This window comes from Neodiprion fabricii, chromosome 1, assembly GCF_021155785.1.
Source record: "Neodiprion fabricii isolate iyNeoFabr1 chromosome 1, iyNeoFabr1.1, whole genome shotgun sequence".
NCBI lineage: Eukaryota > Metazoa > Arthropoda > Insecta > Hymenoptera > Diprionidae > Neodiprion > Neodiprion fabricii.
Window position 1 is genome coordinate 16,833,895 of NC_060239.1, and position 72,089 is coordinate 16,905,983.

Consider the following 72,089-nt stretch of genomic DNA (forward strand, 5'->3'; position numbering starts at 1 on the left):
TTATTCTTAGCCTGCAACCAATTGTATATGATAAGTGAGAAGGACTGTGCTACTTTTTTCCATCCATATCGCTCAAGTATTCCTTATACTTCTCTAATAGTTCAGGTTCTTGCAGCGTTATTTCGCCTGGCGTCGTTTCATTCCACAGGTCTAGCCTGTCAATTGGTTCAAAGAACATTTTATTCACTAATACCACCCAATTATAGTTCACATTGTCCTGGACACCTTTGTACTGACTTAAATGTAGTTGTCTGAGGAAACAAATTTTCGGGTATCGATCATCTTCCATTCTCAAAATTTTATTAATCCATCTTATGACTTGCTTAAAGACTAAGAACGAATACTGACTAAGTCCCAATTCTCTTCTTACCGCATAACTCGGTGTGCACTGAGGTAAATTCATGAGTTTTTTGAAAAAACCTAATTGTATCTTTTCCACGCTTTCTAGATGCCTCAGTGAATACACCTCTGTACCGTATAATAATATTGATTGTACAAGCGCCCCAAATAGGTCGTCGTAAACTTTCCAAGAATTCGCATGTATTCTATGTATTAACGCTAATGTGGAAGAGCACGCTGCTTTGGCTTTGGAAACTATTTTTTTGTATGTAATTCATATGACCCCATTTGAGTAAAGGTCACCCCCAGATAAACGTATTCCTTGACTATTTCAACAGAGCTATCTCCGAACATGAATTTTTTTTCTTCCTGTTTATGTCTGCGGCCGCCTTTTCGAAAAATAATTACTTTCGTTTTTTTGGTATTTACAGATAACTTATTTATTACACAGTACTCATATAAGGCGTCAATTATTCTCTTAATATGAACGTAGCTTTCGGCCAGAATGACAATGTCGTCGGCATATGCTAGTAACAAAATTTCTACTAAATGATTAATTGATACACCTCTAATATACTTTTTTTTTAGCAGAAAATCTTCTAAATCAGCAATAAAAATTGAAAAGAGGATTGGGGAAAGTATCTCACCCTGCAATACACCTTTTGTAATATAAATACGGTCTAAAATCCTGTCAAACTTTACTTCAAACACTCGAAGCGGGTCTTCGAGTGGCATTCGCGACAACGCATCGCAATTACCGTTTTCCTTTGATGGAACGTACTCAATTTTGTACGTGAATCCTGACAGGAAATGTGCCCATCGCTTAAAACTACTCGCCGCAGTCAGTAGGATGTCTTTATCCGGCCCAAAAATGTATATTAGCGGTTAGTGGTCGGTTCTCAACACGATAGATTTTCCGTATACAAAATTATAAAACTTTTCGAATCTGAACACGATCGCTGCTGCCTCTTTGTATATTATTGCTCTACCACGCCCCTTCTCGGGGATGACTTTGGACGCGAAAGCGATTGGCCGCTCTGATTTAACGGGGAACACATGCGACAGCACGGCTGCGAGGCCGAAACCCGATGCGTCGCAAGCTAAAACGAGTGGTTTCGAGGGGTCGTAATGAGCCAAGACTCGCTCTGACGTTAAATCTTGTTTCATCCAATCGAATGCTTCTTCATGTTCGATCATACATTCGAGTTTTTCGGTTTTCAAGCTGCTATATAACTGCTTTAGGAGCTCGGCTCTCTTCAGTAAAAATCTCGCATAATGAGTCACAAAACCGAGAAAAGATGACAACTGTTTTACGGTTTCGGGGCGTGGCACATCCAATACTGCTTTATTTATACACATACACGATATTACAGATATCACAGGCAGAGTTACCGATCACACAACTTATCGTACATGGGGAAGGAATTGGTAAATTCGCGTACAAGGTTTCATACAACATTCTTCCACCTATCGTAAAAAGGTATGTACTAAAAAGTTTCAGAGCTTCGTCATATCCATTTCCTCCTTTTTTTGTTTCTCCGCATTTGTTGTGGGCTCCTTGAAAAAGTTTAAAAAAAAATCTCGATTGTGACGAGCCTGAATCTGACGCACACTCCGTAATTTTTGAATGTACGCTGCTCATAGATTTATGCTCCATAAAAGACCTCAGCGTATTTTTTACTTGCTCGTTTTCTTGGACAAGTTTTTGAAATTTGTCTTGTATCGAGAAGAAAGAAGTATTACGCGGTCGATTTGCCCCAATCCACGCATGCATTTTTCTTCATTCAATGAAATGCTCTGATTTTCGAACAATTCCAAGCTGGATTCCGAACGTTATCCATTGAAGGAATCTTTTCAGCGAGATTCTCCGTTCAGTGACAATCTCGATCTAATATTCTCCCACTTCCAAATTTCGTTCGATTGTATTTAAGGCAGTCAACGTCGAAGGCACAGGAGTTTCTGAAAACACGGCCTCAAAAATGGATTTATCAAGGTCGCAATGATCAACGTTATCTGAAACAATATAATAGTGTTAACGATATTAGAATTTGAAGGAAGGATGGGAGATGAGTTTAATTCGCTATAAAAAAACGTATTCAAAATATTTTTTTTTTTTTTTGATAATGACACAGTTAATATATATTTATTTATGTGAGAATTTTATAATAAAAGGACATTTGAGGAATATTCTGTAAAATTTCCATTGATATTTATGCAGAAACGAGCCATTGATAGCAAATTTTTGCAGATACCTCAACAAAATTGCATTGAACTGCATAACTCATCACTGGATCATCTGAGATGAAAATACCAACAAATTTCATTAGTTTATACGTTTCTTGAGGTAACGCTGTCGAGTTTTCAAAATTTATTGTTTATCATTTTAATTCGTTTTAAAATACTAAAGTTTCCGATTTTTTAAATGAAAAATCGGTATTTTGACTTCTAAGTGTAACGAAAAACTGAAAAAAAAATAAATAAACTTGACAGTTCATGAAAATTTCACGGAATATTCTTCAAATGTCTCTTTATTTTATACCAATTATATAAATGAATAAATATAAACTGTGTAGTAAAAAAAAATTATCGAAAATATGCTTTTTTTATAACAAATTAACCTTACCCCCCCCCCCCCCCCCCCACTCAAACAATATAATAATCATGGGAAAAATGATACAACTTACTGTTCATTTCAGTCGGTTCATCGTTAAAAGACAACTCTGAAATTTCATGACTTGAATTCGTGTCCGAATCAACTTTAGTCTGTTGTATATCGAGATCAATGTCCGGGACATTCGACGAATCATTTTTTGGATCAGTTTCAACGGTCTTCTTGTTTGACTCGGTCGTTTGTGTATCAATTTTCACCGTTTTAACTGATGGTTAAAGTGCTCGAAGAATAGATACAGATTTTCGTTTCTGAGCCTTTTCCGTCATATCGAGATTATGAGTCTGCAGATGTCGTCTATATTTCGACACAAACCATCTTGCTTCACTATCTCCTATATGACTGCACTTCGTTATGGCAACAGAATTTGAACGTATCACACGATTGATTTTGGCAGCATAGGTTATGTATGTAGTAAATCTTCGCCCTTGTATGTTTCGACGACCGTAACCGTGATCTGCAGATTTTGCTCGGAAAATTTTGTAGCTGCTGGATCGCTGTTCTCGTTTTTTTCAGCATTGTCTTTTCGAAGGAGCGATATGATTATGTATGTATGTAATATTTATTGCTCCCCTTGGGGTTACAAGGACTTCCCTTTTCCTCTTCCTTTACAATATTTTTACATGTTTTCTTAACATATTCTTACCCTATTCTTACTTCCTACGTTATCCTTACTTAATTTATAATTGCCTGTGCCCTGTGCCGTTGCCTTGCCATTCCCTTACTTTCCCTCTTATACTTTTCTTATTCTTTATCCTTGTCTTTACTTAACCTTATCCTATTTTACCTTATTCTATTCCCTATTCGTTCTTATCCTAATCGACTTCCATTTCCCATTCATCTCTCACTCTTTCATTCTCTTGTACATCCCTGATCCTTTCCAGTTCTCTCATCCAAACTTCTTCCACCCCCTCCTCACCTAACATCTCCCTCACCACCTCCTGCCAGCTTTTCCCCCTTCTATCCCAGCCCACGCACCTTTCCCATAGGTGCTCCCAAGTTTCCTCCTCCCCCCCGCACACCCTACACCTTCTCTTTTCCTCTTCTTCCCAGTACCTTGCCTCCTTCATCTCGCCTCCTAATCTAAATCTTGCCACACTTGTCCACTTGCTTTCCCCCCAACCCTTTTCCAAATACCTTGGTATCCCTTCTCCTTTCACTAGCCTGTACCATCTGTTGTACCTCGACTCCCTTATTTTCTCCCACCTCTCTTTTCTCTGTTCTTTCCTCTCTCTCTCCTCTATTTCCCTAAACTCCATCTCGAATCTCGCCCCTCTCCCTTCTCGCGACTACCTCTCTACTCTCTGCTCCCTTTCCGCCAAGAAACTTTCCCTTTCTCTTTCCCGTCTCGATCCCTGCCTCCCACCTTCTGCCTTTTCCCTTATCTCTTCCCAGCATCTCCTAGCTAACTCGCTACCCACCCCCCTCTCCAGCTTCCTTTCAAAATTCCATGCCCTTCTCTATGCCCTAATCCTGAGCTTCTCCCTCTGTAGTTCCTCCCTTACTAAATATCCCGGTGTTCGCCCATCCACTCCTAATGTCCATCTCCAAAATCTATCCTGTACCGCCTCGACCGCCCTCCACTCCCTCCACCCCCATATCTCCGATGCATACTCTATTACCGTCCATACTAGCTTGTCAAATAACCCACTCCCTTTTTCCCAATCCCTCCCAACCCTTTTTTTTCCTATTCCCCATACCTGCCTCATTACTACCCCTGCCTTCCGTACTCTCTCTTTCACCTGTGCTTCCTGTCCCCCATTGCACTTTACTCTATACCCTAGATAGCTGAACTCTTTCACCTCCTCTATCTTTTCCCCTTTCCATCTCCAATCTATGTTTTTCCTTCTGCCGCCTCCTTTCCTAAATCTCATAATCCTTGATTTCCCTACATTTACCGTCAGCCTTTTCCTATCCATATACCTTTCTAACTTCCTGATCATTATCTCCATTTCCTCTTCACTTTCCGCTAGTAGCACTATATTATCCGCATAAGCTAAAGTACATACCCTGCCGCCGGCCAACTTCACCCCCCCAACCCTTCTCCCTCTCCTCATTTCCTCTTCTAAATCCGCCAGCAGCAGGTTGAGCACATGCGGACTGAGCGGGCATCCCTGCCTTACCCCCCTCGCCGTCCAGAAGGCCTCTCCTACCTTTCCCCCGCTCCTCACCCGACTCTCTGTTTCCTTGTAAATTTCCTCCATCCTTACCCTTAGCCCTTCCCTCGCCGCTCTCCTTTCCATAGTCTCCCACAGCACCTTCCTGTTCACTGAATCGAACGCCGCTTTCAAGTCCACAAAGAACGCCACCATCTTTCCCTTATCCTTTTCCACCTGTCTATTGATTGAATAATTAAGTACATATACATTGTCAATTGTACCCATGCCTTTTCTAAATCCCGTTTGATTTTGCGGTATCAAGCCCTTCTCCTCCACCTCTCTTTCTAACCTATCCGCTAATGCCATCGCATACACCTTATATAGAGTTGGCATTAACGTCACCCCCCGATACTCTTCTACCCTTTTTCCCTCCCCTTTCTTTACTATCGGCGCTATCAATCCCTCTCTCCAATCCTCTGGCCAGCCCTCCCCCACCCGAACTCTGTTACATGTTTTCCATATCCACTGCTCCATTTCTTCCCCCCCATACCTCCATACCTCGCTAAATATTCCATTCCCTCCTGGTGCCTTTCCATCCCTCAGCTTTCCTATCACCTTTTTAATCTCTTCCCTCTGCAGCTCCCCTTCCCCGTCTCCCTTCCTATTCACCGTCCCCCCGCCTTCTGTTACCTTGCTTTCTACTCCGCCTAATCATCCCATGAAATACACCCTCCACTCCTGATCTCCTATTTCTTCATTCACCCTCTTCCACTTTTTTCTTTCCCTGTTAACTATCTCCCATACCTTGCTTCCTGTCCTTGCTTCCGCTGCTTTGTTTATGAAACCCTCATTTTCTTTCTTTTTCCTCTCCTCGCATAGCCTATTATATTCCCTTCTTTCCTTTCTATATGCGTCCCCTTCCCCCTCCCCCTTTCTCCAGTTCCTTATACTCTGCCTAACTTCCGCTTTTTTTCGCCTACATTCCTCATCCCACCATCCCTTTTTCGCGTCCCTCCCCTTCCCTCCTACATCGAAGGCTCGTCTAAACTCCCTTATTCTTTTCTCTATCTCTTCGCCTACATCCGCTTCTCCTATCCCCTCCCATTCGACTTCTGTTCTAAACCTCATCCTACCCTCCTCAGTCCAGTCTCCTCTACTAGTTCCCCCTACACTTTTTCCCTTCCTTGTCCTAGTCACTGCCCCCCTCATCCACACTATTACCGGGTGATGATCCGAGTCAACCCCATCCCCAATCTCTATCCTTTCGACCCTATCCCTTACCTCGCTGTCTCTTATAGCGCAGTCTATCACCGTCACCCCCGCCCCTCCTACATACGTAAATTCTCCCTCCTCATCACCCTCCATGTTCCCGTTTATTATTGCCTATCCTGTCTCTTTCAAAAATCGTACCAGCTGCTTACCTTCCGAGTTTATTTTTCTGTCCTTTCATTTCCTACTCCTACTCTCCTCCTCTCCTTCCCCCAATATACTCCCCCCTCCTGCCCTATCCTGGCATTAAAATCACTCCCCACTAGCACTTTTGCTCCTCCCTCTACCTCTTCTGCCCGCTCCTTCAATTTTCCTATCTTCTCTTTTAGATCCCCATTTACGTATATTCCTATTACTACCCATTTCCCCCCCCTCACGCTTATTTTCCTTATTATCATGCTCTCTTTTACCTCTTCCCTCCCTCCCTCCCCACTTACTATCTCCTTTCTTACCCCTGACAGCATTCCGCCTATTGCTCTTCCCTTCCTATTTTTTCTCACCGCATACTGCACTTCCCATTTATACCCTGCTGGCAACTTATTCCTAATCCTTTCCCACCCCTTCTTTTCTATCCATGTCTCCATTAGAAATACTACATCCCACTCCCCTAGCCCCCTCCAGAAATCTTCATTCTTTCTCGCGAGCCCCGCCACATTCCAGAAAACTACTTTCCACCCCTCCCTTTCCGTCTCGCCTACTCCCCTCTCTCTCCTCTTGCTCTCCCTCCCCCCTGCTTCTGCCCCCCCCCCCCCCCCCCACTACCCTTTCCCCCGACTGCCTTTCCCTACGTACACCTTCCTGTGCTTCTATACTTCCCTCTTGTCTTTCCTCACTTGCTGTCCTTTCCCTATCGCTTTCCCCTACTTTTCCCCTCCCCTCCCTTTGCCTCTTTTCCCTCTCTCTCCCTCCACCGTCCCTAAGAACCCTTCCTATCTCATCCCACTTCCACATTTTCCCTTCTATCCAGATCTTTGCATACCCCATTCTTACTCTGTTTCCCCTTCTCTCCTCGATAGCTGCTATCTCCCTCAACTTCCATTTCATTCTCCTCTCTGCCCAGGTGAGATCCTCCTCTATTCTCTCCTCCCTTCCTTTGAAGAGGCTTTTTCTTCCCATTACTCGCCTCTTTTTCTCCCTATTTCCTAGCCTTGCTATCCATATCCCCGTTTCTCCCCCCTTTTTCGCGCCTACCTCCCACATATCCTTTACCTCGACCTCTACCCCTATCACCTGCATAATCTTTTTCAGCCCTTCCTTTTTTCTTCCCTTCTCTATTCTCGCTCCTCTCAATACTATGTTTCCCTTTCTTTCTTCCCTTTCTTTCCTCTCTATGGCCAACTCCATCTCTTTTAACCTATCTATTGTTACCTGCGCCACTTCCGCATTCCCCTGTCCCTGACTCTCCCCCCCGCCTTCTGCACTCTTCTTTTCTGATTCTACCAGCCTCTCCTTCACCCTTTCCATCTCCCCCCCTCTCCGCTCTTCTGCCTCTTCTAGTCTTTTACCTAGGTCCCTTATCATTTCCGCCATCTCCCCTCTCTCTACTTCCCACAGCTCTTCCCTTCTAGTCATTTCCCCTTTAATTTTTTCCATTTCTTTCCTGATCCCCCTTCCCTGCCCTTTGACCTCCTCTAGACCTATCTTCGACTTTTCCCCAATCAGCCTCAGCATATCCTGTATACCCCCTTCCTCTGCCTTCCCTTCCTCACCTGTCTTGCCCTTCGGCGACCGGTGCACTTTCCTGCTTTTCCCAAATACTCTTGAAGGAGTTAGAGGTAAGGGACGGGTGCTCGGCCACACACAAACACACTCCTTTATCAAGAAAACAAGAGTGAGCTTTTATTCAGACGAAAGAACAACTTGGGTTTGTAAGATTCTTATTTCACAATGATCGCTGCTTGAGAGTATGAGCGTGGTCGCTCGAGCTGTGGCGTGTCTCTCTTCTTCCTAGCCACTCACCGTGCATGGCAGCGCTCACTCGAGCATGGCAGCGCTCACTCGAGCATGGCCGCGCTCACTCATCCGAGCGCTGGATCAGGCACTGCTTCCTCGGTTTCCGTCGGGAAGTACTCGACGGGGGGGCCGGAGGCGTGTTGCTTGGCGGGACCGACTGGGGCGCCACAGGTACTCCCCTCCCATTCGTTGACCCCAACGGCGACGACGAAGAAGGTATGTCAGCAGGCGTGTGCTGGAATCTCACGGTGCGCCTCGGCGGCTGCTCAGAAGCGCCTGCATCGTCAGCAGGTAGATGGGCTGGCTTGAGCAGCGCGATGCTCACCGTCTTTTGCTCGCCGTTGACCTCTATGATGTAGCGGCGGTCGTCAAGGCGTTGCAGGACCCGGTGTGGGCCCGTGTACGGTTGAGTGAGCGGTGGCTTGATCGTTTCGACCTTTTTGAAGACGTGCGAGCATTCTTGCAGGTCCCTGTGGGCAAAAAACTTTGGCTTCGTGTGATGGGAAGTCGGGATAGGCTTGAGTGTGCGGAAATGGTTACGGAGCTGGTCGAAGAAGGTTGCTGAGTCGGCTTGCAGGTCGTCAGTGGTGAAAAAATCGCCTGGGATGCGCAGCGACGTCCCGAAGAGCAGCTCTGCAGGGGATGCTTTCAGGTCCTCTTTGTACGTGGTCCTCAGTCCAAGCAGGACGGAGGGCAGCAGCTGCAATCAGGTCGGATGCGAGGCTCCAAGTTTACACATCAAGGCGGCCTTGAGCGTGCGGTGCATCCGCTCAACAAGGCCGTTAGACTGCGGGGGGTAAGGCGTCGTCCTGATCTTCTCGGCTCCGACGGCTCTTACGAGGGAGGCAAACAGCGACGACTCAAATTGCGCGCCCTGATCAGTGGTTATGGTGAGTCGAGTTCCAAAGAGGCTTATCCACCCGTTGTACAGGGCCGCAGCTACCGTCTCGGCGGTCATGTCTTTTAGCGGGATCGCTTGTGGCCACCGAGAGAATCGGTCAATGATTGTTAGGCAGTAGCGATGTCCATCGACGAGGGGCAGGATGATGAGGTCCATGTGTATATGGTTGAATCGTTGGTCCGGGACGTCGATGCTGGCTGGAGCAACGCGCGTGTGTCGATGTATCTTCGAGCGCTGGCACGCGATGCATTCGCGTGACCACTTGATCGCGTCCTTGCGTATCCCGGGCCAGACGAACTTCTCCTTCATCAGCTTGGAGGTTACTCTGCCGCTCGGATGTGCTAAGCCGTGTACCACGTCGAATGCTTTCCGGCGAAGCCCCTTAGGGATGTACGGGCGTATGCGTTCTGTAGAGATCTCGCACAAAATGCGATGACCGTCGACGACGAGTGGCTGCAGTATTAGAGACGAGACGTTGAGCTCGTGGTCTTCGTAGATGTCCTCTCGTTGCTGTGCTACTGCGATGGTCTGCAAGGTGAGGATGGTCGGCATGTCGACGGCTTCGATCCGCGACAATGCGTCAGCCACTACGTTGTCCTCACCAGTAATGTGCGTGAATTTGCAGCAGAACTGGCTGATGTATGCGAGTTGATTAAGCTGTTTAGGCGAGGCCTTTTCTGGGCGCTGTGCGAATGCTGATACCAGCGGTTTGTGGTCAGTGCGGATAACAAACTCGCGTCCTTCGAGGATATGCTCGAAATGCTTGATTCCGGCGAAAACTGCGAGGAACTCTCTGTCGTATGGGCTGTAGCGGGTCTCAGCGTCAGAGAGTTTCCGCGAGAAGAATCCAACTGGTCGCCAAAGTTCGTTGACGTGCTGTTCAATCGTGGCACCGAGCGCAGTGGAGGAGGCATCGGTGGTCAACATCAGCGGTGCGTGCGGTGATAGGAAGCTGTTTCGCGTGATGTTCACGAGGCTCGCTTTGGTTGCGTTGAAGGCTTCTCTTGCTGCGTCGGTCCAGGGGATCTTGCTGTTGTCCTTCTTCTTGGCGCTCTTGAGGAAATTTGTGAGCGGGACTTGGAGCTGCGCGGCGTGCGGCATGCACGCGCGGTAATAATTGATCACCCCTATGAAGCGGCGAAGGTCCTGGACGGTCTCTGGGAGCGGCCAGTCAGCTATCGCCTGTATGCGGGCTGTTGTTGGGCAGAAGCCATCTGGAGACACGTCGAACCCGAGGAATTTGAAGTTCGCTCGGGCAAATTGGCATTTGTGTCAGTTGATTATATGTTTGCTCTCCGCGAGCAGGTTCAGTATGGTACGCAGGTGCTCGAGGTGTTCTTCCCGGCTGCTGGAGGCGATTACGATATCGTCTAAGTACGCTCTGGCGAAGGGGAACGGTCGCAGGAGGTTATCCATGTACCTCTGGAACGTCTGCGAGGCGTTGCGTAATCCTGGTGGCATCCCGACGAACTCAAAGAGCCCGAACGGGGTAGTGACAGCGGTCTTGTGCACGTCTTCTGGTGCGACCGGAATTTGGTGGTAGGCCCTTTCAAGGTCAATGACCGTGAAGATCTTGGCGCCAAAAAGCTCGTGGAGTATGTCCTCGACACGAGGCATGGGGTACCTGTCCGGTACGGTCATCGCGTTGACGTCGCGATAGTCGCCTGTGCCCCGCCATGTGCCGTTCGGCTTCAGGACCATTTGTAGGTTGCTGGCCCAGTGGCTGCTCGAGGGGCGAGCGAAGCCCAGGAACAGCTGGAGGTCCATGAATTCCTTCGCGCCCTGGAGCTTCTCCCCGACCATCCGGCGAGTGCGCTGGTGGACTGCTGGGCCGGTGGTGAGGATGTGGTGCTGCACAGGGGCGACAGGTCCGGTCCCTGGGGGCGTCGAAGTCTCGGCAAGCTTCTGAAAAATTTTGATTAGAGCCTCTACTTCGGCGTCGTCTGTTGTGCAGTGCACGCGCTTCGCAGAAGCTATACTCGGAACCGAGGATTGGAGTAGTATACCATCCGACCTCATCCTGGTCGTTGGGTCGTATAGGCGTCCACGCTTCAGGTCTATCAGCAGGCCGTAGTGGGCCAGGAGGTCAGCTCCTATGATCGGCTGCTACACGTCGGCGATGATGAACGGCCATGCGTAGTCACGGCGCATGGCGAAGTTGAGTGTGGTTACCCGTTTGCCGTATGTCCGGATACCAGTGCCGTTGGCAGCGATCAGCTGGAAGTCGTCGTCGGGCTGCAGCTTCTTCTTCGTCATCGACAGTGGCAGCAGTGAGACAACGGACCCTGAGTCGACCAGGTACTTGGTCCCGCTTGAGCGGTCGTACATGTGCAGGCGCCTTTCTCTCGGCAGGCGTGGATGTTGGGCGCTGACACCAGCCTCGGATACTGATGGCAGCCCAGTTAGTTTCCCTGGTCCGCGTTGGGGGCTGGTTTGTACGTGCATGGTTGTAGGCAGCGGTTTGCTGCAGCTCCCCAGCGGAAGTGGTATCGGCAAAGCCCGTTGTTGCCATTGGGGGTCCGTGAACGGCTCCTGCCGCCTCTAGGCTGACTGCCGTTGTTGTTGACGGACAGCTTGTTCAGGATCTCCCTTGAAATACCGATGAGCTGAGCCAGTAGTGCCTTCACCTGGTTGTTGTCTGCCTGGGTGGCAGCGACGCTCGCTTCTAACAGTGGTAATCGGGCTGGTGACGTTGAAAATGAGCTCAGCTTGACGGGACTCTCCTTGAGTTGGTCGGCAGTCGCTATAAGTTCATCAGCATTTTCAGTTTTAAACATTTTTAAAATATTTTGTACCTGCGTAGGCAGCAGGGCAAGCCACTGGACGCGAAGAGCAGCTGCGTCAATCCGCTCGTTGGCCAGGCGCTGCATGTGTCTGTACAGCTGTGACGGCTTGCGGTCCCCAAGCTCCAGCTCGGTGAATAGTTTCTGCAGCTGGCGGTCCGGTGAGTCGGATTATCTTAGCAGGATGCGGTTCTTGATAGTTCTGTATTTGTCTTCCTCTGGTGGGTGTGCTAGGAGATCAGCAACTTCCACAAGCGCGTCTGCATCAAGCGCGCCGACCACGAGGTTGAACTTGGAGTCGTCTTTGTATACTTTGCTGTACTGGAACAATGCTTCTATTTGGTAAAACCAGAGCTGCGCGTGCGTTTTGAGAAACGGTGGTAGACGGCATGCTGCCGAGGATTCTACTGCGCCGCGGTTTCCGGCTCCTTCGGTGCCGCCGGGTTCATCGCTCATCATGTCGGACGAAGTGGGTGAGCACGCGTCAGCAGAACCGTTCGCTCTCGACTCAGGGTCGGCCTCTGGCGGTGGCGTATGGTACTCGCGGATTGTTTCGTTGGCAGAGCCGGTTTCGTCGTTACCGTCGGAGAGCGAAACCTCGCTTCCTGTGTAGGCGGAAGAGAGCTCTGAAAACGCGGGACGATTCGCGCCGGAAAATGGCGGAATGCCTTGATCTGCGTTTGGTAACCGCTTACCTCGTCCAGGTGCGAGCGAGGGTAATGATGATACTGGCGTCGATGTCTGCGGGGCTCCTCCAAGGGCTGCGAATGAGGCTGAACGGAGTCTGGCGTCGTCTCTTGCAGCGTGCTGCTCGTGCATGCCCCCTTAATTCCAGAAATCGCGCACACGTACTTGAGTCGTAGAGTTGTGCTTTTTTCTCGAATGTTCGTTGCTCGGTCCTTCCCGAGCTATGCGGGGTCACCACTAAAGGAGTTAGAGGTGAGGGACGGGTGCTCGGCCACACACAAACACACTCCTTTATTAAGAAAACAATAGTGAGCTTTTATTTAGACAAAAGAACAACTTGGGTTTGTAAGATTCTTATTTCACAATGATCACTGCTTGAGAGTATGAGCGTGGTCGCTCGAGCTGTGGCGTGTCTCTCTTCTTCCTAGCCGCTCATTGTGCATGGCAGCGCTCACTCGAGCATGGCAGCGCTCACTTGAGCATGGCAGCGCTCACTCGAGCATGGCCGCGCTCACTCATCCGAGCGCGGGATCAGGCACTGCTTCCTCGGTTTCCGTCGGGAAGTACTCGACGGGGGGGCCGGAGGCGTGTTGCTTGGCGGGACCGACTGGGGCGCCACACTCTTTCTATCTCCTGTATCTCATCTGCATCCTCTTCCCTTTTTTCCCCTTCCTCCTCCCGCTTTCTCTTCCATAAATCTAGCACCGTCGTCGCCGATCCCAGGCTATGCCTCGTATCCCTCCCTAACGCTACTACTGCACCCGGCCTACCTTTCTTTTTCTCCTCCTCTTCTCTGTTCGCCCCTTCTCTTTGGCCACCCGCGTTGCTCATACTCTTTCTCTCCGCCACCGCTCTCTACCTTATCTACCTGCTGCCTACCTGTCTCTGCTCTATCCCCCTTCTTACTTCCTAGATGTCACCGCCTATTTTTGTCTCATCCTTCCCGTTGCCGTCCGCCGGCTCTTTCTGCCTAACCTCAAAACTCTCCTCCTTTTTTCTTTTTCAATTGTCCTTCCCTTCTATTCCTGCCTCCCTATTCCCTTCACCCGTCCGCCTGTATGTGTCTTCCCCGCTCCTTCTCTGCCCTATTTCCTTTCCTCCTCACCTTTGCTATCCTGCTAAATTCTCGCCTTTCCACTCACACTCTTTCCCACACCTGCCACTTACATCCAAAACGGAAACGGAATTCCGAGCGATATGATTATTTTTGTTGATTTTTTTCGTTCTTCTTCGATATTCATACCCGGTTTATGAATATCGATGTCAGGTTGGGTTGGATTCAATCGTACCGTCAAGTTTTTTTTTGCTTTTTGAGCGACTTCGGTTAATTTTCCGATAGCTAGTGCTTTCTCCTCGGCCTTCCGAAAGTCGTAAGTTTTCGATTTCACAAAAGTGACCAGTTCCTCAATCAAATTGCGGTCACCGATCATGAATTGGAATTTTTCAGGATTTTTATTGAATCGACCGTAGAATAGATCAAGATCAGTTTCGGACTCCAGCAGATCTTTCATTACGTCACGTGCAAATCCTCCAATTCTTTCATTGTTATCGGAGTTATGTGACGAAAAGACAGAGGACTGTCGAAATTATTGAGTTTGAAAATATTTTTTATGTTCACTGGTATTTTAACTCCTGACTCCTTCTCCAATAAATGCCAGAAATCATTGGCTTCATTCCCTTTATTTTTTTCGTCGTTTCTCTCCATTTTTCATTTACTGTAAATAATTGGAACCGAATTGGACTAGCATATACCGGGACAATCTCTTGAATCTATACATATAACGCGCATACGCCAAATAATTTAATCTCATTGGTCGGTGAATTCGCGCCGCGGTGATGTTTTCATCTGCTGAGCAAGGCGCCAACGTAAACAAAATGAAACAAAAGCTGTGATTCTCTCGCGCGTAAAGCCGTGGATTGAGGTTATGCTGCTGTTTATTTTTACGTAGCGTGAATTGTCTAAGAGGAATAGTATCGTTCAGCAATACCGTGGTTGATTTCGGAAGATATTCAACCGACGCAATAAAGAATTTAACAGAAAAGCAAATATCAAATGATACAGAAATTGGGTGTTATTTATTGAGAGAAGAAATCTGAAATTCAACGTGAAATGTCATTAACAAGTGGGAGTCTGGACAAACAGAGGTAGGTAAATAAGAACAATGTTTATTGTGAACAGATTCTTTATTTACATAAAATTAAAAATAAATGAATGGTTGAGACTCAGTAGAAGCTATTTCCAGAGTAGATTCGTTACGGTGCAGTGCTCCAGAAGTCAATAATTAGTGCCGATGAACATGAAATAAATAAAAGAAATGAGTAACAAGGAATAAAGAAATTATTCATCTTAAACACGAAGCTTAGGAGGACAAAGAGTAGCAATCAACAGAAAACGTACCTGACGCAATACTCACAAAAACCCTCGCCGACATCATCGATTAGTTGACAAAGTTTTTGCAGCTCCATTGTACAACAATCAATGTTCCGTTAACAAAGAGGGTTCACCAGATATCCAAGAATGAAAAGAGAAAAAGAACAACAGTTAATATTACAGTGTGAATCATGCTATTGATGAAAAATTGGGAAACAAAACAATAACTTACAAGACAATCGTCCGATAACACTGGGAGACCAATCTCCACTCTTCTGATCACCCCTCGTCTGGCCATTGGTTGCCTTTCAAAAAATGCTGCCTTTTTTTTTGCCTTCAAAAATACCGAAAGATCCTGTTTGATAATGATAGCTTCTAATATTTTCAGGTACGAAATAATTCATTGTCGAAGCGGGAATAAATTTGTCAGGCATGGAAGCATCTAAGTAAATTTCCAATTACGTGATCTTTGACAATGACAATATTGTAACATGGATTCAATGATAGAATTTCTTTTTTTTTCGGCAGGCTCGAAGTTTAAACTTTAATCAACACGAGGAAAATTATGCCTTACCTGATGGTCAAAACGTTTAGGTGGCAAGGATCTTGGTTTCTTGAGCGGTGCAATCATCAGAACCATTGAACCTGGTTGTTTCGTCAGACATCAGGTGCCAGAGTGAATTTTATCAGGCCATCGCTACCTTCTTAACATCAGTTGAGGCAAAATTGAAGAGCGGGATATACTACAGATCATAATGGCTGAATATCCCATCATTTTACTTTGATCGAGCCAATAGCGATAAGTTTGTTACTTAACCGTTGCCGCCAATTCATTCTACCGAGGAATCATTCTGTGCACCATTGTCATTTAAGCATTATTATTGACCAGCATTGTTTTTCAAACTTTATACCATTTGATTTGGTATCTTATTTTAAAGCTTACTTTGACTCTCTTTGCCATTGAATTCAGATGAATAGTTTTTCAAGTCCTCAACTAGATTGTAGGGTTGAATTATGCTAGGCAAACTGAATCCTAAATCTAGAACTGTTAAATAAGTTCAGTTAAAAATGTATTTGAATTTAATCTTAGTTGACGGTGTCATCTGGCTAGCTAGTTGCACGATAACTCGAAACCAAATTCAATTCTACACTCTTTCTAGGGTGCTACGCTAAGACTGAAAGCTTGTGAATCTCCATGTACCGCAATTAGTAGTACAGCAAGGCCGGTACTGAGTAGTACAAACACCTTCTTTACCGACCAAGCCGCTCCGCGCAGCCCACCGAGGCGCTCCGCGCAGCCCAGACTCAAACCCTTTTCCGCTCCGCGTAGCCCAGACTCAAACCCTTTTTCGCGATGACGTCACAGTCTGCCGTACCGAAGGTCAAAACCGTGCAACCTTACCGACAGTTCGAAGGTCAAAATCCCGCGATGACGTCACAGTCTGCCGTGCCAAAGGTCTGTAGTGCTCGCCTGCCGACGGTAGAGGGCGCAACGAGGGGCGAGAACTTTTTCACCGTCCGCATTCTTTTCCCACGATATGACTGCCGATGTGTAACATTAACCACTCCGAATTCCTTTCCCACGGTAGGACTGCTGATGTGTAATATCAACCACCCCACATTCCTTTCCCACCTTATCAGCCCCGTGACATTCCAAAATTAACAGTTCCGAGAATTGTTTGTCCCAAATTCAACGTCGCACCGAAATCCATTGACCGCGTGCCGCTCACCGTCAAGTCGAAACTTGTCGAACGCATTGTTTTGTCTAAAATCCTTTGACCGCATGCCGCTCACCGTCGAAACTCGTCGGACAATTCCGAGAATTGTTTTTCACTTACTCGGATGTCGGTTTGATATCCAAGGTCGACCGATAGTCGCGGTACATTCAAAGTCATGGATCTGCGGTGTTGGGTTACCATCGCTGTTGGAATGCCAAAAGGTGCGCGCGCATCCGTACAGCTGTCCTATAAAAAGGACGCTCATCGCAGCAAACGATCATTACGTCACAACCTGTCAAGTATACGTGAGGAAAAAGCTCAAGATGGAATCCGCGAAGTGTTTGAGATTGATCGATATTATGGAATCGGCGTTCAAGATTTTATCAGAGATTGCAAAATGGATTCGATTCGGAACCCAAAATATCAGGCTTTTGAATAAAATCTTACGCAACAACGCCTCAACGATCGGGGAGAAGACAAGAATTTTGACTACAATTGGAATTCTGAAATCGTTGACAGTCAAATTTCAACAATTGCAAAAAGTGGGTGACGGATTACGAAGCCGACGAAGAAGCGATCGAGTACGGTGGGAGAATTTGGAATCAGCTTTCGAGAGGAGAATTCGAACTGGATCCATCGTCAATTTGAAGCATAAAGATGTGGAGAGATTTCTAGAAGACGCAAAGGTACTAGCTGTGACGAGGCTGAAAAACGCTCTGATGAAAGACAGGAGCTTGAAAGCCAACGTTATCCTGGCTTGTAAAGTTGAACTTAGAAAAGATGATCGCACGGTGGAAGAGATCAAATTTTTCAATACGAGAAATGAAATCATCCTCCAGACAACGGATATCAGCGAATGGTTCATCGAAAACGCGACGGAGCGTTTGTTGAAAAAGGTGGAAGATTTCCAGGAAAAGGATTCAGGCTGGTCGCTGACTGAAATAATCAATTTGACTGTGAATATCAACAAGTACGTACCACTACGAGGCGGTGTCTTCACATACACACCACTACCCAAAGATATTCAAGATAAGAAGGCTGTCGTCAACATTTGTAACAGCGACTCGTATTGCTTCCTCTGGTCGGTCACCGCAGCTCTGTTCCCAGCCGACAACAACAATCCCAGCAAAATTACTTCGTATCCACATTTCAGCTCAGTGCTACAATACGACGGTATAAAGTTTCCTATGTCTCTAGACAAAAACACCATTTCAAAATTTGAGAAGCTTAACGACCTTTCAATTAACGTTTATGGTATAGACCAAGGTGATCGGAAAAAAAGTGAAATAGTACCGATTCACCTGAGTCAGAACGAGTCTGATAAACCTGTGATTCATCTTTTGGCGATAGAAACTGAAATCACTGACGATGACGATGATGATGTCGATATGGAAAATTACGAAAAAAATAGAATCTTTCATTTTACTTGTATTCGAAATCTGTCTCGATTAACAAGTTCTCAAATTTCCAAACGCTCACATCAGACGTGGTTGTGCGATAGGTGTCTGTCTCATTTTAATTTCGAAAGATGTTTGTTGAAGCACCGAGCTGATTGCATGAATATAAACAAAACCAAAGTTATTCTACCTACAGATGAGGAAAAAATACTCAAATTCAAAAATTTCAAGCACAAAGAAACCGTTCCAATCTGCATTTACGCGGATCTCGAATGTTTACTGCAACCCACACATGAAAGTTTTGGGGAAAATAGAACAATTTATCAGAAGCATCTTCCGTATAGTATAGCTTACTATCTACATTGTGCGTTTGACGATTCGCTTTCGAATTTCAAAATTAATCGCGGAGAGACTTGCGTTCAATGGTTTGTGAACGAGTTAGCGGAATTGGCACATTCGTTAGAGAGATACTACAGGACTGTTGTACCGATGGAACCGCTCAATTTCAATCATATCAACGAATTTCACTCAACAACAGTCTGTCACATTTGTGAAAAACCGGTTACACTCGCAGACGTGAAACATCGTGATCACTGCCATTTCACGGGAAAGGACCGTGGTGCTGCTCACCGAGGTTGCAATCTAAATTACCAAAATTCGCACATTATCCCAGTGATATTCCACAATCTGTCGGGTTACGATTCACATTTTCTGATCAAAGCACTGGCTACATCGTTCGAGGGCACAACTGAGCTTCTACCCGTAAACAAAGAAAAGTACATTTCATTTACAAAATACGTCGAGGGAACGGATATGAAGTTTAGATTCGTAGATTCGTACCGTTTCATGCCCAGTAGTCTTGAGAAATTAGCAACGTATCTCGGTGATGATCAAAAAACGATAACACGTAAATTTTATCATAGCTCAGATAAATTTCAGTTATTGACCAGAAAAGTAGTGTTCCCGTACGAATACATAGAAAGTTGGGAAAAGCTCGAGGACACACGGCTACCATCCAAACAACAATTTTACTCAAAATTGAATGATCGGGATATATCAGACGACGACTATGCACATGCATGTAAAGTTTGGCAAACTTTTAACGTTCAAACTTTGGGAGAGTATTCGGACTTGTATTTACAAACGGACGTGTTTTTACTGGCTGACGTTTTTCAAAATTTTCGACAGAGCTGTTGGACGACGTACAAACTGGACCCGTTACATTACTACACAGCGCTCGGTCTGTCGTTTGATGCAATGTTAAAATGTACAGGCATCGAACTCGAGCTTCTCACCGACATAGACATGGTTATGTTTATCGAAAAGGGTATTCGAGGTGGTGTGTCACAGTGTTCGAACAGATACGCAAAGGCCAACAATAGATATATGGGAGAGGAATTCGATCCTGAGGTCGAAGAATCTTATCTCATGTACTTTGACGTTAATAATTTGTACGGTGCTGCTATGAGCTTTGCTCTGCCATACAGTTCCTTCGAATGGTTATCAGACTTCGGACAATGCGACGTTCTTACCATCTCGGACGATGCGGAGTTTGGTTACATACTGGAGGTGGATTTGGAATATCCTGAGGAACTGCATGAAATTCATAAGGATTTACCACTGTGTCCGGAGCACTACATACCTCCGATCTCGAATAGTAAGCAACCGAAATTGACGCCCACGCTACTTTCCAAGAAAAACTACGTTGTTCACTATAGGGTTTTGAAACAATGCTTACAATTAGGCTTAAAATTACTCAAAATACACAGAGTTCTCAAATTCAGACAAACCCCGTGGCTCGAAAAATACATAGATTTGAATACCGATTTGCGCAAAAAACCTCAGAACGAATTCGAGAAAAATTTTTACAAACTGATGAACAACGCAGTTTTTGGCAAAACAATGGAAAATGTTAGGAAGTATAGAGATGTCAGACTGATCACGAAATGGGATGGAAGGTACGGTGCTAGAGATACCATAGCCACACCCAATTTTCACAGCTGCACCGTTTTCGGCAAAGATATAATTATCGTTGAAATGAGTAAGACGAAAGTCAAGTTGAATAAACCATTGTATGCAGGTTTCTCCATCATGGATCTGGCTAAAACATATATCTACGATTTTCATTACAATTACATTAAGCAGAAATTCGGCAACCGAGCAAAATTAATGTACACGGATACCAACAGTTTTATTTACAATTTTACCGTCCCCGACATATACGAACACATGAAGGAGGACTTGCACAAATTCGATACGTCTGATTATCCGCTTGACAACGTTTACGGAATACCTCGAGCAAACAAAAAAGTTCTCGGCTTGATGAAAGATGAGAATAATGGAAAAATAATGCTGGAATTTGTAGGATTAAGAGCTAAACTGTACGCATTCCGAGTCTTGGGAGATGAGAAAGACAATAAACGTGCCAAAGGTGTCAAAGGATCAGCGTTGAGAAAAATAACTTTCAACGATTATTTGGAATGTGTTTTGAACCGTGAAAATCTATCCTCAAATCAGCATTTGATATTGAGTCGAAAGCACGAGGTATACACCGTAGAACAGCAGAAAGTAGCACTGAGCTGGAATGACGACAAGCGGATCGTGTTTCAAAATACAACCGACACGCTTCCGTGGGGCTACAAGCCTACACCTTAGCTTTGTAATTTATAACTGTACCATGATGTATAAAATATTATTATGTAGGATAGTGAATAAGAACGCTCCGAAATATAAGCAATTGTACAACGATGCATATGTCTGTCGATTGTCTAAAAAATAAAGACGCATACTTGTTGTGTGTCGGATATGAAATAAAGAGGGACATACGTTTTTACAAAAAAAATTCATTTATTCAAATGTTACACATCCGATTCGTTTATCCAACTGTTGTGTGTATTGTCAAAACCTAACCATTTAACGTATATTTTTCTTCCGCGCTTCTTGAGCACCTTCTCCACCAGATAGATATCCGGATGTTTAACCTTGAGGAGCTCTTGTTCGTAGAAACCACCAGCGATGGGTTGATCTCGGTAGTCTTTGAGCTTGTACGTCACAGGATGAGTATTTTCCACTCGACTTATCGTGAATATTTCAGTCGTCCAATGAAAGACCATGAATTTTCGACAAAAAAAGACAATCATTCGTTAATAAACAATGTTTAAATTAACTTATCGATGATCCCCTACGTTCTGCCCAACTGACTGACCAAGGCCCTCCACGAAAATGAAGATTTGTTCCAGAAGGTGACGACAGCCAGTAAGGAGATACGGTTGCATCTACGCTATCTTGTCGGACCGTACGGTCAACTTGAATTCCTATACGTATAATCTGAGTATCGCATTCGAATATCCAATGTTCTGTGTAAGTCTTACGTTCAATAAACAAAAAAAAAGATTGAAATTATGAATATTTTTTCATTTATCCATCTTGTATACCTTTGATCCTACGTACGTTTTGTACCTTGTAATTGTATCTAGAATTAAATCTCAAAATCTAAGAAAATGCTACTCCGAACACCACTAAGCAACGATGGAGGGTTTCGAGCTGCGTCATGTAATATGAACTCTACGATGAGTATTTGGACGGGTTCAGACAAGACCGGAGTGCAAGGTCGGCCGATAGCTGAGGTACATTCAGAGCCAAGGATCTGCGGTGTTGGGTTACTATCGCTCTAGGAATGCAAAACATAACTCGGTTTGAGTACAGCTCGGTCAAGGATGGAGAGCAAGGTCGAATCTTACGTAAGCTTCGTATTGAAAAAAATTCTCTCTTAAGAGCTAAGGTGAGGGTATAAAATTATTTCATGAATATTCTTTCAAAAAAAAACAGTTTTATTGATTATAATTTTTAGAGTACGGTTGACAATTACTTCCCAAAAATAGTACAATAATTCTATTCAACAGTATCATGACCAGGGTGATATATTCGCCAGGAATGCGGGACCGTTCTTGTAGGCGCTTCTGCGCAGTAACACAAATCGTACACCCACGCCATCCGGACAGTACAATGATTTTGTAGCCAATTCTGAAGTATGCAAACGTTTTGTGCTGCACAGATTGCGTTGGGTATTGTATGCACGTCACATCTTGAAGATACAGCTGAGGTCTTTTGCAAGATTTGAAGCGATGGACAGTCAAAGTCCAGCATATCGATGATTTGAACTTTCGGAACGATTTTGAGCAACCAATCTCGTTTTTCTTCTCCTTTTACGTACACGGTTTGAGCTTTGCACAGCCTGTCTGGAATGGTCCACTCAACTTCCTCAAAAGGTATGGTTCCACAGCTCCAAGGTGAACCGTGAAAATCGCGTTCTAACCACGAATTTTGGCTTTTGTATTTGCCGTCCAGTAAATTCCATTTGTAAGGTAGCTTGAAGAGAAACACTGATGGAGATGCTTCCGAGTAGATTGAAATTATAGCCAATTCTTTTAATGTGAAAATATTGTTGAAAGGTCTACGAAAGCCTTGTATGTCAACGATAAGCTCCATCTTTGAACTGTGCGAGATGGTGGGAACGGGTCAGCTTTTATACCAACTTCTTTACCCCACCACTGAGCGGGTTGTATTCGACAATACGATCGTGAACAATCAAGCAGTACGCCGATGTTTCAGCGGGAAAGTTGGCTTTAGCTTCAAATTCAAGACAGATGTCGACAGGTCCGTACTTCAACGATTCGTTTTGTCAAGCCACCTTACAAATGGAATTTACTGGACGGCAAATACAAAAGCCAAAATTCTTGGTTAGAACGCGATTTTCACGGTTCACCTTGGAGCTGTGGAACCATACCTTTTGAGGAAGTTGAGTGGACCATTCAAGACAGGCTGTGCAAAGCTCAAACCGTGTACGTAAAAGGAGAAGAAAAACGAGATTGGTTGCTCAAAATCGTTCCGAAAGTTCAAATCATCGATATGCTGGACTTTGACTGTCCATCGCTTCAAATCTTGCAAAAGACCTCAGCTGTATCTTCAAGATGTGACGTGCATACAATACCCAACGCAATCTGTGCAGCACAAAACGTTTGCATACTTCAGAATTGGCTACAAAATCATTGTACTGTCCGGATGGCGTGGGTGTACGATTTGTGTTACTGCGCAGAAGCGCCTACAAGAACGGTCCCGCATTCCTGGCGAATATATCACCCTGGTCATGATACTGTTGAATAGAATTATTGTACTATTTTTGGGAAGTAATTGTCAACCGTACTCTAAAAATTATAATCAATAAAACTGTTTTTTTTTGAAAGAATATTCATGAAATAATTTTATACCCTCACCTTAGCTCTTAAGAGAGAATTTTTTTCAATACGAAGCTTACGTAAGATTCGACCTTGCTCTCCATCCTTGACCGAGCTGTACTCAAACCGAGTTATGTTTTGCATTCCTAGAGCGATAGTAACCCAACACCGCAGATCCTTGGCTCTGAATGTACCTCAGCTATCGGCCGACCTTGCACTCCGGTCTTGTCTGAACCCGTCCAAATACTCATCGTAGAGTTCATATTACATGACGCAGCTCGAAACCCTCCATCGTTGCTTAGTGGTGTTCGGAGTAGCATTTTCTTAGATTTTGAGATTTAATTCTAGATACAATTACAAGGTACAAAACGTACGTAGGATCAAAGGTATACAAGATGGATAAATGAAAAAATATTCATAATTTCAATCTTTTTTTTTGTTTATTGAACGTAAGACTTACACAGAACATTGGATATTCGAATGCGATACTCAGATTATACGTATAGGAATTCAAGTTGACCGTACGGTCCGACAAGATAGCGTAGATGCAACCGTATCTCCTTACTGGCTGTCGTCACCTTCTGGAACAAATCTTCATTTTCGTGGAGGGCCTTGGTCAGTCAGTTGGGCAGAACGTAGGGGATCATCGATAAGTTAATTTAAACATTGTTTATTAACGAATGATTGTCTTTTTTTGTCGAAAATTCATGGTCTTTCATTGGACGACTGAAATATTCACGATAAGTCGAGTGGAAAATACTCATCCTGTGACGTACAAGCTCAAAGACTACCGAGATCAACCCATCGCTGGTGGTTTCTACGAACAAGAGCTCCTCAAGGTTAAACATCCGGATATCTATCTGGTGGAGAAGGTGCTCAAGAAGCGCGGAAGAAAAATATACGTTAAATGGTTAGGTTTTGACAATACACACAACAGTTGGATAAACGAATCGGATGTGTAACATTTGAATAAATGAATTTTTTTTGTAAAAACGTATGTCCCTCTTTATTTCATATCCGACACACAACAAGTATGCGTCTTTATTTTTTAGACAATCGACAGACATATGCATCGTTGTACAATTGCTTATATTTCGGAGCGTTCTTATTCACTATCCTACATAATAATATTTTATACATCATGGTACAGTTATAAATTACAAAGCTAAGGTGTAGGCTTGTAGCCCCACGGAAGCGTGTCGGTTGTATTTTGAAACACGATCCGCTTGTCGTCATTCCAGCTCAGTGCTACTTTCTGCTGTTCTACGGTGTATACCTCGTGCTTTCGACTCAATATCAAATGCTGATTTGAGGATAGATTTTCACGGTTCAAAACACATTCCAAATAATCGTTGAAAGTTATTTTTCTCAACGCTGATCCTTTGACACCTTTGGCACGTTTATTGTCTTTCTCATCTCCCAAGACTCGGAATGCGTACAGTTTAGCTCTTAATCCTACAAATTCCAGCATTATTTTTCCATTATTCTCATCTTTCATCAAGCCGAGAACTTTTTTGTTTGCTCGAGGTATTCCGTAAACGTTGTCAAGCGGATAATCAGACGTATCGAATTTGTGCAAGTCCTCCTTCATGTGTTCGTATATGTCGGGGACGGTAAAATTGTAAATAAAACTGTTGGTATCCGTGTACATTAATTTTGCTCGGTTGCCGAATTTCTGCTTAATGTAATTGTAATGAAAATCGTAGATATATGTTTTAGCCAGATCCATGATGGAGAAACCTGCATACAATGGTTTATTCAACTTGACTTTCGTCTTACTCATTTCAACGATAATTATATCTTTGCCGAAAACGGTGCAGCTGTGAAAATTGGGTGTGGCTATGGTATCTCTAGCACCGTACCTTCCATCCCATTTCGTGATCAGTCTGACATCTCTATACTTCCTAACATTTTCCATTGTTTTGCCAAAAACTGCGTTGTTCATCAGTTTGTAAAAATTTTTCTCGAATTCGTTCTGAGGTTTTTTGCGCAAATCGGTATTCAAATCTATGTATTTTTCGAGCCACGGGGTTTGTCTGAATTTGAGAACTCTGTGTATTTTGAGTAATTTTAAGCCTAATTGTAAGCATTGTTTCAAAACCCTATAGTGAACAACGTAGTTTTTCTTGGAAAGTAGCGTGGGCGTCAATTTCGGTTGCTTACTATTCGAGATCGGAGGTATGTAGTGCTCCGGACACAGTGGTAAATCCTTATGAATTTCATGCAGTTCCTCAGGATATTCCAAATCCACCTCCAGTATGTAACCAAACTCCGCATCGTCCGAGATGGTAAGAACGTCGCATTGTCCGAAGTCTGATAACCATTCGAAGGAACTGTATGGCAGAGCAAAGCTCATAGCAGCACCGTACAAATTATTAACGTCAAAGTACATGAGATAAGATTCTTCGACCTCAGGATCGAATTCCTCTCCCATATATCTATTGTTGGCCTTTGCGTATCTGTTCGAACACTGTGACACACCACCTCGAATACCCTTTTCGATAAACATAACCATGTCTATGTCGGTGAGAAGCTCGAGTTCGATGCCTGTACATTTTAACATTGCATCAAACGACAGACCGAGCGCTGTGTAGTAATGTAACGGGTCCAGTTTGTACGTCGTCCAACAGCTCTGTCGAAAATTTTGAAAAACGTCAGCCAGTAAAAACACGTCCGTTTGTAAATACAAGTCCGAATACTCTCCCAAAGTTTGAACGTTAAAAGTTTGCCAAACTTTACATGCATGTGCATAGTCGTCGTCTGATATATCCCGATCATTCAATTTTGAGTAAAATTGTTGTTTGGATGGTAGCCGTGTGTCCTCGAGCTTTTCCCAACTTTCTATGTATTCGTACGGGAACACTACTTTTCTGGTCAATAACTGAAATTTATCTGAGCTATGATAAAATTTACGTGTTATCGTTTTTTGATCATCACCGAGATACGTTGCTAATTTCTCAAGACTACTGGGCATGAAACGGTACGAATCTACGAATCTAAACTTCATATCCGTTCCCTCGACGTATTTTGTAAATGAAATGTACTTTTCTTTGTTTACGGGTAGAAGCTCAGTTGTGCCCTCGAACGATGTAGCCAGTGCTTTGATCAGAAAATGTGAATCGTAACCCGACAGATTGTGGAATATCACTGGGATAATGTGCGAATTTTGGTAATTTAGATTGCAACCTCGGTGAGCAGCACCACGGTCCTTTCCCGTGAAATGGCAGTGATCACGATGTTTCACGTCTGCGAGTGTAACCGGTTTTTCACAAATGTGACAGACTGTTGTTGAGTGAAATTCGTTGATATGATTGAAATTGAGCGGTTCCATCGGTACAACAGTCCTGTAGTATCTCTCTAACGAATGTGCCAATTCCGCTAACTCGTTCACAAACCATTGAACGCAAGTCTCTCCGCGATTAATTTTGAAATTCGAAAGCGAATCGTCAAACGCACAATGTAGATAGTAAGCTATACTATACGGAAGATGCTTCTGATAAATTGTTCTATTTTCCCCAAAACTTTCATGTGTGGGTTGCAGTAAACATTCGAGATCCGCGTAAATGCAGATTGGAACGGTTTCTTTGTGCTTGAAATTTTTGAATTTGAGTATTTTTTCCTCATCTGTAGGTAGAATAACTTTGGTTTTGTTTATATTCATGCAATCAGCTCGGTGCTTCAACAAACATCTTTCGAAATTAAAATGAGACAGACACCTATCGCACAACCACGTCTGATGTGAGCGTTTGGAAATTTGAGAACTTGTTAATCGAGACAGATTTCGAATACAAGTAAAATGAAAGATTCTATTTTTTTCGTAATTTTCCATATCGACATCATCATCGTCATCGTCAGTGATTTCAGTTTCTATCGCCAAAAGATGAATCACAGGTTTATCAGACTCGTTCTGACTCAGGTGAATCGGTACTATTTCACTTTTTTTCCGATCACCTTGGTCTATACCATAAACGTTAATTGAAAGGTCGTTAAGCTTCTCAAATTTTGAAATGGTGTTTTTGTCTAGAGACATAGGAAACTTTATACCGTCGTATTGTAGCACTGAGCTGAAATGTGGATACGAAGTAATTTTGCTGGGATTGTTGTTGTCGGCTGGGAACAGAGCTGCGGTGACCGACCAGAGGAAGCAATACGAGTCGCTGTTACAAATGTTGACGACAGCCTTCTTATCTTGAATATCTTTGGGTAGTGGTGTGTATGTGAAGACACCGCCTCGTAGTGGTACGTACTTGTTGATATTCACAGTCAAATTGATTATTTCAGTCAGCGACCAGCCTGAATCCTTTTCCTGGAAATCTTCCACCTTTTTCAACAAACGCTCCGTCGCGTTTTCGATGAACCATTCGCTGATATCCGTTGTCTGGAGGATGATTTCATTTCTCGTATTGAAAAATTTGATCTCTTCCACCGTGCGATCATCTTTTCTAAGTTCAACTTTACAAGCCAGGATAACGTTGGCTTTCAAGCTCCTGTCTTTCATCAGAGCGTTTTTCAGCCTCGTCACAGCTAGTACCTTTGCGTCTTCTAGAAATCTCTCCACATCTTTATGCTTCAAATTGACGATGGATCCAGTTCGAATTCTCCTCTCGAAAGCTGATTCCAAATTCTCCCACCGTACTCGATCGCTTCTTCGTCGGCTTCGTAATCCGTCACCCACTTTTTGCAATTGTTGAAATTTGACTGTCAACGATTTCAGAATTCCAATTGTAGTCAAAATTCTTGTCTTCTCCCCGATCGTTGAGGCGTTGTTGCGTAAGATTTTATTCAAAAGCCTGATATTTTGGGTTCCGAATCGAATCCATTTTGCAATCTCTGATAAAATCTTGAACGCCGATTCCATAATATCGATCAATCTCAAACACTTCGCGGATTCCATCTTGAGCTTTTTCCTCACGTATACTTGACAGGTTGTGACGTAATGATCGTTTGCTGCGATGAGCGTCCTTTTTATAGGACAGCTGTACGGATGCGCGCGCACCTTTTGGCATTCCAACAGCGATGGTAACCCAACACCGCAGATCCATGACTTTGAATGTACCGCGACTATCGGTCGACCTTGGATATCAAACCGACATCCGAGTAAGTGAAAAACAATTCTCGGAATTGTCCGACGAGTTTCGACGGTGAGCGGCATGCGGTCAAAGGATTTTAGACAAAACAATGCGTTCGACAAGTTTCGACTTGACGGTGAGCGGCACGCGGTCAAAGGATTTCGGTGCGACGTTGAATTTGGGACAAACAATTCTCGGAACTGTTAATTTTGGAATGTCACGGGGCTGATAAGGTGGGAAAGGAATGTGGGGTGGTTGATATTACACATCAGCAGTCCTACCGTGGGAAAGGAATTCGGAGTGGTTAATGTTACACATCGGCAGTCATATCGTGGGAAAAGAATGCGGACGGTGAAAAAGTTCTCGCCCCTCGTTGCGCCCTCTACCGTCGGCAGGCGAGCACTACAGACCTTTGGCACGGCAGACTGTGACGTCATCGCGGGATTTTGACCTTCGAACTGTCGGTAAGGTTGCACGGTTTTGACCTTCGGTACGGCAGACTGTGACGTCATCGCGAAAAAGGGTTTGAGTCTGGGCTACGCGGAGCGGAAAAGGGTTTGAGTCTGGGCTGCGCGGAGCGCCTCGGTGGGCTGCGCGGAGCGGCTTGGTCGGTAAAGAAGGTGTTTGTACTCAGAACCGGCCTTGCTGTACTACTGCAATTATTTTTGCATTTCATGTTAGCATTATCTGGAGCAAAAAAAATCCCATTTTGAGATTGAAAATGGAACCTGAAACACAGAGTTAATCAGTAGCCCGAATTGAAAACCAAGAATTTTATAATGGTCTCTGCAACAAAGGGACTCTCTCCAAATATCCTTGTTAGAAGGTGATGTTCGGAGGATTATGAACAAGATATTGTATCGGATTACATTATTTGGAAAAAAATCTTTATAAACTTCATTAAAAATTAGATATTCATTTATTTTGATGGAACAAGGGACACAATCTTGAATCCGATAAGTCAAGATTCTCGTAATAATGTTCTGACATTACTCTAAAACATGATTGTCCTTGAAGCTAATTGTGACATTGATGCGCATTTTGAGAAACTTGATTTTCAACTTGTATCACAGGATGTGATTTACGTTCCTGAGTTCTACGCTTTCGATTAGATTTTCTTTGTTTCGAACCGCACTAACATGAAATACAGAAATCATTTTAATAAATCTAATATTACTTGAATTTTCAATTTGAGTATTAGGTTCCCTTCATTTATTTAATCGAACATCATTGAAAATTTGCGAAATGAACTCTGATAATCCCTAGAAAATTTTTAATAGTAGTAGCAATAATTTATTGATCGGAAAAAATACATTGACTATCGACTATTTGTGAATTTTGTTGAACTATTTCCGAGAAAAAAAAAGATTCACCATTCTGTTACAGATAGTGAGATATTTAAATTTCTTGAACGCTCGGTTTAATGTCTCATTTTCAAAAGTGATAAAATTCAATATTACCACCTGAAATCACAAGAGAGTGAAAAAGTTCCTTAGTTGCTTGAAAGTGGCGATGATCTTTGTACGTGTGATAAATTGAATAGGCAGATAACAGTAAATATCAGAGATGTAATTATTTTGGCCGTATCACCTGTTGATAGAAAAAAATTTCATTGTTATTTTTAATGTACGAAATAATGAAAGTGATCAAATAAAATATTCCCATCTACCTGCTGCGTTTCTTCCAAGCACCCAACATTTAAACAGATTTCTCATTTCAGTCGAATAAAGCCAATTTTCAAAGAGCATTAGCATCAACTTTCCGAGTCACTACTTCGACTGTTTGAGATTCTAACCTCAAAAATTCGTATGAACTACAACGCTGCCAGAAACGGAGTTTGACAGCTGAAACTCGGAGTGGCCAGCCTGCCCGAGCAGCCGATAAAACTCGCGCATGCGCATTATATGTATAGTTTCAAGAGATTGTCCCGGTATATTAGGGTGACTCAAAAAAAATCGATATTTTTTTTTTTTGAAAGATTCATTTTTATAAGTTGTAGGAAGCTGAAAAAAAATGGGAGTTGAAATTTTAGCCCTCAATAAAAATATTCAGAGGTCGCTCATCGTGATTTGATTTTTGCCATTTAAATAACATGAGAAGCAGTCTGTTCGTTATATTTCAATTTTTTAAGTCATGATTCGAAAATCTTAGAACAATGGCCAATACATGCTCTTATAGGAAATTGGATGCTCTACAAAAAAGGTCTCCTGTCATTTTGTGATAAACCTCTTCGTTCAAAAGTTATTTCAGGTCAAAGTTGAACTTGGAGTATATTTCCAGATTTTTTAACTTTTCTGGCAAAACTATCAGACTTATCGCAAAATTTCACAGAACCTTTCTTGAAGAACAATTTATTTCATATATAATGATGTCAATCAATCATTTTCAAACCCAATGATTTCATAGTTAACAGTTTTACAAACTTTTTTTGGGTAAAGTTACTATTTTGACAGAATTATTTCTTGAATGAACTAAAAACATAAATAAAAAGACGCCAATTTGAACAAACTCGTTTTTTTAGATTCAATATTGATACAAACTGTAATATGCATAGAATTTTTTTTATTGTTTATTCATAATTTCTCTTAAAACATCAAATTTTCAATCATAAATGAAAGGGATATGACATTTATTTGAGATTTTTTTTCGTACAATCTGGAAATAACCGATAATGTTCATTTACTGCTTGCAAAAGATATTGAATTTGTTATACATTCTTCGCTAAACAATGATTACAGTCTTCTATCATACCAAGTTCAGCGAAATAGTGACTTTTTCTAAAAAAAGTTTGTCTCCTCGTTTCACACACCTCTAACTCTTTCGTGTTTCTCGTGTCTAATATACATATTAGAGAGAATAATTATATTATTAGAGAGCGAGAGAGAAGGCTAGAATGATAAGAGAGAGGTCGACGCAGAAGGGAACAGGGAGGAGAGAGAGAGAGAGAGAGAGATATTGATTGATTGATGATAATTTATTAATGCCCTAGTATTACTATGGGGCAAATTTAAATAAAGATACATAAATACGTATATTCATAGTTTGATAACAACGGTTAAACATTATAAGTACTAAGCACTTAACCTAATTTAAAATTAAAATAAAAAGAGAAAGATAAAAGAAACGGCGAAATGCATTACATAATTCGACAGCATCGGACATTCGATATTTACCATATCAATAGTCGCAGGTAGAGAATAAGCAGCGGTTAGATGAATGATAGTATGAGAAAAGGTCCGGGCACAGAAAACTTATTGATCGAGACGGGGAGATCCACTGGTGAATAGATGCGTAAAAAGGAGTGATTTAGATATAGGTAAGGAGCTCGCATTAACAATTGATTGGGGTAATAAGTGGCAAAAATGGGCTCCGGAGATGTGGAAAGAATTTGCTAACGATGCAGTCCGATGTTGATGGATAGGTACGGTAGAAGTAAGAAGAAGCAGGGTGTCGAGATGCGCGTCGCAGTGTAGGATCCTCAATAACTAAAATTTCACTAATATAGTTAGCAATACTGTGATAGCGTATATTATACATGTAAATTCCTAGGAAATAGAGCCTACGATTTCGCACCGATAACCATCCAAGGCGATGACAATATGGGGTAATGTGCTCATCTCTTTTTATACCGAAAATAAATCTAATGGCGCAATTAACGAAACGTTGGAGCTTCGTGTTGAGCTCGTCGGTTAGGTCAAGATAAACTAGACAACAGTAGTCAATGTATGGAAAGATGAGGGTTGTTACAAGTTTCGACTGAAGCTGCTGAGATAGAGAGTTTCTGTGGTGTTTCAATGTGTGGAGCGTATAGTGAACTTTCTGAGCAATCGCAGCGATGTGACTGTTCCATGTGAGATTGAAGCTCATTACAATACCGAGATTTTCAGCGTCTGATACAAACGGAAGAGAGACACCATTGACAACAATCGGTCTCAAGCTGCTAACATCTATTGACCTAACGTAGGGATCACTACCCAGAATCATGACTTTGGACTTTGACATATTTAACTTCAGCCCATCGAGTTTTGCATAATTAAAAATAACCTCTGCATCCCGCGCTATTAGGTTAAGGGATCGTCTCAGTGTGACCCTCCGAAAAATCACTGATTTTCGCGAATTTTTTTTTTAATGTTCAAATAAACTAATCGGTCCGGTTTTTTTTCATAAATAAATAGGTTTATGAAGAATACAAAATGATTTTTTTAAAGTTTATTTATTGAGTGCATCATTGTTGTATAAATTGTTGTAATTTCACGTGAAAAAAAAGGTGCTGCACGGTTTCCACGATGACGGCCGCAATTTTGATCTGAAAAAAAAATTTCAAAAAGATTATTGATCTGTAGGAAAGTCGCTATCGCGCTATGGATGGTTTTTTTTTTTTTTAAATTTGACAAAATGGCGGCGGTTTGAACAAAAAGTGTCGAATGTGGCCCTTTTTTTCGACAGTTTTTCGTAAAAAAAAATAGGAAGTTTTCAAAAAAAAAAAAGAAGCTTCCATAGCGCGATAAAGAATGACGTTTAAAATATTCTCCCGAAATTGGAACTAGATATCTTTAAAACTCTTCCTTTGAGAGTGGAAACCGTTTTGAAAAACACCATTCTGAGAAAAACGCGTTTAAAGATTGAAGTTGGAAAAGTTTATATAAATCGTTTACTTACGATTAATCGGCGATGCCAGGTCTTGATTTTTTTCTTGGGGGTTTCTCTCGTACGTCTATCCGTGGTGGATGTTAAAAACAAACTGAAATGCTTGGACAGTTTATTCTGCAAGGTTATAGAACCTAAGCACCTTAGTACTCGCGCAGGTAGAAAACCCGTTCCCTTTCCACAAGAAACGCTGTAGCGACCGTAATAATTTGAATTTCGATTTAAAAATTTGAGAGAATGTTTAGAACAGTGTATACTATACGATAATGCAAAAAAAAAAACAATTTTTTGAAAATTTTACACTATGACGATCCCTTAAGTCCTTGAGAAAGTTTGGACGGTGGAATAGTCAGATAAATTTACGTGTCATCAGCAAAGATCATGTGATCAGAGTAGCTTAAAGAAAGACTTATATCATTAACAAATATCGAGAATAAAGGGGGACCGAGCACTAAGCCTTGTGGGACGCCCGAGGAAGTAGGAGAGAGAGAGAAAGAGAGATTTATGCCTTGACCATGAGGCAAATGAAGAATACATAATGACTTAAGAGGTTGAATATTATATAGTACTGAATACGGTGATACAAAATAATGGACGCATTATTCTGAGCAACACTGAAACTAACATTATTATCATGAGTATAAATAATTGTTGTAAGTGTTGTGACATGGATTTTTCCCGCTCCTCGGTCACTCGGAGAAGATGACCGAGAACTTACCGCGTGCACAATAAATCGGCGTCCACGATGTAGCCTGAACCTGAAATAATACCGCGAAATTTGTTGGGCGCCTGGCGTGATCAACACGCCTCGAAATCGGTAATACGATATACCGCGACCATATACTCGGTAGCTCAGTACCGCGGAGAGGGGAGGGGTAATTTTTGGGTAGAGAGAGATACGTCACACGTACGCCAACAAGTTATTTCCACAAAGCAATAATGAAATTTGACAATATATTTCCAAATAGCGATAATACAGAAAAAAAATAAAAATAATAACAATACAGCGAAAATTTTTCCTCGCGATTCCAAACGCAAACGCTTAGCTTTAGAAAGAAAGAAAAAAAAGGAAAGAGCAAACCAAATAATTAATAAAAAAAAAAAAAGAAGGGATTCAGAAGACCTCTACGGCCTACGTGCGCTAGTCGCTGTACTAATCGTGACCGCTAATTTGCACACAACAAAAAAAAACCAAAAACCAAAATAGGACCCGACACGCTGCCCGCGATCGTCCTCTACGGAATGGCGCTAGTCGCCAACTTATTACTAACGGATTATACTAAAAACCAAACGGAAATGAGGCTCGTCGCGTCACCCGTGACCCTCCTCTATAGAAGAATATTTTTACTAGCGCGCACCCGAGCTCCACTTTCTCTGCGACGGCGGGACGCGGTCGCGAATTCGAATGCTCCCCGTGAGACTGTTCGCGACCTATACGAGAACTGAGGCTGTATCGGATGAAGTTGAAGTGACCCCGTGTAACGGAATTCAGTTACACTCAAACTCGAGGCAATAATGTCTCGGCTCAACCCGTGACTCGACTCGATCTCCTCGATCACCCGAAATTAACGCTACTTTCTTACGCGCAACTCAGGCTACGGTCACCAAGCAGATGTATCGGCTAAAGAATCTCGAGTACTGTCGCTAATACCAATCCTCACTGGCTATCCGTCCTCGGCAAGCCTTTATTAATTATCTGTCGAGATTCTCTCGCAAGAAGGTTAACAGCGCTTACCGCTCCACATCCATTCCACAAAAGGGCCAACTCCCTCGTGAACCTACTCGTCCATCCTCGAAACTAGTATCTCCCCCTCCGCAGCCTCGGTGTCCTTCCCGCGAGATCTCCGCGGTTTCGGCTTGCCTCGAAAGATCTTCGGCGTCGGAGTTGGTCGCTGGAGGGTAGCCGGTGCACTAAAAAAAAAAAAAAAAAAAAACAAAAGCCTGCAATATCTTGGTCGCAATGCGCTATTTCGTCCCTGTCGAAGCTCGGGTGCGTGACTCCAGTTCTGGCGCTCTCTAGAATTATTTCGCGACTCGATTTTCGAAACCCTGATTCTGGGATCCCGCCCAGGGTTCAGGGAGTCTCGTGTAATGGGCAGGCCTAACCGAACTGCGACGTTACAATGTATATTGTAAGTGTATTATTACAATTATTATTGTAGTAGTATTGTAAGTATAATACCAGACCTAATACAGCACTGAGTTAGAAACATATCAATAAGTGTAGGGCACTCACACACGTTTTAACAGACGTATTCAAACGGGTTGCGTGTTAAGAGCAATGAGATGTGAAAAGAGCTGACTTTTGAATATTTTTAAGGACGGTGAGGAAGTAATATTTAGAGGTAAGGAGTGCCAAAAATAAATGGCAGATAAATGAAAAGAATTGCCATAAGTCGAGGTTCGATGAAGAGGAATGAAGAAAGTATTTGAAGTTATCAGTCGATTCGTGCGTCTTACTGAGGGGTCAAGCCTGCTAAAGAATTCGGTTAAGTAAGCAGGAGCGTTATTATGAGTTATCTTGTACATCATGATTCCAAGAAAGAGAAGAGGTCTCGATCGTACAGTAAGCCACCCCAGTCGTCTGCGGTACGGTGTGATATGTGTGTCTCGTCTCAAATTGTAAATAAATATAATAGTGTAGTTAAGAAGACGCTGAAGAATAGCATTTTGCTCGCCCAACAAATCATTGAAAACAATGCAACAGTGATCCAACAGCGGAAAAATCAACGACACTACCAGCATTTTTCTTAATTCAAAGGATAAAGCATTACGATGGAATTTCAATTTGTATAGAGAGAAATGGACTTTCTTCGAGATAGACAGAATGTGGCTCCTCCAAGACAGGTTGGAACACATAATCACACCGAGATTTCGCACCTCGATCAAATAAGGGAGCACGGTTCCATTTACGGCTATTTGAGGCAGACTCGCTGTGTCAATTCGACTTATGAAAACTCTACTTCCAAGTAAGAGAACTTTAGATTTGCTAAGGTTTAGCTTCAATCCATTTGCAGCGGCATAGTCAGCAGCATCGTGAATAATGCAGGAGATGCCGTAGTCAAGCTCAGTGGGTAAGCAGCTAAGGTAGATTTGCGTATCGTCGGCGAACGTCAGATGTTGAGTGTAAGCTAAGTTGTTAATAATATCATTGATGAACAACGAGAAGAGCAAAGGACCGAGTACCGACCCCTGTGGTACGCCCGAGGAAGTAGTCAACCAGGACGAGCAATTTCCGCTGCTGTCAATAACTGCTTGAGAACGACCAGTTAAATACGAAAACATAAAATTTAATACGCTAATCAAGAAACCCATTCTTCTAAGCTTGACGAGTAATTTTAAATGACTTACGGTATCAAATGCCTTGCTAAAGTCAAATAGAACTAAGATGGTGATTCGTCCTTCATCGACTCCCCGTCTGACATCGTGAAAGATGCGAAGTAATGCTGTTCGAATGCCATAACCTTTTCTGTATCCTGATTGTCTAGGATCAAGTATATTATTCGATTCTAAATAGTTGACAATTTGTCTCTGGATAATTCTCTTGAAGATTTTTAAGAGTTCACATAAATTTGCAATAGACCGAGTATCAGACGGGGACCGAGGAGGATTGACCTTAAGCAATGGGCGGATAAACGCACGTTTCCATACGGAAGGGAAATAGCCCAATAACAAGCATTGGTTGATCAAGGAAGCTAACAGCGTGGATAAAGTGAGGAGAGCAGTATGAATGGCAAAGAGGGAAGCAGCATCAGCGCCAGTTGCGTAAGATGGTGACGTGGTCGATCGAATGAGCGAAGGCACATATTCTGAGGTGACCACCGTAAATTAGAATGTCTTCAAGTTTACAGGGACTTCTGCTATCTTCATGATAAACTCATTATAATGTTATAATGGCATGGTGGAGAAGCATTTGAAATGGCCACAAAAGACGCATTCAAGTCTGTAGAGGAAAAAACAGTTGAGGGAGACGTCAAACGTTCAACCAGACCTAGATTAGCTAGTTCTTTCCACAGTTCCGCAACATCAGTTATGCCCGTTGATTTATTTAGATTGTAATCATTTTCTGCTTGTCGCATCTCAATTTTGAGGTGATCACGATATTGTCTGCAAATAGCCAAACCCAAAGCACAACCCGAACGCTTAGCCTGCTTGTATAGTGAGTTGCGCTTGTTAATGCGTTGCGTTATTTGTTCAGTTAGCCATGGTATTGGTCGTTTACTAACATGAAATGTTTGCATAGGAGCATGGATGTCAATTAAGTGTACAATAGAATCCGTTAGAGAACCCACGAATTGATCGATGTCATTACTAGATGAACATTGGCTCAAAAAGGAGGAACTATTCCTCTGCAGCTCTTTCGAAAGTGTTTCAAGAAAATCAGTGGTAACGAAATGTTTGTAGTTACGACGCGAAATCTGACGCAAAGGTAAACTTCCAAGGTCGAACTTGTATGACAGTTCAATAATCTCATGACCAGCAATGAATGGTGCTTCGGATTTGGTAAAGCAATTAATTTTTTCCAGACAGTCTACAATAAATGCGTCTAGCCAGGAATCACTAGTTGAAGTGTGGTGGGTCACATCGGATTCGACAATAAATCAAGATTGAGATGTAACAAGCTCACGAAGGAACGTCGCTTCGAAATCATTGCCAAGTGAATTACAATTCAAGTCGCCACTTAATATAATATTGTTATACGCAAAAGAAAATCTGGTGAAGGCTAGTAGAAAATCATTAAAAATCAAACCTTCTGGTCTTCTATTTAAACTAGTGAATAATAGCGATTGACCATTTGGACAGCGAATGTCTAAAATAATGAATTCTGGTGCATTTGAGAACTGGCAAGGAGACGTAGCTAAAACATTGACTTTTAAGGAATCATGTATGTAGCATGCAACTCCGCCTCCTTGTCTGCCCTCTCTGTTATTACGAATGAGCAGATAGTTGTTAAGTCTCACCAGATCATCGGGTACATGAGAGTGGAGCCAGGTTTTAGAAATGGAAATTATATGATAAAAGTTAATAGATAAGTGAGCTTTAATAAAATTGAAATGACCTAATAAAGAATTTGCATTGAATTGCGCAATCTTGATAAATGAGTGAGTCTCCTGATTTGGAATTTCGTTGTTATTCCTGATATGAGAGCGAATTTCCGGTAGTAGTCAAACCAATTTGTCTAGGTCGGACTCAATAGTAATATTAATCGAAGGCTGACCTTCACTTTTACGAACGTATATGGATCCAGCCCAAATTCATACGAACCTGTATCCTCTCTGAGAAGCACGACTTTTAGTGCGTCGTAAAAGTTTGTATACATGTGCTGAAAGAAAATCGTTTACGTAAACTGATCCCTGTTGATTTATGCCAAAAACTTCGTGAAGAGTCAGGTTTTTTTAGCTCGTTTTTTATTAATAATAATATGCTCTCTAACTTGGGATGATTTTAGCTGGCAATAATGAACGATTTCAGATGATGCTGTCGTGAGGATAATATGGGTGGTGCGACATTGTTTTGACCAATGACCGAACGGTTGATAGGTTTATCGAAACTACGAATATCAAGGACGTCGCTGAGAAGGTGCGGAATATTTAGTGCGTGGAAAACTTTCTCTACAATTATCTGAGGTGTATCAGAAATTATTAATGGTACGCCCGATAATGTAATTTCTGAAGATAAATTTAACGGATTTGACGGAACAGAAGAGCTAGCTTTTATCGAGTGAAGTTCACGCAGTAACTCGGCATTTTGTTGTGATAAACGTACGTTACTCGCTTCCAAACTTGTTAGTCGTTGATCGTGATTTTCTAACAATCGAGTGTGATTTTCAATACAATTGAGCTTAGTTATATGATCGTTATTAACCGCAGTTTGCTTAGTAATAAACGCATTAAGATTCGCATTCATAGACAACAATAAATCTCTATCAGACAATGTAGAAGTACGGTGCTGATTTTGCGTGGAGTGTTGGGAGTCGAAAAGTTCAGTGTGAGATAAGTTTAAGGATGATCGTAAGTTCGCTTAAGATGATTCGTGTGGTGAAAGTAAAGGTTAAGACACCGACGCAGCGGAGGAAAACGATGGTGACGATTCTGGTGTGCGTGTTGAATTGGGCATGGTGAATAGGCTAACAATACAACAAGCGTCAGCCGTTTTAGATGCGAGATAGACTTTACCGCAACCTGGATGTAACGACTTGAAGTATATAGCGCAAGAAACCCGTTCAGTAACGATGTTTTTATCGCATTTTTCGCACCTTAGATTAGACATACGGAGAATTGAATATAAATGAATATAAGTAAATATAAATGCTTAACGAATCGGCTGAAAAATAATGAAACGATAATAATAATGATAATGGTAACGCTTTATGATAGTGTGAGCAGCGGTGAGACGCTAGACGGGCCAGTAGAGCGTGACCGTGAAAATAATGTGCGATGTAGTGGGAGAACTCATCGTACACTCAGCATAAGGCTCAATATACAATTAATAGAGACACGACGTTCTATGTGTAGCATATACTTGGTATATGTATTATACACACTCTTCTACGCTTGTGAGCAATATACGTGGATACTCAACATTACGAGCATATATGATCCAACTTCGAAATAATTGAGAAATGCGCGTGCGTGATTAGCAGTAATTATTATGTGTAAGTTGTAACACAAGAATCAGAGACAGTCGTACTGGCCTTGTAGAGCGGAGTGATGTGAGTTTAGCTGACAATAATAGTTAGCGTGGTGTCTGTGATGAGCGTGATTAGCTTGCGACAGGAGATAGGTCGATGTATAGGAGAGCACAGGTGCAGTGGATCGTAACGGCTCAGCGAAAAAAATAATCCAGAATGATGAGTAGAAGACTGATGGCTTTTCACTATTTTGAAGCAACAAATCCTTGTTTTACGATGGAATTAGTGACTCAATAGATGAAAAGCAGTTATTTGCATGCTTTGGACGAATATTCAATGTTCATGCGCAGGCATGGATGAAAGATGTTGCGTGCCGTAGGATGTGTGTATGCAATCCACTATCCAACGAAGATCCAACTAGCAGTTCCCTAGCGGACGTCCAATGGGAAGAGGGAAGGTCACGTGGGAGTTGAAACAACATGAAAATCGTCCGTCAACTGTCAAGTCATTCGAGTCCAAGAATTTTAGGTTATGAAGAACCTGTCTTCGGTTTATTGCCTCCGCCCGTAGCTCAGAAGAGAGCAACGACGATTTTTAGCTCAAAGTATTGCGGCAGCGACGGGGGAGGAAGGAAACCTGGAAGCAGAGCCCGAAAACGGGCAGGAGGGAGGGATTGATTGATTGACCGACCGACTGACCGACCGACTGGCTGATTGATAGGTTTTACTTAGCTGAACGCTACTTCTGCAATTCTGCAGAATACACACTGTACAGTCCTTCATTACAATATTTTATTTTGTCTTTAAATACCACGTCACGTACATTTTCATTACATCCTCTTACTTATGTAATTCCAGACTCGCCATTTTTTTTCATATATTCTTTCAGACACTATTTAAATCGTTTAATGTTTTCACTTTCCGTGATGTTTCTCGGTAGCATATTGTATATCTGAAATCCTCTGTACACTATCGATCTTTCTGCCGTCACGGTCCTCGTTCTTTTAATAGCCAATTTATCTTCGTTTCTCGTATTATATTTATGTGTTTCACTCACTGTTTGTACATTATCACTCAAATATTCCGGCATCAGCCTGTTTTTCATTCTATACACCAAAACACATATATTAAATTTCATTTTTTCTTTTACACTCATCATATCGAATACATATAACATATCTCTTATGGGTGTATACATATCTACCATCAGGATAGCTCGCATCGCATGATTTTGTAATCTTTGTAATACCATCATATTTTCTTTGCTATATTTCAGTAACACCGAGCTACAATATTCATAATGTGGCGCTATTATGGCTTTATAAATTGTCTTTCTAGTGTGTAGACTTAAAAATCTTTTTATCCTATTTAAGAATCCAATTTTTTTCCCAATTTTTTCAGCTATATACCATGTGTGCTCTCCAAATGATAGATGTTCATCAATAATTATTCCCAGATATTTAGTTTTCTTCACTTCTTTTACCATTTCATTTCCTACCTTAATCATACATTTATTTCTAATATTGATTTTTTTTTGATCATGAATTACCATAGCAACTATTTTTTCAACATTGATTTCCAAGGAGTTACAGTTTAACCATTCATAAGTCTTTTTAGTCCTTGATTTATTGTACTCTCTATAATTTCCAGATTTCCATTCGATACATACAACATCATATCATCTGCAAACAATTTGCATCTACAACCAACTTCATTCATACATTTTACTACGTCATTAATACATAAAATAAATAGGATTGGTCCCAGTTTTGACCCCTGTTGTACACCGAATTTGACTAGTAGTTCTTCCGATAAAATTTCGTTGTATAGCACTCTCTGTGTTCTGTTATTTAAGTAAGATTTGAACCACTATATTGCTTTTCCTCCAATTCCGTATTTTCTTAATTTATTAAACACTGTTTCTCTGTTTATAGTTTCAAATGCTCTTTTGAAGTCTATAAAAACCACTCCTATTATTTTACTTTCATCCATTTTTATTCTATATTCAATTAATGTACCTTGCAATGCTGTTTCACAAGAGTAACCTTGACGCAAACCAGATTGTTTCCTTCTTAATATTTTATTCTCATCTGGATATTTCATCAATTGGTTTTTTACTACTTGTTCTAAAATTTTCTCATACAAAGGTAGAGTATTTATCGGTCTATATTCTTCAATTTTTTTACTCTCTATTACTTTTGGTAAAGGAGTGACTATTGATGTTTTCCACTTTCTCGGAACTATTCCTTCCTTCATTGATCTGTTTATTAACTTGACCATTATGTTCAGATTACCTCTCCATACCATATTCATTATATCAACAGTAATATCACTTTTTGTTCCTTCTTTTGCATCTAAACTATTTATCACAGAGTCGATATCTTGATACGTTATTTTCTTGAATTCCTCCAGTCTAATATTATCTTCCACCAGACCATTAATATTATAACTATTATTATTATAAGTATTATTACTATCATTTTTATTATTATTAGGACCATTATTATTATTATTATTATTATTATTATTATTGTCCTTTATTTCAACCTCTTCTCTATCTGTTGCTATATCTTTTACTATGTCTTCGACGCTATTCGTAAAAAACGAATTGATCTTATTCACCATTTCTTTCGGTTCGGTGCATAATACACCGTCAAATTCCATATCTTTTTTCCCATCGTTTAATTTTTTATCACCGATCAGTTGTTCAAGCGTTTTCCATATCTTTCTTGAATCATTGTTTTGCATATCTATATTTTGTTCATAGTACCTCTTCTTATTCTTTCGTATCATTTTCACTACATCGTTTCACGGTTTTTCGGTATTCATCCCCACTTTTCTGCATTTTGGTTTCTATCGCTTGTTTATATACTCTATCTCTATGCCTACATGCTTCTCTTACATCTTCATCTATGCACGGTTTAGCCAGCCATTAAGTTGATATAACCTTTCGTACTGAGGGTGCCATTTCATTCATTGTTTTAACTATGGTGTTTATTGTACAGTTGGCGAGTTCATTTACTGCCATCTCTCTGTCTTGTTGCAATTTCATTTTATTTCTAAGCATTTCCTTGAAACTATCTTCCGAAATTTTACTGTAGTCCCGTTTTGTAGAGAACAGTTCGTTCATTATCATTTGTTATGTGAGCAATTATCGTGACTTTGACTATACTATGATCTGTTATCTTTGGAGTTGTCGATACATAAGTTTGAACCGAAAAGTTTGAAAACACCAAGTCAATTATTGTCTCCGATTTGTTTGTTATTATCGTTGGTTTGTCTACATATTGCTTAAGTCGCATGGATAAACAGTTATTTATTAGTCTATGCACATAATGATTGTCTTTGCTCACATCCAAATTAAAATCTCCCACTATTGTAAGGTGTCGTTTATCTATTATTTTCTCACATTCATTTACAATCATTGCAATACAACTTCCATCACTTGTACTAGGTGAGTGGTGAACATTTCCGATAATCATACCTTCATATTTACCATGTAACTGTATTACATTTACTCACATATTTTGCTCGTAGTAGCACAGCAAGGCGAGTTCTACTTACAGATTCCTGTTACCGACACTTACCGACATTCTCCCCACGCCCAAACCCTTTTCCGCAATGACGTCACAGTCTGCCGTACCGACTTGAGGTTAAAAACGTGCAACCGTACCGACAGTTGTATCGGTCGACATTAAAAATCGCACTGCTTTACCAACAATTCTTATCGGTCGAGAGTCAAAATCGTGCTGTTTTACCGACAATATTACCGACCAAAGGTCAAATGTAGTGCTCGTATGCCAACGGTAGAGGGTGCAGCGGGGGCGAGAACTTTTTCACCGTCCCGCATTCTTTTCCCACGATAGGACTACTGTTGTGTGACATTTACCACTTGAAATTCCTTTCCCACGGTAGGACTGCTGATGTGTAACACCAACCACACCCACATTCTTTTTCCACGTTATCAACCACGTGACATTCCAGAATTAATAGTTCCGAAAATTGTTTTTTATCCACTCGAATGCCGGTTTGATATCGACCACGGGACATTCTTTCTGGCCTGTAACTGTCATGTGAACTCAACGATGAATTTTGAACGGGTTAAGTCAAGACCAGAGTGCAAGGTTACCGATAGCCGCGGTACATTCGGAGCCATGGATCTGCGGTGTTGGGTTACCATCGCTCTAAGAATGCTGAAAGGTGCGCGCGCATACACAAACATTCGTATTTAATATCAACCATGTGACATTCTTTACCCCCCACCAAATTTCAAATTATATGGTGGGGGAACGTAATATAAGTCAAAAGTGAAAACTTCATCGCCAGTCTGGAGCTGTTCTTCTTGCAAATGAGAAGTGCTCTGGAACAACAACGTGACTTGAAGAAACGACTAGAATCAGTCATCAAGAATATCGGAGGAGTGAAACATCTGCTGAGAATCAGATCAGACCCAATCAAGTCACAAGAGATTTTAAGCTCATATAACTCGACAGTAACGATCATGGACTTTTCAAAATTGAACAAAGTCGCTCGCCTGGAGACACTTCTGCCCTTAAAAAAGCTTTCGGACCTCGAAGTATACTTCGGATATCGAGTCAGCGGCGTTCATCGGGTGAAAACGAAATTTGGTGATAAAATCGTTCTGGATTCGGAGGACTCTTTCACGATTTTCCTACTGAACCGACTGACCAAGGCCCTCCAAGAAGATAAAGATTTGTTCCAGAAGGTGACGACAGCCAGTAAGGAGATACGGTTGCATCTACGCTATCTTGGCGGACCGTACGGTCAACTTGAATTCGTAAACGTATGATCCGAGTATCACATTTTGAATATCCAGTGTTTTGTGGAAGTCTTACGTTCAATAAACAAAAAAAAAAGAATGAAATTATGAATATTTTTCCATTCATCGTTTAACCATCCTGTATACCTACTTAATCCTCCTGTTAATCCTACGTACGTTTTGTACCTCGTAATTGTAACTCGAATTAAGTCTTAAAATCTAAGAAAATGCTACTTCGGACACCACGAAGCAATGATGCAGAGTTTCGAGCTCCGTTTGCGTCTTGCAACTGAAATGTGAAATCTACGATGAATTTTGAACAGGTTCAGTAAAGACCAGAGTCCAAGGTCGACAGATAGCTGCGGTAGTATACATTCGGAGCCAAGGATCTGCGGTGTTGTGTTACTATCGCTCTATGAATGTGTTACGTCCGTGAGTAGAGTTACTCCTGAGCGGTAAGAGTAAACTGGTTGGCTTCGCTTTTACGTTCCAAGTGAACCGGAAATCAGGATGAGGATTGAATAACGTAGGGTTTGTTTGAGATATTACTTATATATTTATTTCGAGGAAGCTCAGATGGCGGTAAAAACGAAAAGTGCTGTATGAAGCTATGTGAGAAGTCTAGATGTGACGTTGTTGAGAGTTAGAATAGGAGTGTTCCTCGAGACGTGAAACGTACGGGTGCAGAAAAGGTGTGACAATGCTAGGAGTGGGGAATGGAATTTGATGAGTAAGCGCGATAGTGAATAGCGTGAGACTACGTAGAGATAAGAGGACAGGACAGAGACCATGAGATTAATGTAAGAACTGTGGGAGAGTTGGCGAGTAGGAAAAATAGAGAGAAGTGGTATGCTGGACGTAACACCCCACCCGTCAGAGGGAGCATAGCGGTAGATATGGTCCCGAATATGGGAAGCAAGAAGGTGGAAATGTCATATACAGTAGTGAAACATGATTTCAAAGTATGTGCTTGAAATTAGTTTTACAATTTTTCTTATTATAGGTAGTGTATGGTATTTATAATCTGAATATAATATGTTGTCCGTGTATATGAAAATGATAATTGATGTGTGTTTACAAGTATGTAGTCGCAGTATGAATGTAGATTGAATATTGATTGATGCGTTCAGCAAATTTAGTTGGATATTTGAGGATAAGTGTTTGTAATAGTAAGTTTATGTTTGAGATAGTATGGTTTATATTCTGGATTACGTATGAGCGTAAGGCATATAGTTATAATACTATGGTTACATGATGTTGTTTGAAGCTAGGCGCCTAGGGTTAATGCGCATGAAAGCGGGTTAGTACACTTAAGACTAAACATCAATGATTTCTTTGATTCGCTGGGTACTAAGTAATACTATATTTTTTTTTTTCTGATATATTGAGAAACAGAGTTTGACCTATTCGTACAATGATATCGGTTATGAGTGTAGATATATTTTGGGCTAATTGTAAACTAAGGGTATAAGATCGTCATTACAATCATTTTAGTGCAGTAGTGTGCACATATAATTATTTTACTTATGTCTGTTTGACAGCGCAACAGCAGATCTTGTTAGCAATATAGTAGTTGCCTATTTGTAATAAGGTTTTTGTAAGGTTTTAAGTACTGGTGGGTTTAAAGGAAGCAGAGGTGGTGTGTGAGGAACTGCATCATGGGTTTCTACTTCGTCGGGAATGGGTAGGACAGAAGAAGTAGGTGGGTGGATAATATTTAGCTCGATTGGATTGCCCTACCCTGTTTGTTGGTTGGATTTTCAGTTTATTAAGATGAACCATTTTTGTTTTGTTTAGCGTGAGGTATATTTCGGCGTTAACGTCATCTATTATTCGTTTGATTACATACGGGCCTTTATAATGATCTTGGAATTTTGACCTTGTTTCGTTTAATAGGTAGACAGTTTGTCCTACTTCAAATCGCTGTGGGTTAATCGTTCTGTCGTAGTGTTCTTTACTTTTCTGTTTAGCTTGTTTCAGGTTCAACGCGGCGCGTTTACGGATGTCTGTGAGATTCGCTATTAGATCGAGGAGGAATGTATCGTATGTATGCGTGGATGTGTTGCTTAGTATCGCATCTGTCGGTAGTTTAGCTTCCGAGCCGAAGATCAGCTGGTGAGGTGAATAATGTGTACTGTCGTGATTCGCTGTATTATAGCAGAAAATGGCGAAACGTATGAATTCATCCAAATCTTTACCTTCGTTGGTGTAATGTTTGATGTATTCGGTAATTACAAGGTGACTTCTTTCTAATGAGCCGTTTGATTGCGGTCTATAGGCGGTTGTTCTTAGTTATTCAATTTTGAAGAGCCTGCATATTTTTTTGAAAGCGGCACTCATGAAGTTTCGTCCCTGGTCAGTGAGTATAGTTCGTGGAGATCCATAGCGCGTGATGTATTCTTGAGCGAATACTGTCCCTATCGTCTTTGCCGTAGCATCGGGAATTGGAATGGCGTCTAAGAACTTGGTCAGATTGCACTGGATCGTCAAAAGGTAGCGGTTATTCGATTTCGTAACAGGGAGTGGACCAATTAAATCTAGAGCTACTTTGTCAAAGGCCTCTGCGGGCGTGTCAGTGATTGCCATGGGTGATTTTGTTTTGATCCTGACTAGTTTTTTCCTCTGGCAACTGGCGCAAGATCTGATGATATTTTGAATTTGCTTTTTTATATTTGGCCAAAAATATTTTTCTCTTATTTTATTGAAAATTTTTGTAACGCTTTGGTGTCCTCCGATCAGTGACTCGTGGTACTCTTTGATCATGTCTTCGCGTAATCGTTCGTCTGGTATAATTGTAGTATTTCTACAAAGTGTTACTCGAATGTCTGAATCCGCAAAAATGTGATAAATGAGTTTTTTGAAGATAGATCGTAGAATATCATCAACTCCTGGTCCTGACATGGGGAATGATATGAACCGAATGTCTAGTCCGGACAAGATGATCCTCAGGTTAACTAACGTGTAGAAAATGTCGTCAAGTCTGCCCGGATCTGATTGACGTGATTTCACTACGAGGGTAAATATGTATTTGTTGTTTTTCAACCGAGTTTTAATTACGTCGGATATTTCTGGATTCTGGTTTTGAAAGGATTCCATGCTTATTAGATTTCCGTCTATCAACTGTTTTTCTAGTCCTTCTGTCCAACCACAATTAGCTGATACGAAATGAGCGTAATTATTGCACAACATGAGAAGTCCGTCATTAGTTTCGGTTACTTTGGGTGTTGGTAATATGTCATTTTGATTTTGTATGAAGTAATCTAAGCAACAAAAGTTGTCATTGTCAATATGGGGGCGGTCCGGTTTTCGCTCTTCGGGATTGTCGCGACGTTGTGAGCCTGAAGGTGGTAGGGTTGCCGTAGGTACAACGGAGGCATCGCTATTCGTGTCTTCAACAGCTGACTCCGGATCCTGTGTCACGGAGTCACTCTCCGAGATATCAGTTGGGTAGCGCGAGGGAGTAGAAACCGGAGCATGTCTTGGAGCTGACCCAGTGCCGGTCCGACGCATTGGCCGACGAGTTAAAGGGGGAGCAGGGATTCTGGGTGTTGATGCGTCTGCTTCAGATTCAGAAGATGTCGAGTCATAAGTCGGGTTTTGATAATTACAAATGGTGATCGTTATGTCGGAGTCTTTAAATATGTAATGGATCATCCGATTGACAAGGTTCCAGTCTAACTTACCTAAGCCGCAGCCTAGTCTTGGAATCGAGAGCGATTTGACTTTGTCTTGTTCTAAACAATTCTTTAGATTTACTAGGGCGTTGAACTGTGTTTCTTCAGTTGGTTTCTGGTAGTGGTATTTTTTGGTTACTAGATTGTGAATGAGGCGGTTACCATGTGGCAGTGTCAATACGTTCGTAACTTCAGGGTCTAGTTGTTGTAGTTGATCTCGGGTGATTATTTTCCTGTTGATTAGTTGTCCCGCGACTCCTCGTGATGTCTTGCAGTCTGCCGAGATGCAGTGGGCTAGGTTATCTTGTCTGTCGAGGAGATTGGCGCGTATCTCTTGAATAAATTTACTATGCGTTAATGGTAGGTGGTTAAGATCTGTTACGAATTCCGTGAATCGAGGGGCGTGATTTCGTGCTTTACTGGTAGTGGCTTCGGGTGTCGGCTTATTCAGTGTTTCGGACTGTTCTTCACGTATTTTAACACTACGACCCTGTGGCTTACCGGAGTTTTGGTGTGATTTAGATGAGGTGAGTGGTTGAACTCGTTCCGTAGTTTGCTTGATCGTTTTATCGACTACGATCGGTGCCTCCGTTGAGCTGCTATGGTCAGTCATACTGGCACTTGAGTCAGGGATAACAGTAGAAGTCGAAGTGTCTTGTAATGCTTTGTTTCGTCTTCGTAGGGAAGGGCTGGTGGATTCATGCGCAGATCCATGCGCTCGTATTGGGTGCTGGTCTACATGTTTCATTCGCTTGTGAGCGCCGGTAGATGAAGATAGCGTATCCGGTTCGCAAGCACGTGTTGGATGTAGGTGAGCTATTTTGGTGAGTTTGTGAGCGCTGGTAGACGAAGACAGCGTATGTGGTTCGCGAGCACGTATTGGGTATTGGCGAGCTACTTTGGCGCGCTTGTGGGCGTCAGTAGATGAGCATTCTGTATCGGGTCGTGGCCGTTTTGAGGTAATGGGTAGAATTCGGAAATTGTCGACAGGTGGATTTCTGGAAAGCGCGTCTGCGTTGGAGTTCGCTATTCCTTTTTATGTTTTGTGACGTACGAATATTCTTCCAACTTCAGTCTCCAGTGCATCAAACGAGAAGTCGGGTCCCATACGTTTTTGATCTACTTTGGTGGTTCGTGGTCTGTTACCAGGGTGAAGGTTCTACCGTAAAGGTAAGGACGAAAATGTTTGACGGCATAAACGACTGCTAAGAATTTTTTTTCGGACACCGAGTCATTGATTTCGGCCTTTTGTAACACCCTCAATGCATACGCGATTGGTGAATCCTCGCCATCTTTGTCTTGACTAAGTATTGCTCCTATCGCATACTTTGAAGCGTCGGTTGTTAGGATGAAGGGTTTTTCGAAGTCTGGATACTGCAGTATCGGTTCTCGACACAGACTATCGCGTAGTGTTTCGAACGCAAATTGATGTTTTGCTGTTCATAGAAAAGGACTATTCTTCTTCAGCAAATTATTAATAGGTCTAGCAATTTTTGAAAGATTAGGAATAAATCTTCGGTAGTAGCCTATCAAGCTTAAAAATTGTTCAATCTGTTTAGGATTCTTGGGAACTGGGTAGTCTTTCATTGCTGATATCTTCTCTGGATAAGGTATCAATCCATTTTGAGTGATGACGTGACCTAGGTATGCTACTTCTTTACGCAGAAATTCACATCTGTCTGGCTGCAGGGTTAGTCCTGCATCAGACAATCTTTTCATGAGTTTCCGAAATTTGGTTTCGTGCTCCTCCAAGGATCGGGAGTGAATGACTATATCAATCAAATAGACAAACATATCTGTACCCTGTAATCCCGATAGAGTCTGATCCATTAGACGTTGAAAGGTGAATGGGGCATTTTTTCAGCCAAATGGCATTCTAATATACTCGGAATGGCCGCGAGGAGTCGAAAAAGCGGTCTTTACGCTGTGATCGGGATGCATTGGAATTTGGTGGAACCCGGAAACCAGGTCGAACGTTGAGAAATATTTTGCGGAGCCTAGCTGATCTAGGATATCGACGATATTTGGTGGCGGGTAAGCGTCGCCAATGGTTTTTTCGTTCAGTTTCCGGAAGTCAATGACCATTCGCCACTTCTTTTCGCCGCTAGCATGTGATTTCTTGGGGATGATCCAGACCGGAAAATTGTAAGGAGATGAAGAATGTGTGATAATGTTCTGATCAAGGAGTTTGGTCACTTGTTTTTGTATTTCGTCTTTGTGTACTCTTGGGTGTTTGTATTGTTTGGTATGAATTGGTGCGTCATTGGTAGTAGGGATCGTATGGCTGACTAAGTTTGTATGTCCCAGGGTGTCACCCGGGAGGAAAAATAAATGGTTGAATTCGATAGCAAGATTAACTATTAATTGTTTTTCTTCGTCGTTCAAATGATCCAATCGTAAGTTGTCTTCCAAAATCTCAAAGCGTCTTGAATCGTCATTTGGGGATGTGGGAAGAACGCGATTCTCGATCCTTTTTTTTTTCGTGTAAGACCTGTTCTAGTCAGACCTGTCCGCTGCTTGCAGTACTTGTATGCGTTGGGTGTGTTTTTGCACTGAGCGTGGCGGTGCTCGCGAGTTCATCGACTTCTTCTAGTGTTACGACTGGTCTTCTTATTTCCACAGCTGATTGGTTGGAATTTATTGCATAAACCTAAGCAAACCCTTATTGGTTGGTAACCAGGGCCTGTCCCAGGAATATGTTAGCGCCGACTTCCAACTGTTCTATGAATCCCGTTTTTACCGAGGAATTCCAAATTTTTGGTGCAATTACCCGAGCCGTTCGTGGTGGTATCAATATGTAGTCTTCGTTTAGAAGTTTGAATGGTTTGCCAGTATTGTTCGGTATTATTTTTTCTTTATCGAAAGATATCGTTGCATTTTCGTTCCGTAAAAATATCGATCCTAAGATTCCGTCTTCTTGTATCGGAAACAGATCGTCGACTATATGGAATATATGAAGGTTGTCACCGATTCGAATGCTAGTTGTTCCTACTACTTTCATTGGCTCATGTATAGCACTGGTAACGTGGATCTGACCTTCGAGTAATTTACACGGAACATGCGGATGTATTGCTCCGAGTTTGATTATGTTTACATCAGCACCGGTGTCAACTCTAAATGTGCTGGGTTGTCGTGTGAGTTCACCGGTGGTTATTTGCACCTTCGGTGTTTGTGTGACAGATGTTATGAGGATACGCGGTGGTGTTTTTGTGTAGGTTCTATGCTTGTTAAAGGGAATAACGCCGGTTTCGCGAGAGATCAGGTAGTTGTTTTTGAAACAGATAATTGCCTTATCCGAACGTAAAAAGTCTGCACTCAGTATACCGTCTTCGATGATAGGGAAGGAGTTATCGACAAGATGGAATTCGTGGCGTGTATTAGCTAACTCGATGTAGAGACTTCCTATTGTTCTGATGGATTCTTCCGTTATCCCTGAAATCTGCCTCATGTCCGTCTTTGTGACGTGGACTCTTGGGTCGATTTTATCGATTTTTAATAAATTAATATTAGCGCCAGCATCTATTATTAGTGTCACGTACCCATTCAAAGACTGCGGGCATTTTGTTCGAATCTGTGGAGGGCCAGATTCTATTTGTACGGAGCTGACGTTTGGTTTGGACGCTGCTCCGGTTTGAGGTAGGTCGATGCGTCCGCGCGGCCGTCCCTGAACTCGTTTAAATGGCTCCAGTTGCCTGAATATTCGCGATGTTGCTTTGCTTCGTATGAAACTTCCGGGAGGACGCCTGTATCGCAATTCTCGTTTGAGTAGTCTTGTGTTACGTAATTAACCCTGAAGTTCGATCGTGAAGGATTTGGTGTGTTATACTGTTGTGAGGGTTGACTGTCATTTCGCGTCTGGTTTAAAGGTCGGTTTGTCGGGTCTCTTGCTCGATATTGGGTATTGGGATTGTTCTGTTGTTGAAGATTAGTGTTATTTTGGAAAACTCTTGAATTTTGGTAGAATTTTGAATTCTGAGGATATTGGGAACGATTTGAGCGGCAATTATCGTTTGAGTGGCCTTTGCCACCACACTGCGTGCAAGTTGTGTTGTTGCGCTGCCTCGTTCTGCACTCTTCTATACTATGACCTGCCTTCTTGCAGTATCTACACACTACTAATACGGAAGGTTGTTCAGGACAATATTTATCGATGTGATCGGTTAATTTACATATACTACATTTCATATGGTTTTGTGTTTCGTGGTTAGTATCACGGTATGAGGCTAGTTTAAGTCTATCTGATAATAGTTTTTCAGTCTTGGTGGCCGAGTCTATAGCCATTTGTACGGTTTGTGGATTCTCATGAGCTACTCCCATTTCTAATTCGTCTAGTAATCCTTTGATAAATCTTAGTCTTGCGGTCTCTTTGATATTTTTCTTTAGCACTTGAGCATCACTGATAGATTCTGAGGCATCTATTGATTCGCACGCTTGTCTTAACAGATGTTTTATTCTAGCAACGTAATCTAGAACACTCTCGTTTCGCCTCTGTGCCGATTGTGCGAGGTCTAGCTGGATATCTGGGAGGTGTTGTTTAGACGCGTGGGCCTGTTTTAGGCAGTATAGCAAATCTCGAAGAGAATCTGGATTATCTGACTCTATATATTCACTTGCGTCGCCTTCGATTTTCGTGGAGAATAAATTCAGTTCTCTGGCTAAGACAGCTTGTTTTGCGCATTTTACTTCAGTTATGAATTCGGATACGGGCATAACAGTGCCATTGAATGTGGGAATCAAGCCAGTGCATCTTTAAGAGGCAGGTGCGGAAAAGTGTTTTTCGTGGCCATGTTGTGAATTTCAATCTAGGATTTGGCGACTTACAAAGTGAAGATGAAGAGAAGGAATGGAAGCAAATGTTGCATTCTTTCGTGAGGATGTTGGTCTAGCAATTTCGTGTCTGTAGGCGATCATGACGTCGGTGTGCGTTGTATTGTACTAGAAGTCGTGAAGAATAAAGATGTCGTTGTAGTAGCAGCAGGAGATGGTTTTTCAGCAATATCGATTTGGAGATACGGATTTGTCTGTGACGTTCGTGTGAATCAGAGATCGTTGGTTTCGTTAAACGTAGAATATGGCTTTCAGAGTGTCTTCAACACTATCACACAGTGGTATTACTTCTCTATTAACATCACTGAGCTTGCACACTTCAGAACCGGTCCATCAGATGGCACTTCATGCGTAGTTCACACGTCAAATTGTATCACTGGATTTCCGGAAAGTGAAGGCCACCGCTGCCACCAATGTTACGTCCGTGAGTAGAGTTACTCCTGAGCGGTAAGAGTAAACTGGTTGGCTTCGCTTTTACGTTCCAGGTCAACCGGAAATCAGGATGAGGATTAAATAACGTTGGGGTTTGTTTGAGATATTACTTATATATTTATTTCGAGGAAGCTCGGATGCGGTAAAAACGAAGTGTGCTGTATGAAGCCATGTAAGAAGTCTAGATGTGACGTTGTTGAGAGTTAGAATAGGAGTGTTTCTCGAGACGTGAAACGTACGGGTGCAGAAAAGGTGTGACAATGCTAGGAGTAGGGAAAGGAATTTGATGAGTAAGCGTGATAGTGAATAGCGTGAGACTACGTAGAGATAAGAAGGCAAGACAGAGACCATGAGATTAATGTAAGAACTGTGGGAGAGTTAGCGAGTAGGAAAAATAGAGAGAAGTGGTATGCTGGACGTAACAAATGCAAAACATAACTCAGTTTGAGTACAGCTCGTTCAAGGATGAAGAGCCAAGTTGAATCTTACATAAAGGCTATTCCGCGTCAACCGGATCAGTCATCTCTCAGATATTTTTTTAATTTGGCATGTGGATTGTGTAGGGGGAGTTAGATTTTTGTGCCAAAGCGCGAATCTCATAATGCAAAATTCGATTTTTTATTAACAATAACAAATTAGACTCCCATTTTTTTCAAAAATTCATAACTTCGGCAAAAAATTAGATACAATATATTTTTTTCTTTACAAATTACGCGGAAAGCTCAATAGAATTTAAAAAAAAATACGAAATGGTAAAAACAAGTTGTTATCAATTGTTTATTTAACAATTGATTTTTCAAAGATTTTCAAAACAGTGACTGACACGATCAAAAAATTTTTTTTAAAATTCTAACATGTTCCTTAAACTGTATTACAACCTGTGAATTAATTCCAGAGGGGTGTTTTTCTTCGTTTTCGAGTAAAAAATCATTAAAGGTGTCGACGCGCGTGAAATTGCGGCCCGCCGAGTCTCTACGTAAAGGCGAGCGGCCGGTTGTCGTCCACCGCTACCCCGCGGTGGCGTCGCAGCGTTATTTTAGAGTCATTTTCACGATGTAGGACATGATTGAAGAATCTGAAAAAAATACTGTACCTTCACAAGGCCTGCTCAAAGCGATAAGTGAAGTTTCAAGAATGTGTTTTTATTTTAAAATAAGTAGCAAGTTATGTAATTATTATCATTTATGTGCACTCTCATGGTGTGTAACCGTTATTTTGAATCTCTGTAATAAAAAAACGGTGAAAAACACATTCCTGAAACTTCACTTATCGCTTTGAGCAGGCCTTGTGAAGGTACAGTATTTTTTTCAGATTCTTCAATCATGTCCTACATCGTGAAAATGACTCTAAAATAACGTTGCGACGCCACCGCGGTGTAGCGGTGGACGGCAACCGGCCGCCCGCCATTACGTAGAGACTCGGCGGGCCGCAATTTCACGCGCATCGACACCTTTAATGATTTTTTACTCGAAAACGAAGAAAAACACCCCTCTGGAATCAATTCACAGGTTGTAGTACAGTTCAAGGAACATGTCAGAATTTTAAAAAAATTTTTTGATCGTGTCAGTCACTGTTTTAAAAATCTTTGAAAAATTAATTGTTAAATAAACAATTGATAACAACTTGTTTTTACCATTTCGTATTTTTTTTTAAATTCTATGGAGCTTTCCGCGTAATTTGAAAAAAAAAAATATATTGTATCTAATTTTTTGTTGAAGTTATGAATTTTTGAAAAAAATGGGAGTCTAATTTGTTATTGTTAATAAAAAATCGAATTTTGCATTATGAGATTCGCGCTTTGGCACAAAAATCTAACTCCTCCCACACAATCCACATGCCAAATTAAAAAAATATCTGAGAGATGACTGATCCGGTTGACGCGGAATAGCCCATAAGCTTCGTATTGGAAAACATTCTCTCTATTGAGAGATAAGGTAGGGATGTGAAATTGATTCGTGAATATTCTTCAAAAAACAGTTTTATTGAGTACATATTTCAGGGTTTAGTTGACGATTACTTCACGACTGTAATACAATAATTCTATTCAACAGTATCATAACCAGGATGATATATTCGCCAAGAATGCGGGACCGTTCTTGTAGACGCTTCTGCGCAGTAACACAAATCGTACACCCTCGCTATCCGAACAGTATGATGATTTTGTAGCCAATTTTGAAGTAACAAAACGTTTTGTACTGCACAGATTGCGTTGGGTATTGTATGCACGTTACATCTTGAAGATACAGCTGAGGTCTTTTGCAAGATTTGAAGCGATGGACAGTCAAAATCCAGCATATCGATGATTTGAACTTATAGAACAATTTTAAGCAACCAATCTCGTATTTCTTCTCCCTTTACGTACACGGTTTCAGCTTTGCACAGCCTGTCTTCCAATGGTCCACGTAACTTCATCAAACGGTATGATTCCACAGCTCCAGGGTAAACAGTGAAAATCGCGTTTTAACTACGAATTTTGGCTTTTGTATTTGCCGTTCAGACAATCCCATTCGTAAGGTGGCTTGAAGAAAAACATTGATGAAGATGCTTCCGAGTAGATTGATATTATAGCTAATTCTCTTAATGTGAAGGTATTGTTGAAAGGTCTACGAAAGCCTTGTATGTCATCAATAAGCTCCATCGTTGAACTGTGCGAGATAGTGGGAACGGGTCAGCATTTATACCAACTTTTTCGCCCCACCACTGAGCGGGTTGTATTCGACAATACGATCGTGGACAATCAAGCAGTACGCCGTTGTTTCAGCGAGAAAGTTGGCTTTGGCTTCAAATTCAAGGCGGTTGTCGGCAGGTACGTACTCCACAGGTTCGTTTTGTTTTAAACAGTCGATAATGAATAAGGGGACGTCTCGAAGGAATTCACTCTTTGTTAGCGACGGCTCGGGGTTCTTGTCGTGGTAGGTAGCTTAGAAGTTTGCGTACATCTCGTACAGGAGCGCGTACAGTTCACGACTCATATTGAGGTTCAGGTTACCGTACGGATAAGATTACGAGTATAAAAATAGCTTGACGACCGTGTTATTGCAATGATCGAAAAGACTTGCGTTCTTGCGGGTCTGGTTCTTTCGACTTGATTGGAAACCCAAAATGGAGTTACGAGGTTTTTCAAGCTTGGTGAAAGTTTTCACAGTCCAAACGTGTTTTGATGTTGCGGGAAGTAAGGGATATTCGTACAATTTCCAACTGCGGAAGCTCATCAAAATAGGCGGATCTCTCTGAATGAAATTTGGTAGGTTAACTTTTTTCGGATCCGCGAGTTTCAAATACGGTATTAGCTATTCCACTGCATTGATCGTGATTTTGAATTCCTCCTCTTGAGTCTGCATGATTGCGTTGACGTCAGTTTTTGATCTCGTCAAAATTAACTCATTTTTAGCGTCGGCAATGATCTTGCGGTAGTCTTCAGCGAAACCCAATATCATGCTGAGCGGTATCGGTACGTCAAAATTATCCTCGGCATCGGTTATTTTTTTTTTCTCTTATACAACAAGCCATTCAGCGGTCTCTTTCAGCCAAGTCTGACCAGGGTGCAGGGAAGTGTAACCTTTCATAAGACTTGTCAAGCCAACGTTCTTGCTTCTATCAATCTCAACTGCATTGATTTTGTAGCGAATTTCTTCAAACAAATGACAGATCGCGTTGTTTACGAGCTGTGTGTTCACAGTAGCTGTATCATCAGGTATAAGAAGTCGTTCATGGATATGTACCGAACTTTTGCTGGGTAATATGCATGAATATTGATGCTGAACGGTGATTCGAATTTTATCGCTGTTGTTTAAAGTTGACGAGGCGTAAGGTTTGTGAGCGTGAATCTCGTAATGCGCAACGGATTCGTCACAGACGAGTGGTGTTTGAATGTTCAAGATTCCTTCCTTTATGGTACGTAGCAGATGATAAAACAACAAAATCGGATTTTCAGTTGTCGTAAATTCCTCTTCCAAAAGGTGTCAGTTTGAGACCCGGAGCTATCAGGAACTCCACGTTCCGAGGTGTTAACGGTTCGAGAATCGATAGATGACTGACTTGATCGGGGCATGCCGACTTCCTGACATACCTACTCTTCGACAGTCTGTTATATACAATTCCCATCGTTTATTGCGATTTGATATGTAGTCTCACGGTCATAACTTCTCCACAAAAATTAATCAGGTCTCCGTCTTGATCCACTAACCGGAGCTAAACGTGATCCACGGTCCTGACGGTGATCGGAAGGTAAATGACTTGCGACGGTACTTGCACGATCTTATATCCTGGTGGAACACTCAAGAAAAACTCGTGAATAGTGTGTACTTTAAGTCCATTGACGTAGGCGCCTGTTGTAATGCTGCACTCGACTCGCAACGCGTTGACCTTGAGTATAGTTACAAGCACGTCTGATTCGTGAGTTTTATCAACCTTCAATACACGTGGTGTAAATCCCAAAAGTTCAGCAATGAAATCATTCGGCTCAAAGTTAATGGTGTGGTTGCATGTGATTTCGCTGCGTCACGTATTATTGTTGAGTTTGATGGCGAGCCTGATATCTGTATTCCTTAGCATGTTTTAAGGATACTTCCCTATGTCGTCGATCTCGTAGCTGCCTACGAGATCGACTTCCAACTTCATCAGCTACGTGAATTTTGTTGTCACCAACATCAACGTTGGGAATCGGTGTGAAGTTTAACAATTCTACCAAGCCAAAAGCATAAGTTTTATCACGAGCAAGTTTGATCGGTGGGAAATATTGTGCCTCCAGAATCAAAGAGGTTCCCGAAATCGTTAACGTTAACGAATCATCCATGACTGCGAGTGGTAGACTGACTTTGATGAATCACGCAACATGTTTATATAGCTCACCGCTTAGAAATTTCAGGTACAAGTGTCCGCATTCAAATTTATCATGATCCTGGTACCTTTCATGACTGGATTTAACATTACCAACGCCGAGGTATTTTATAAGGTCTAAGGGTGGTTGAAGGTTGTCGAAGCTGTCAAAGTAATCGATATTATTGTCGCGTTTCTTGTATGCAACCCAGTGTGTTGCCGGACCGTCTTTGCTGTCGAAGTTGATTAAAGCTGTCTCGTTTTTTCGTAAACCGTTTTTGGGCATTCCGTTTTGCATGTAAACACCGCGTAAATGCGGAACCCTGAAGATTTTTGCATATTTCAACAAGTCCTCATCAGTCAACGCTTGACGTGGTAGCATCGCATCTAGTTTTTTGGAAGATGGAGACCAAGACCTGTCTTGTACGGTTTCATATAAAACCCTCTGCCCAACGCGATGGCTTCCATAGTTTTGTTGTGTCGTTTGCTCTCTCCCAGATCTCGTCTAGCAGCACTTGCATCGTTCACAGCTTTTGCTATACCTGCCGCACCACCGGCTAACGCGCCTGTAGCACCAAGTCCAGCGAAAATAGGAATCAGAAACGGTAGAAAACCACCGATTTTTGATGGTACGGGTAGGACGCGAAGTGTTCGCACTTCACATTTACCACCTGCTTTTTTAACGGCGTTCTCAGCTCCCTTCAGCGCAGATTCGATAGCTACTTTTGCATCGTTGCTTGGAACCATAGAACGTTTTGCAGCATTTGTAACTTTTCTCAAGGTCACCTTCTTTGATTTTTGAATTCCCATTCCGAGTTCTGATTTTACGTTTATTGTATTAGCTATTTCCCAAGCGATTGCCTTTTCACCCAAATTTTCGTCCTTTGCGAGAACCCGTTTCCAAGCTTTCTTAGCCAACACCCTATTAGCCTCGTTTATAACTTCAAGATTTTTACGATTCTGCGAGTAAGCAATGTCTTTGCACGCTGCGTCGAGAAGATTGATTTCCGGATCACCCCGCGCGAGTCTCTTTGTTCACTTCGTACCAGGCCCACAGTACTGTTAACCAGGTACATGCAATTCGACTGGAACGCTGTTGATGATTTTATTCACCAGACCGTTGCCACGATGTTTGCTGCCTGCTGCTTTTGTACGCGGTCATGTTCGTGCGTTTACTGAAGAAAAGTGCTCCAAACCGGGATATTTATAGCAAATCCGATCAGTTATGTCCGAGATGCGGTTTGAGAAACAACCTACTAAGCTTCCCAAACAAGTTTGTTTGAGAAACAACCTACTAAGCAACCTACTAAGCGTGCAATATTTTGTGAACCGTCGAATTGTGGTAAAACTGATTAGTTGCTCACACTCATAACCCATTCCAACGGACTCAGATTTGAAAATATCTACATCTACTCGAAATCTCTCAACCGGCCTCGATACCAATTGTTGAAGCAATTGTTGGACCCTGTTGAGAATACGGAATATTTTGCGTTTACCGAGCGTGAGCAAGTGATTACACCGGAAGAAGCACGGTCCAACTCAATAATTATAATTGACAACATAGCGTGCGAGAAGCAGGGCAATTTTAGGGCCTACTTTTGCATGGGTAGACGTCATGACGTTGACTGCTTTCATCTCTGTCAGACGTACGCGCGTATTCCCAAACATCCCATGCGCGACAACGTAAACTTACTTGTGTTATTCGAACAAGACGATATGAATCTGAGACACGTATACAACGACCATGTAAACACCGATATGTCGTACACAGAGTTCAAAAGTGTGTGCTCTGCATGCTGGAACGGTGAGAAGTACGGGTTTCTGATGATCGACGAAGACAGTGAGCTCAACGAAGGACGATACAAGAGGGGATTTGATTCTTTTGTTAGCCTGAAAAAGGAATGGAATCTAACGTTTTCGAGCGAGAGACGCAGTAGCGTTGCAGACTCAGTTGCGTCAACATGCAGAGCTCTGAAATTTCCAAGCAAAAAGATGTCCTACATCAGATCGCTTAAGCAAGTGCTGCGATCTGTAGAAAACACAGATTGCTTAAGTCGGGCAAGGAATCTACGACTCAGAAATTGAGTGACGTTCTCAAACCTGTAGTGACTCCGTTGCAAGAACTGGTGAATGTTACAAAAGATACTCAACTTGTGAAACAAGAGGTGGAAGAAATTATAGAAGAAATAAAGCAGATGAAAAATGAAGTGAAAAATGAAACTGTCTCGGAAATGGACGATTTCTTTGCTTCGGCAGGAGATGAAATAATCGTAGAAACACCGGTCGAGAAAATCGAGGATGAGTATTTCGGACTGATGAGAGATGCTCAGACAATAGCTGAATTGGACAACGTGTACGGTGTACGCAACCTCTCAAACGGACTAATGATTAGTGATTCGTTGATATCTTTCGAGAGTGACTACATTTGTATTGGCGATACGCTTCATCTGAAAACGAAGGGTTTGCTGGAACTTTTGTTCAAAAAGAAGCCTGACGGTTTGTCTGTGTGCGCCGGAGATCGGGAAAATTTTGTAAACATAATCCTTGCAACGAACGCGCATAAAAAGTATTACTCATCCGATGGGGCTTTTCGAAACGATAACAGTTACAAATTCAAAAATGTCATTGCCGAATTGATAAATTGATCCCCATCACCTCTCTGAGAGGGTAAAGGTCTTCTTTTGCAAGCTATGATCACTCGACAATGTGTTGAAACGGAACACATTTTCTGGGATGATCCAAACGAGTTAGTGGAGCATCTTCGTTTACTTCTGGCATCTCAGGCAGCCAAAAATCCGAGTCACAATAACTAAATAATCTCTATTATCGAAGAGCTACGCGAAGTAGGAATCATTTATTAAGCAGCTTGCATCGTTTTTGCGTTCATTACCGAGATAAGCGTCGACGTGTTTGTACGGCATCTGGATATAAACACGGCTGCGAGCACTCGCGGTCCTCCGGGTGTCGGATTTCAAATAGAAGCGGACGGGCATTACGATATACGGAATAAGAGACTGTGCAATGTCGCAGATCCCGCAGAGCCGAACAATGCTGTAACTTCAAAAACCTCAAGACGAAAATTCAGCGTGCTGCAAAAACAAATCGACAACCTTGACCAAATGATCAAAGCTTTAGAGCTCACCACGGAGAAAGCCTTGGAAACCTTCTGAACAGACTTTGAAACAGGCGGAGACCTGTCGATTCGAGACGCTGATAACATTTCTCAATTGAATACCCGACCAAAAGCGTTGTAATATGAACGAGGAAAAGCAAGCACTGGTGACGGAACTGCATAAGCCTGCACGCCGGAATTACCCGCGACGACGTGTAGACGTGCGCGGCATCGACAAGACCTGGCTGGCGGATCCTGTTGATATGACGTCATACGCTGGACGAAACAAAGGCTACAAGTACATGCGCACAGTCATCGATATCTTTTTGAAGGATGCGTGGGCTATACCGATGAAGAGCAAGTCTGGAGATGATGTTACAAAGGCAACGGAATCTGTGTTTGTTCAAGAACGGGTGCCAAAAAACTCACACGTCGACAGAGGAACGGAATTTCACAACTCGAAATTCGAATCGCTTATGACACGTTACGGAATCAAACTTCGCTCAACGTACAGCAATTTGAAGGCTTTGATCTGTGAACGTTTTAATCGCACCCTGAAAGGTAAAATGTGGAACCGGTTCAGCATGCAAGGAAGCGACAAGTGGCTCGATATCTTATCTGATTTGGTTTCGGCTTACAACAACGCCAAACACCGAACCGTAAGAATGAAACCGTCGGATGTTACCGTTGCAAACGGAAGGCTGTAATGACGTCGCGCGTACGGAGGGCTTCGAGCGATACCTACCATGTCGGCAAAATTCAAATCCGGCTTCAAAGTTCAAATCATCAAATTCAAAAATGTCTTCAAGAAAGGTTACACTCCCAATTGGACGACCGAAATATTCACGATAAGTCGAGTGGAAAATACTCATCCTGGGACGTACAAGCACATAGACTACCGAGATCAACCTATCGCTGGTGGTTTCTACGAACAAGTGCTCCTCAAGGTTGAAAATCCGGATATCTATCCGGTGAAGAAGGTGCTCGAGGAGCGTGGAAGAAAAATATACGTAAAATGGTTAGGTTTTGACAATACACACAACAGTTGGATAAACGAATCGGAAATGTAATATTAAATAAATGAATTTTCCGTGAAAACGTATGTGCCTCTTTATTTTATACCCAACACATAACAAGTATGCATCTTTATTTTTTAGACAATCGACAGACATATGCACCGTTGTACAATTTTTCATATTTCGGAGCGTTCTTATTCACCATCCCACATAACAATATTTTATACATTATGGTACAGTTATAAATTATAGAGCTTGTGACGGGTTTTGAGTCCGCACTAATAAGGTGGGGGGGGGGGGGTGGGGGGGGGGGAGAGACAATTAGAGACGGGGCGGATAGAATAGGTAAAACTTGGTGTATATATTTGTGAAGGGGGGGGTTTTGACTTAACTAATAAAGGTACAGAGGGGTTGTAGACGTCAACGGGGGCTGATCACGCCTCAGCCCTTAGCGTTACTTAATACTAACTCACAGATACGCGCGCGGGGGGGGGGGGGGGGGAGAGTGTGTAGGGTGACGGGGAATGTGAGGTAGGAAGGGTTGGTATTGCGAGGGGAGGAGCAGATCGGCTGTAGATTGCAGGCTAACCTTGTGTCGTCGGCGTGTGTGTGTGTGTATCGGTGTGTAGCGGAGTGTAACTGGGTCTCTCTGGTTCCCTCTCCTGGTGTCGTCGGCGAGTGTGTAACGGGGTGTATCGGTGTGTGTGGTTAGGGGTCTCTCTCGTTCTTTCTCTCTCTCTCTCTCTCTCTCTCTCGCTCGTCCTCTTGGCTTCTCGTGGTTACTGCTCTGACGGCTGTGATCGTACTGCCCGCTGGCGCTCGGCTCTGCCGAGCGTCGGTGGGCTTCGGTTACGTTCGGGTCTTTCCCGACGGGACGGGACTCACCCGTTCGGCTCTTCCCCGCGGGTTTGGAGTTTGTTATGACTTGCACTCTAGGTGCAACGTCACAACTCCCCCCTCCACACGCGGGGCAAGGCCTATAGGGTGAGCCGGCTTCGGTGACGGATTTTGTGGTCATTTCGTCTGCGTTTTCTCCTTTTGGTATTTTCTGTTGTTTCTGTGCTGACTGCTCCGATCTGTCGGGGTTAAGGGATGTGGGTCGGGTTGTATTTGCGGGGTGTGTGTTTGGTGTGGGTTGTTGGTTGTCTTATATCTACTTATTCTACTTGGTCTCTTGTGTCTTAATCAAAATTATGTTTTTTCTCTTATACAAACTTATTCTATTCTGATATTATTTTGTACTAACTTGGGTGTTTTTCTTAATCTATTTGTGCTTAAATTTTTGGTTTTGGTTCGGTGGCTCTCGTCGGTGTAGGTCTTGGTGAGTTTTTGCGTTGTTTCTTGTTCTTCGTGGCTCGTGGTTGCTTCTCTTTTTGGATTGTGTTCTGTTTCTTTGGCCTCCGTCTGTCGTTGTTCGTCCGTCGGTTTGGTGTTGTCAGTGTATTTAGTGTTTTCTGTTTCGTCCCTTTTTTTTTTTTTTTTTTGTATCGTATTGCGTCCCATGTTGTGTGTGCGTCGTTGTTCGTCCGTTCGTTTGGTGTTGTCAGTTTGTCTAGTGTTTTCTGTTTTGTTCTTTTTTCTGTTTACGTATTGTTTTTCGTTTTTTGTATCGTCTTGAGTCCCGTGTGGTGTGTGTGGTTGGTTGGGGTGTTTGTGTATGTTCGACTGTGTCAGTGAGTGAGGTGGTGTCGGTGTTACTGTCTGTGTCGTTGTCCGTCGTTTGTGTCTGTGGCATGGTTGTGTGTGTTGTTTCGATGTGTATAACTGTCTCTGCGGTGGAGGTGGTGGAATCTGTGTCGGTGTCGGTGTCTGGTGTGTTTGAGGGTTGTGTTTTGTGTGGTGCTGTTTGATGTGTGATGTGTGGTTGATGTGTGGAGGTGCTGGCTTCTGTCTCGTCAGTGTTTGTACGTTGGTGTGCCCGTCTGGTCATGTATCTGTCTCTTTCTGCTCGTAGTTCGTCGTTCAGGGTGCTTGTCGCTTGTAAGTTTGCAATTATTGCTATTATTTCTGGGGGTGGTCCTATGTGTTTTTTGTATGTTTGTTTTGTCTGCGTCGGTTCTGTGTGTGTGTCCATGTTGGCGAATGTTTGTAGGATCCTGTCTTCTGTTGTCTGTGGTCTCGTAAGTCTGGTGCCTGCCCATAGAGGGGGGGATGCGGGGGGTAGTGTGTGTCGTGGTGTCGATGTGGGGTGTGTGGTTGTGTGGGGTGTTTGTTTCTTGGTGGGTGGGTGTGTAGTCGTGTGCGTGGCTGTGGTTCGTGTGGTTTGGATAACTGTTGGTGGGTGTGTGACAATTTGTGGTGGGTGTGGTGTGTCTGTGTTAGCTTGTGTGCAGGTTTGTATGCGTTGTGTGTATTTTGTGCCCCGGACCAGCCCGTTGCATTTTGGGCATTGCCTTGGTCCGGAGAGTGTAACTGGGTGTGTGGTCATTGATGTGTGTGTTTGTGAGTGTCTCTGTGTAGCTGTGGGTGCAATGGTTGTTATGTGTGTCGTTGTCGTGGCGGCCTTTGTGACCTGTATGTATGTAGTGGGTGTCGGTAGTAGAGTTCGTCGGGTCTCTGTCTGGTGTTTGCCGTTGTGTCCGTATTTGTGTGGGTGTGGGGCCTGTCCTGGTGTTTGTAGTAGTGGTGTTCTCTCTGTGTTTGTTGTCGTTGTCGTCGGTCTCGTCAGTCGCAGTGTCATCAGGGCCGGTATTTTTGGTTGCTGGTTTTCCATGTTGTCTTTCTGTGTGGTGAATACACATGTTAGTTTATTTTCGAGATGTGTTATCGGGCGTGGTTCTTTTATTGCTTATTTGATCATGTATATAATTTTAGGTCTTCTATGTGACATTTTCCTATATTTTTACCTTTTTCTGTTGTTAATTCGTATATTGTGGGTGAGATTTTCTTTGTTATTATGTATGGGCCTATGAATTTTTTACTTAGCTTTGCTGCCGTTCTTTCTGGTCCGGATGTGAGTGTATGGTTTTTTTCCAGTACTCTGTCTCCTTCCTTGAATTGAATGTCTCGTCTTCGTAGGTTGTAGTAGTGTGCTTGTTTTTTGTTTGCTCCTATTAAGTGCCTCTGTACTTCGTCTCTAAGTATTTGTAGTCGTCTCAAGTGATTCGTCCATCTGTCTGTGTCTTGTAATTCTATTTCGTCGTCGTTCTCTAATTGATTTCTTAGACATTGTGTAGGATTTAATTCCCTTCCTACGTTCAAAAAGGCTGGTGTGTGTTTGGTTGATGTGTGTGTACATGTATTGATTGCGAATTGTAGGTCTTGTAAGTGTATGTCCCATTCTGTGTGGTCGTTGTTTACGTAGGCTTGGATCATTGTTTTAGCGGTTCTGTTGACTCGTTCTACGGGGTTGGCTTGTGCGTGGTATGGGGGGATTGTTGCGTGTCTTATATTGAATTTTTGTGTCAGTTCGCGTATAAGTTTGTTTATGTATGGTGTGCCGTTATCTGTTAGTAGTATGCGTGGTGTACCCCATCGTGATATTACGTGTGAGTGGAATGTCTGTTCTACTGTTTTTGGGTTTGCTTTACGTATCGGTATAATTTCCACCCATTTGGTGTATAGGTCTTCGAAAACTATGATGTATTGGTTTTTTTGTTTTAATAGTGGGAGTGGGCCCATGATGTCTCAGGCTACTACTGTCCACGGTTCTTCTATTATTCTTGTACCCATTAGCCCTGCCGGTCGCGTTTGTATTGTTTTTATTCTTTGGCATGTGTCACATTTTTTTATGTAGTTTACTGTGTCTCTGTACATCCCTGGTCAATAATATTCTTTGGCTACTCTTTGATATGTCTTTTCGATCCCTAAGTGGCCTGCTTGTGTAACGTCATGATTTTCGTGTAGTATGTGTGTTATTTTGTCTTTGGGTATTACCAGTTTCCATGGGCTTGTGTCAGGTAGGAGGTTTGAGTGTAGGGGGTTAGGGCGGAGGAAGTATAGTTGTTTGTTTCTGATTCGCCATGATTCGTTTTTCTCTGGGCGTGTTTGTACTTGTGCTTTCTTGTATGTGTACCATTTGTCTGTCGTGTCTTCTATTGTCTCTATGTGTTCTTCGTCTTCGTGTCGTCTTGAAAGTGCGTCTGGTACGTCGTGCATTGTACCTTTTCGGTGTGTAATGTCAAAGTCGTATTCTAATAGTTCTAGTGCCCATCGTGCAAGTCGGCCTGTGGGGTTTTTTAATTCTCTAAGCCACTTCAGTGCGTGGTGATCTGTAATAACTTTAAAGTGGTATCCTTCCACGTAGGGTCTGAATTATTTTATGGACTAGAGTACCGCCAAACATTCTCTCTTAGTTGTAGAGTATTTACGTTCTGCCTCGCTTAGCGCACGGCTAGCGTATGCTACGACATACTGTTCGTCATCGAGAGATTGTGTTATTACGGCACCTATCCCTGTTCCGCTAGCGTCTGTTTGTAGTGTGAATGTTTGTGTGTGGTCTGGGCATGCGAGTGTGGGTGGTGATGTGAGTGCGTGTTTGATTATGTTCATTGCGTTTTCTTGTTCTTCTCCCCAGTGCCATTTCTGGTCTTTTTTTTTGTAGTCGTGTTAGTGGTTCTGTAATGTGTGCGAAGTGAGGTATGAAGCGTCTGTACCAAGATGCCATGCCAATTAGTCTCCGTAATTGTTTTATTGTTTTTGGGCTTGAGTAGTTTTCTATGGGTTGTGTTTTGTCGGGGTCTATGTGTAGTCCGTGTCTGTCTACTATGTATCCAAGATATTTTACTTGTGCGCATCCGAATTCGCACTTCTCTGGGTTTATTGTTAGTCCCGCGTCTGTAATTCTTTTGAGTATTTGTTCTAGTCTTTGTAAGTGTTCGTCAAATGTTTGTGTTACTATTATTATGTCGTCTAAGTATGCGAATGCATATGGTTCGCATTCTGGGCCTATGAGTCTGTCTAGTAGTCTTTGGAATATCGCCGGTGCGCCTGTCAGTCCGTATGGCATTCTTTTAAATTGAAATAAGCCCATTCCCGGGACTGTAAAGGCTGTTATGTGTTTACTGTCTTCGTCGAGTGGTATGTGGAAGTATGCTCGGCTTAAGTCGATTTTTGATATGTACTGTGCTGTCCGTAGTTTGTCTAATATTGCTGTCATGTATGGTAGTGGGTATGCGTCTTTTTTTGATACTGAGTTCACTTTTCTGAAGTCTAAACAGAAGCGATATGTGTTATTTGGCTTTTTCATCATGACAATTGGGCTCGACCATTCACTTTCTGATGGTTCTATCACGTCTTCTCTTAGCATTTTGTCTATTTCTGTGTGGATGGCTTCTCTAATTTTTGGTGATACCATATATTATCTTTGTTTTATGGGTGCGTGTCCTTATGTGTCTATTTTGTGTTTAATTAGGTGTGTTAGGCCGAGTTGGCCTGGTAGTGTTGAGATTTTTTGCTGTATTGTCGTCTGTAGTTGTGTGTGTTGAGATTGTGTGAGTTCTTGTATTCCTGCGCATATCTGTGGTACGGTTTCTCTGTCGGTTGGTGTGTCGTCTGTTGTTTGTGCGTTTGTGGGTATGATTTTTTGATTTGTGATTTGTGTGTTCTGTGGGTTGTCTTTTGGGGGGGTATTTTCCGGTGGTGTCTTAGTGCTGGGTGGTGTTGATGTTAGTGGTTCTTGTTTTATGGTTGTTTTTTCTGTGTTTTCGTGTCTTTCTGTTGTTTTCGGGTTCGTTTGTTGTTTCGTTGCTTCTAATTTTTCTGCTGCTTTTGCTTGTTTTGTGTGTGTTTGTGTAGATTGGTGTCGTATTTTTCGTGTTTGATGTATTTGTATGTATTCTTTGAGTGGTGTTGGTAGTTCTTGTGGTCTGGCTTGCATGTGGTAGTGTGTTTGTGGGTCGTCTATCAGTGACCATGTGTTTTTTCCATAATTTATTTGTATTCCAAATCTCATTAAGCCGCTGTTCCCAATGATACATTGCGAGCCTAAATTTGGTATTAATCCGAAATTAATTTTTTTTGTTATGTTGCCGAGGCGTATTGGGAGTGTTACTGCTCCTTCTATCGTCACCTGTGTTCCGTTTCCCATTGTAGCTGTTCTGTCGGGCGAGTCGTTTATTTGTGTGCCTGTGTTGTGTAGTATTTGTATTACTTCTGCGCCTAGGTATGAGTGTGTTGCGCCTGTGTCTATTAATGCGTTAAATTCGTGACCGTGTATTTCGATTCTGATGTGAAATCTACTTTCCGTTCTGTTGTTATCTGTTGTAGGTGCTACTGTTTCGGGTGTGTTTGTGTTAGTTGTGAGGCTGCCCTCCACCCTTGCTGGGTCACCCCTTACTCGTTTCCCTGGTTCTGTGCCTGTGTGCATTGCCATCTGAGGTGTCCGGGTTGGTTGCAGTTAAAGCATCTGCGTGGTGTTGTGCCTGTGTTTGGGTTCGTTTGTGTTTGTTGCTGAGTGTAGTGTGGTGAGTTATACGTGATTGCGGGGTATCGAGTCTGTTGCGTGTTTTGGTTTGTTTGGTTTCGTCGTATGTTGTCTGTAAGTGCCGGTGGTATATTTGGTGTTGGGAGTATTGCTGGGCGGGGTTGTGTTTGTGCGTACTTGTATGGGATGTATTGCGTGTGGTGTGTTTGGTGTGTGTAGGTTTCTCGTGGGTGTGTGTAGTTGTTTAATATTGTTTGTATTGTGTTTTCCCATTTGATATTTGCTTCCTATTCTTTCGCGGCTATTTCCAGTTGGTCGAAGTTCGTGAAGTCGTATGGTTTTACGTATGCCTTGTATTCTATTTTCATGTTTCTGTATGCCAAGTCTAATTGTGTTCGTGGGTGGTATGGTGGTTTTAGTTGTATAGTAGTGTTCTAAATTGTATTAGGAATTGTGTAATTTTTTGTGTTGGTCCTTGTACGTAGTTTTTGATCTTTTGTTCCAGTCTGTCCCTGTGTTGTATGTCTTGAAATGCGTGTGTAATGTCTCTTTCGAATTCTTCTAGTGTTCGCCATTTGCCCCTATTTAATCTGTACCAGTTTTTTGCGTCACCTCCGAGTATCGGGCTGAGGTTGTTAATTAATTGTGTATCGTGTATTTCATATCCCGTTTGGTAGTCGCGGAGATTTTGCAAAAATTCGTGTATATTTTCATTTGTGTTTCCCGAGTATTTTATGTTCCATGTTTGTATTGTTTTTATTGCCATTGCTGGCTGATTCCAGTATGTACTGTTCAGGTTTGGTGTGTGTTTTGTGTTTGTGGGGTGTATTGACTGTGTGCTGTATATGTGTGGATCTTCGTATACGTTTCTGTCGCTTGGTGATGCTCCGAGGTTTATCAGGTTTTGTATAAGTCGTGTGTTACGTGTGTTGGTGGCTAAAAATGTGTCTGTTCCCGTGAAGTGTCGGTTCGTTTGATTGGTTGTTACCGTGTTAGTTTGCATGTGTGTAGGTGTTGGGATTGTATTGTATGTTTGTGTGGGATTTCTTGGTTCTGGGCTTTCTTGATGTTGGATTTGTGTACTATGTAAGTTGTGTGTATTCTCTATGATAGCTGCATCGATTATATTTATTGCGTTGGGTGAATTTATCGTGCGTCGTCTATTTATTTCCTGCGGTTGGATCGGCGTTTGTTGATCTCGTGTCGCGCGCGGCTCGCTCTGTGTCGAGTTGTTTTGGTTGCGTTCGGGTGTGTGTATGTCCATGTGTTCGCGCGCTAGGCCTTGCGGTTCTCTGTGTCCTTGGTCTGCCATTGTGTGTATCGTGTTTGGTAGTGTGTGTGTTCAACTGTCTTTATTCGAATTTTCGTGACTGTGTAGCTTTGTTTCGTGAGTCTATGTGTACTTTGTTAGCGTTCATTCCTGTGTTTTGTCCCTTAATTGTTCGGATTTGGGGTAAAAATGTGGGTAATTTACGTTGGGCGCCCATTTGTGACGGGTTTTGAGTCCGCACTAATAAGGTGGGGGGGGGGGAGACAATTAGAGACGGGGCGGATAGAATAGGTAAAACTTGGTGTATATATTTGTGAAGGGGGGGGTTTTGACTTAACTAATAAAGGTACAAAGGGGTTGTAGACGTCAACGGGGGCTGATCACGCCTCAGCCCTTAGCGTTACTTAATACTAACTTACAGATACGCGCGGGGGGGGAGGAGAGTGTGTAGGGTGACGGGGAATGTGAGGTAGGAAGGGTTGGTATTGCGAGGGGAGGGTGGTGTAGTGGGACGGGGAGTGTGAGGTAGGAAGGGTTGATATTGCGAGGGGAGGAGCAGATCGGCTGTAGATTGCAGGCTAACCTGGTGTCGTCGGCGTGTGTGTGTGTGTGTATCGGTGTGTAGCGGAGTGTAACTGGGTCTCTCTGGTTCCCTCTCCTGGTGTCGTCGGCGAGTGTGTAACGGGGTGTATCGGTGTGTGTGGTTAGGGGTCTCTCTCGTTCTTTCTCTCTCTCTCTCTCACTCTCTTTCGCTCGTCCTCTTGGCTTCTCGTGGTTACTGCTCTGACGGCTGTGATCGTATTGCCCGCTGGCGCTCGGCTCTGCCGAGCGTCGGTGGGCTTCGGTTACGTTCGGGTCTTTCCCGACGGGACGGGACTCACCCGTTCGGCTCTTCCCCGTGGGTTTGGGGTTTGTTATGACTTGCACTCTAGGTGCAACGTCAAAAGCTCAGGTGCAGGCTTGTAGCCCCACGGAAGCGTGTCGGTTGTGTTTTGAAACGCGATTTTCTTGTCATCATTCAAGTTCAGTGCCACTTTTTGCTGTTCCACGGTGCATACCTCGTGCTTTCGACTCAATATCTGATGCTGATTTGTAGACAAATTTTCACGGTTCGAAGGACATTCGAAATGATCGTTGAAAGTTATTTCTCTCAACGCTGATCCTTTGACAGCTTTGGCACGTTTTTTGTCTTTCTCATCTCTCAAGACTCGGAATGCGTATAATTTAGGTCTTACTCCTACAAATTCCAACATTATTTTCCCGTTATTCCCGTCTTTCATCAAGCCGAAAACTTTTCTGTTCGCTAGAGGCATTCTATCTACGGTGTCAAGCGGATAATCAGACGTATCGAATTCATGCAAGACCTCCTCCATATGTTTGTATACGTCGGGGGAGGTAGAGTTGTAAATCAAACTGTCGGTATCCGTATACATTAATTCTGCTCGGTTGCCGAATTTCCGTTTAATATATTTATAATGAAAATCGTAAATACATGTTTAAGCCAGATCCATGATGGAGAAACCTGCACACAATGGTTTATTCAACTTGACTTCCGTCTTCGACCCATTTCGACGATAATCATATCCTTGTTGTAAACTGTGCACCTGTGAGAATTGGGTTTGGCTATAGTATTATAGCTCTAGCACCGCATCTTCTATCTCATTCCGTGATCAGCCTGACATCTTCACACTTCCTAACATTTTCCATTGTTTTGTCAAAAACTGCGTTGTTTATCTGTTTGTGAAAATTTTTCTCGAATCCGTTGTGAAATTTTTTCCGCGAATCGGTATTCAAATCTATGTATTTTTTGAGCAACGGGATTTGTCTGAATTTGAGAACTCTGTGAATTTCAACCAACTTTAGACCTCATTGTAAGCATTGTTTCAAAATGCTGTAGTGAACAACGTAGTTTTGTCCTGTAAGTAATCAAACTTCGCATCGTCCGATATGGTCAGAACGTCGCATTGTCTGAAGTCTGATACACTATCGAAGCAACTGTACGGCAAAGCAAATCTTATAGCAGAACCGTAC